General features: G+C 30.3%; 1 protein-coding gene across 1 annotated transcript; it reads left to right on the forward strand.

Moving 5' to 3' along the window:
• The first annotated feature begins 24,209 nt into the window (after positions 1–24,209).
• On the forward strand, positions 24,210–34,416 carry LOC108326343 (uncharacterized protein At2g38710). The gene is made up of 5 exons (XM_017559800.2): positions 24,210–25,017; positions 25,689–25,808; positions 25,955–26,069; positions 28,803–28,896; positions 33,953–34,416. The coding sequence occupies exons 1-5, from the start codon at positions 24,914–24,916 to the stop codon at positions 34,153–34,155; spliced, it is 636 nt and encodes a 211-aa protein (XP_017415289.1). The 5' UTR covers positions 24,210–24,913; the 3' UTR covers positions 34,156–34,416.
• The last annotated feature ends 37,673 nt before the right edge of the window (positions 34,417–72,089 follow it).

Consider the following 72,089-nt stretch of genomic DNA (forward strand, 5'->3'; position numbering starts at 1 on the left):
CCACATAATTCATCCTTCTCTACATGAGACTGGATGATTATTAGAGTATCAGGATAACCTCCAACTACGGGACCCTCAACATCAACATACACACTAATAACATAATATTACATAATCTCTCCATGAGATTCATACCATACTCATATTCCTCAACTCACATTACACCTCTACAAAAATCTCCCCATAATAATCATTTCGTGATCAAATGCACAATTTCATATCAACATCATAAAGTACATTTATCACAGTAATTTTATCACATCTCATGCATTCACATATTTTCGTTTCACATGAATTTACCTTAGGGTATATATATATATATATAAAACACATTGCACACTTCAAATAAGAGCAGAAATAATCATGGAACCGAACCCTGTTTACCGAGCACTATTTGGACGAACACTATTTGGACGAATACTATTTGAACGAACACTATTTGAACGCACACTATTTGAACGAACACTATTTGAACGAACACTATTCAACAATATAAGGCCGACACCACTTGGACGAACGCTGTGCGACCTAACCCAATCCGGCCGAACATTCTATATTGATCACTATTTAAACGAGCGCCATCTGATCGAACACTATCGGCCGAACGCTACAACCGAACGTCTCACTTGATCAAACACTATTCAGCCGAGCGCTATAATCGAGTACATAGACCGAACGCTAAACAATGCTACCAGAGGATACTAAGTTAAACGATCGCTCACACTCACTAATATCCAAAAACGAACGCTTATGATCCAAACTTAAGAATAAGCAACTTATGACCGAACGCTAATTAATCCATCAAAACCGAACGCCCAATTTTGGACGAACGCTTTACGAAACACTAAGGACGAACGCTCAACGAAACACTTAAGGACGAACGCTCACAATAACACTAAGGACGAACGCTCATAATAACACTAAGGACGAACGCTCATAATAACACTCAGGACGAACGCTCAAAATAAATGGACGAACGCTCATAATAACACTAAGGACGAACGCTCATATAAACTTATCGACGAACGCTCACTATAACACTTAAGGATGAACGCTCAAATAAACTTATGGACGAACGCTAAAATAACACTTAAGGACGAACGCTCACAATAACACTAAGGACGAACGCTCATAATAACACTAAGGACGAACGCTCATAATAACACTCAGGACGAACGCTCAAAATAAATGGACGAACGTTCACTATAACGGACGCACGCTCACTATACTTTGGCCGACCACTATTTGGTCGAGGAAGAATTGGACGAACGTCCAATTTTGACTCAGCAAAATTGGACGAGCGTGCATTCTGCAGAATTTTGCAGAATCGCACAGAATGCAGAGAAAACCCAGAAACCCCTATCTTCATCCCCTTCTTTCCAAATTTTACCCAGATTTGCAGCAACCACAACATATCTCAAAAATCAAGGAAATAAATCAAACTCCCCTTACCTCTTGAAGACTTCCTTTGTAATATTTGTGATCCATCTCCTCCTAGACATGTAGCTCCAGATCTCCTAGCAAATTCAGCACCTCTCCACTTTCTCTCCAGATCTTGCTGTAAGAACTCCACTCTCACCAGATTCTCAACCCAGATCCTCCTCTCAGTCCTTCTAAAGTTGATATAACTTACCTTGGGTGCTCTTTGGACGGTTGAAAATGGAAGGAAGGAAGGGTTCCTTTCCTTTGGATGCTCTCCCCCATGCCAAAAGTGAGACCCTTCTTTTGCCCAGCTGCCCCGTAAATGCACCCCTCCCCTTTTTCTCCCTTCCCCCAATAATTGTACTCTAATCATTCAAGAAGTGGGTGTCCCCACCACTACGAAAATGAGGTCCTTACAGGAAGTGTTGAAAATGTTTCTAGGGTTGAAAGAAAAAGAGGGTAGAACATCAAGTGTTGAAAGTGAAGCTACAATGGTGAAAAAATGAGAGAATGTTCGTACAAGTGTAAGACCCATATTAACTCGTTAGCCTATATTTGGGTCAAACTAGATTGCTTGTGTCAATTTATTTTATCATAAAAATAATATTGCATTTATACAATTTGTTCTATAAAGTAGAGGTTCAGGCCAGTCAATCGAATTGTCTCATAAGTCTCAAAATACATCGTTCTCCTGAGCACCCCAAATTAATTAGCATATTTTAGATTTTAATAAGAATGGATAAATAATTTAAATTTTAAAATTCAATTTATAATAATGCAAATTTATATTATTTTAAGTCTATTTAAATTAACTCATTTTAAATTCTATTCATTTAATTGGATTTAGATTTAGATGGAATAACTTTTTGGATTTTCAAAATTTTAGTTTTAATTTATTTAATTGAATTTGGATTTTGAAAATCTAAATCTTAATTCATCTAATTGATTTAGATTGGATCATATTTTTTATTTTGAATATATAAAATTAAGGTGTGTCTAAGGTCTCCAAGGGCAAGTAAAAGTTGACCCTGCTTAAAAGTCAATCAATAATTGAGTTTGATCAAAATTTGACAGTGTTGGTCCAAATCAAAATTCAGTTAAGTCGATCTTGATTAAAATTTAATTGAGTTGACTCTAATTGGGATTCGGCCGAGTCAATTTCAATCAAAATTCAGCCAAATCAGTTCGACAAAAATTCTACTGTGTTGATCCCAATCAAAATTCGACCGAGTTGAGCTCGACCAAAATTTAACAAAGTCGAACTCAACTAAAATTCGACTTAGTCGTGCCCGACCAACATTGACCGAATTGGCCTAGGCCAAAACTCAATCATGTCGCCCCAAACCAAAATTCGATTGGCCTGGTCGAAATTTGGCGAGTCGACACCTAGTCGACCAAGGACGAAGGTTGGCCAAGTCGATTGTTAGAATTTCAAGTTTGAGTCTAAGTCCCACATTAAGTAGAGATGAGAAAGTATAGCACCTTATAAAGGTGAAGACTCATTAACCCATTGCTTTAAGGTTTTTGATAGAGAGTGATGTCAATCCCTTATGTGGTTCGACTTAGGTCTCATTGGTGTTGTGCCTCCCTAGTGAACCTCTTCCTCCTTTATAAACCTAAGAAGTGGTAGTACAACCTTATTAGGCTTAGCTAAGTATAAGGGTCCATGTATCAAAAGTCTTTTTTGCAAAGGGTTCTAAGTATGTCCCGTTAAGATGAACGGTAGTACAAAAATTGGTACTAGAAGACTTTCACTAGAAGGAAAGTCTACTAATGTAGAAGGGACTCACCCTTGAAGGGGAAGATTGTTAAAATTCCAAATGTGAGTCTAAGTCTCACATTGGACAAAAAATGAGAAAGTAGAGCACTATATAAAGGTGAAGACTCATTAACCCATTGTCTTAAAGTTTTTGGTATAAAGTGGTGTCAATCCTTTATGTGTTTTACCTCAAGTCTCATTAGTGTTGTGTCTTCAATGAACATCCCCTTCTATAAACCTAATATTGACCCACCGAAGGTCAATCGAATCTGTCTCAGTTGAAGGTCAATCGAATCTACCTCAGTCGAAGGTCGAGTCAAGTCAACTAATACCTAAGGTCAAGTCGAGTCGATCTAAGTCAAAGGATCTGACTTAATCAGCCTATGTCAAAGAGTCGAACCGAATCAACCCAACCATATCGATTAAACCTAATAGTTATCAATCTCATTGAATCTAATCTTATTAACAAAGTAAATTAAATCTAGTTTTAATCCAATTTAAATTTTATTGAAAACTAATTAAATTTAGTTAATCTAAGAAAAATAGATATTTAGTTAATCTAATTAAAATAGATATAAATTTTAATTCAAAACTATTTTAATTAAATCATTTGGATTGTAGATTCAATCCATTTTATTAGATATGGATTAGATATTGGAAAATCGAATCCATATCCATCCTCGATACCCAAACATAACGACATAAATTTTTCTTATAGAACATAATAATACAAAATTCCCCTACTCTTATATGTTAATATGCTTCCTTCTCAGCGTCTTTCATCTTTTACATTGCAAATTTCAAGTTTTATTTATTAAGAAACTACTTACAAAAAGAATATTTTACTTTATATTGGTAAGCAGTTTTTCTATAGTTAGCATTAAGAAAAAGTCTTAACAAACTTGGTGTCATTGATAAAAAAAATATCAATGGAAACATTAAAAAAAAACTACATAAATATCCACTTAAAAAATATCTAATTGGCATGTCAAAAAATAGCCGATGAGAAAAATCCAACTAATATCAAATAAGAAATACGACTAGTTAAAAAAGTATTTAACAACGTGAATAAAAATTAATCCATATTAACATTAATAAAAAAAATCATAGTCAATATCACCCTAAAAAGGTCTTTTTGGTGTTGGTCAGAAAATTTCTAATTAACATTAATAGAAAAATAATTTTAGCCTAACTTTAATTGATATTGGTTGAAAACCATCTCAAATGACATCAAATGAAAATAACCTCAAGTTACATAAATTTAAAAATAATGTGATTGACATCAATAATAATAAAAAAATATTATTAATGTTAAAGAAAATTTGAACTAGGGTTGATAGATAATGATGACCTAATATAGCATAACTTTTATAATATTGTCTAAAAAATAAATATATTCTACATTAATTTGAATTAATAAGTTTCATGGACATATATTGTCAGACCTCGTAATTATGCACCCAAAACCCACCTGTCTAATCTCATTTATTACCCTCAAAACCCTGTCGGATCTCATTAAAGAGCACTTAGAAACTCCTCTGAGCGGACGCCAGGTGTCAACAAACGAGGATCCAAAAATCAGTTAGTGGGATGCAGGTGTCAACAGGAGAACGGACGTTCGTTTTTAAACAAAAACTGAATTTTCTGAAATCCGCGTCACTCTTCTGCATGCACCTTCTCCATTCCAAAACTCTGACTTTCCATTTCTCCTTCTTCTCTCTAGAAAACCCTCCCTTCTCTCTACCAAAACTTACCATTTTTCTCCTCCGATCACATTTCAGAAATCGTAGAAGTGTTTCCAGCGGTATAAGCTTCAGTTTGAACCGATCCTTTCCGCGTTCTGAAACTGGTAAGTTTCTCGTCTCTAGTTGTTCGTTCATATGAGCATGCAAGTCAAGCTTTGGTTGCACGCGGTCACCTTATCTGAACCAATCTTGGTTTTCTGTAATTTGTTTAGTTTGAAGAGTTTGTTTGAGCGTTGTGGATAGAAGAAAATATCATTTCTGCGAGCTAAGTTTTAGTCTGATGGACGTACGTTCACTTTAAGAGGTAAGGGAAGCTTATTCAATTTAATTTGTATGTTTGTAGTGTACTGTATGGACGTTCTGTGAGTGGTATGAAGCATGAATTTGTGATATTTGATTTTTAGTATATGGTTATGGTTATGAGCTGATGTATGAAAATTATGGTAGGTGCTATGGTATGAGTATTTGAAAATACGAAATTGTATGTTGAGAAATGAGTTTAATGTAAATGAAACTTTGAATATAAATTCCCTATGATAATGAACGTTCGTCATTGAACGGTCCTTCACCGTTCGGTGATTACTAGTAAACTTCTTTGAAATTGAATTCTTTCATTTGGAAAGAATTCTAGTTGAGAACGAACGCCCTTTTATAATAGTTCTACGTTTGAGCGTTCGGCCAAGCGTAGGTTGCCTGAGTGCTATGTGAGGAATTGAGAAACTTGTAAACATATATCTGGACCCTTAGTCATTCTTCAATCCTTTCTTCACCATCCAGTATTATATTTATTAATATTAATATTTTATCACGAGTTCAAATCAGTGATGGGTTTCGACCCAAAGCGTTCGTCATGAGTGGCGCTCGGTCATATACCGAACGCTCGTACTCGTCTTTAATTATTAAACTTGTGGAAAATAGCGTTCGTCCAAATTACAATAAATCCTTTTACCGTGTTCGGTCATTGACTGGCAGTCGGTTTTCTGTAATCGAATTATTCTAAGTATAGTTCTTTAATCGTTTTGAGGGGCCTGTATCCATTGGATCCGGCCTAGAGCCTCTGTACTTAAACTATTCGTTGAGTATTGATCTGAACTTCCGAGAGTCAGTTCATTCACTGACTCAAGTGGTAAATGACGTCCGTCATATACGGTGTTCACTGTAATCGGTTTTATTCTGTTCTGGAACGGGGGATTTCTCGGTCTCGTTCTTAACGTCCGTCCTCGTTATGAAGAGGGCTGAACGTTCTTTATTTTATGCACTGGAAATGGATGACGAAAATGATATTAAATTGAAAGAGTATAAATGATGAACAGTATATGAGATGAATAAACAGTTGTTGATGTTGAACGAGCGTTCCGGGGAGGAACGACTCTTGGATGAAAGTTGAGATTTGTAAAGTATGAATGTGGACAAAACTTAGCTGGCGATTCATCCTGATGTTCCGTGAGTGCTCGTCCTCAAGTAGAGGGGGTATGTCATGTGTGGGAACGGCAGGAGGTCTTAGTCCATAAATGTAATTTGGACGGAACGAACTAACCTCGGGTGGTAGCTGATGAAAATTCCAGTTACTATATCACCGGGTGCACGAACGTCGTAGCTACACAGAATTCATACAGTCCGGACAGTCAGTCTAGTATCAGGAATTGATTGAATTGTATATTGGAATATATTTTATATGTTTGATATGTTGAGAAATGCATGTTATTACTTGAATTAAATTAAATAAGCTTACCCTGTGTTTTTCTTTGTGTTGTCCTGTATCTGTACGTCCGTCTTGTCCTTGCAATGATCATCCGTGTGGATGTGAGCAGATGGTGATGCGTTACTGGAGGAGACGCTGGAAGAAGGAATACTAGAGGAAGAGAATCTCGTTGATGTAGAAGTGAAGGCCGAACAGTAGTCCGTTCGGTTAATTGTTTAGTTAGTTATTTTAACGAGTTGTCTTAGAACGACCCTCCTTTCCCTTTTTCCTGACTTAACCGTTCGGTATTTCTGTTTTGTAAACCGTTCGGTCAAGTTAGCTTTTTGTACATCTCGCTATTTTTGTAACTCGCTTCTTGTAAGGCCGTTCGGCCAGAACCTGTGCTCTTGTTTTATTTAAGACTGATTTGGTTTATCATTAAATGTAATTAATTTTACTATATAGTGTTTATTATATTTTTGGGATGTTATATATATAAACATATTGTGAAATTATAACATTCAAACATCGATGAAGTTAATACTGTCTCAATTTTAATAAAGTCAACGATCTTCCAAGCAAAATTAAACCAAATTATAAAACAGAAGATACATTACTTTAAAAATGTTAAAGTTTCAAATTCTTATATTTTAGATCAATTTTAAAACTATATGATTTTAAGTAATTTAATTATTTTAATAAAATTTTAATTAATTATTTTAGATCAAATATTATTTTAAAATATTTGATAATACATTTATTTTTTAATTTAAATATTTGATAATATTATATTTTTTATAAAAATTAATTAATTAATATTAAAATAATAAAAAAGTGGATATGAATATAAATATAAATATAATAATTATTCAATGGGAATGGAGACGAGATAAAAGTTTCAAATCCAAAGATAGAGATGAATTTTTTCTTATGAAATGGGAGGAGATAATAACCCGTCCCTTCCATATACCATTTCTATAAGAGGTTTTAATTTCTATGGATTAAATTATAAAGTAAATTTTATGACAATACACTCTTCTTATCAGAAAACCTTAATACAATTCACAAGTCCTAATGAATTAAATATAACTAAGTATGTAATTAAAAACCTGAAAACTAGCAAAAAAATAAATTTGACGCGTATTTTCTCGGAAATTATAAACGTACGTCCAATTAGCATGCCGGATATTTTCTCGGAGATTTTGCAAATGAATAACTTCTACCATTTTGACATTGACATGTATTTTAGGAAATTAAAATTTTCAACTAAGGATTTTAAATTTATGATTTAATATTTTTTAATTTTAATGTTGATTAAATTTATCCATTGTGATTTTTCAATTTTTTTATTCTTAATTCAGATATTATTTTATTTAAAAGAAGTCGTTTCTTTTTATCACAATATAATATTGTAAACATTCAAAGTGATTTTTATTTTTAAATTTTATACTACATCGCATTCTCTCAATCACCTTAACATAAATGTAAAGAAAAATTACATTAATTCATTGTATATTAAATTAAAAATAAAAATTAAGGATGACTGACTAAATTTCACAAATATTTGGATAAAAAGTCAATTGATTCTAAATTTAAAGTAAAAGGTAAAAATTGACCCAAAGAGTAACAAAAAGAAATTAATGTTCCATATATAAATCTACTTTATTGTTTTGTGTCCAATTGCAACTAACATGGGTAACATGGGAGATTCCGAAAGTCTGGAACGGTTGTTAAATGATCATAATATATGGACATAGAAAAATAATTTTAGATTGAAGAACGATGTAACAGGTTCACTGTAAGTGGATGATTATTTTTAATTTATATTGATTATAAAGTGCAAGAATCTCACGTTATATAGAGTTGTAAAAACGGATTACCCGGTCCGGCCTATCACGGGTTGATCACTTAATAAGCCAACTCAATCTGACCCACCACGGGTTGATCCGTTTACCCACCAATTAGTGAGTCAGAAAAATTTGCACACGGCCCGACCCACCACGGGTGGATAAACAGGTTGGCTCACTAGCTCACTTAATTACAATTGTTTTTAAATAAAAAAAATTACAAACTTTCTATAACTCAAATCTAAACTTAAATAATTTTTTCAAGCAAAAAAAAATAAATATATTTTTATAAAATTAAAATTAAATTTTAATAAAATAAAATTAGATAGGTAGGCTGGTTGGCCAACCCGGCCCACCACGAGTTCAACCCACATGAATCGGGTTTAAATGAGCCGGATTTAAATGAGTCGGGTTTAAATCTGACCCGCATCGATACAATTTTTTCAAATACCATGATTCTTTTTTATGCCTTAATTATTTTTTTCAACACCTTCATTACTGGAGTTTAATTCTGTCGGTTATATTATATTTGTTATAATAACTTTTTGAAAATTTCTTGAATGGATTTCTTGAAAATTTCGATCTCATTAAATTTTTATCCAAGATATACAATTTAAAATTTATTTATTTTAAATGTTTTTATAATTGCTTCAATGACTAATTCTAATTAAGTCTTTAATAAAAAAAATTTAAAAAAATTATAAATAATAAAACACACACAAAATTAATTGAACTGCACTAAACTGTTAAAAATTGCACTGAACCAAAAAATAATTTGTCTAAATTAAACTAAACTATCTTTTTTCTAACAAACTGAACTGAATTATTATTTAAAAATCTTGAAAAAAAAAAAAGAAATATTAACTAAGTAGATTGGAAAATTTTGTCTTTACTCAATAATGTAGGTTCTCCGATAAATAATTAAATTAAAAAGTTTAGATGAGTCAGGTCAAACTAAAGGTTGAGACAGACCAAGTCGGGTAAAATGTTGAAACAAGTCGGGGCCGAAATTCAGTCGAATTCGGTTGGGACGGACATAGCTGAAAATCAGTCCAGGCAACCTTAGCCTGAAATCGACCAAATTAGACCAGAAAGGCCACAAATGAAACTCAGTAAAGTCGGTCTCAATCAAAATCTGACCGAATCGATATCAGTTGAAAATCAAACAATTTTTTATGGAACGACCACAATCGAAACTTGCTCAATTCAGTCCTGACCAAAAATTAGTCGAATTTGGCCGAGTTGGCCCGAATAAAAATTAGCTGAATTCAGTTAGGACAACCATGACCAAAACTTAGCCGAATTGGTATGATCAAAATTGGCCAAATTTGATTGAGTCAATACTAGTTGAAAATCAACGGAATTTGCCCAGGATGACCACGAATGGTCAAGACGGTGCCGATAAAAATCTAATCGAATTTGGTTGAGTCAGCCCCAACCAACAATTGGTCGAATTTGGTCGTGATGACCCATTTAGAAGTTGACTGAGGTCATGGCAGAATCACAAGCTAAGTAAAGCAGATAAGAAACTGTGATGCAGCGAAATTGTTGAAAGCTTATGGAAGAAGATGAGGTGAGTGCTTGGTGAATAAAGGTCTCTAGCTTAGATGGCCATCCATTACTGGAAGGAAGCTAGAGGGAAACAAGGATAAACAATAGCAGAAAGGTGACTCTCGGACAAAGGGGCTAAACTGAAATCAATAGTGTTTCTCTAACATTCCAAAAGTGATGATACAAGGGAATATGTGTTGATTTATAAAAGATTCAACAACCCAATTTGGTGCCCTATGCTAGGTTGATGATCAACCTTGTTTAGTGGATCAAAGGTCATGTGTACAGGTCTGAAGCATGTGCTGGAAAGGAAAGTTGCACCAAATACGCGTGCAATAAACTAATCTCCATGCGTTGCTGCTGGGCACTTGGCAAGGGGCATTGGGCACTCACAATTTGAATGCCTAAAGATGTCTCCAATCTTCATGGACTTGGGCTGAATCTTTTGGATCCATTAGCTACCAAGTGAAAGTGAGAAATAAGTCCTTGGGTTCTTTGGGTGACTCTTCTAACTTCTCTTGGAGCTTTCTGGCCATTCTTCTAGTAATTAGGCCTTGAATAGAGTATGGGCATGAGCCCCTGTCACCAAGCCGATTTGAGCATGACTGAAACTCGATCGAGTCAACCCCAAAAGAAATTTGACTAAGTCGTCCCTTGCCAAAAGTTGGCCGAATTCGAAGAGTCAACTCTAGCCGAAAATCGATCGAATTCAGTTAAGTCGACCTCGACCAAACTTTGGTCAAATCCATAGTTGGAAAATTAAACTGCAACTTTAGAGACTATCAAATAAGTAAAAATTATAAAAACAAATTAGTTTTAAGTTAATGAGTGGTTAACTGAATGATAACTTTAGAGATTCAGTTTTCTAAAACTGAACTATAAAATTGTACAATAGTTTTTATTGTAAATATTTCAGGTTTTTTGGTTTAATATAGTGCAATTAATTGATAGTTCAATGCAATTCAGTTAATTTTACTCATCCCTAAAGATTTTTGGTCGCATGAATGTAAGATATTGAAAGGCACCGACGAATTGGTGGTATAAAGAAGGATCATGAAACACAGTAGAAGAAATGAAAGCTTTAAAGAGGAAATCATGATTTTTCCATTTGCGTTAGCATTTGCCATTTGTGTTGTCAAAGATTTTGTGAATTTACTTTGTTTGCATTAGATGAAGGGCTCTAGTAGGGGTCCTATAAACTTCAACACCCAAGAAAAAATAAAGAGGACTGAGATTTTCAAAGGAAAGTATTGATGCAAAGATGAAACAAGGGTGTGAACAAAAGTAATGTTATTGCTTGTGATAAGAATATCGTCAACGTATATTAGAATAAAAAGTATAGAATGAGAAGTGAGCCTTGTGAGAAGAGAGGAGTCAATATTGGTGGAGAGAAAACCCATCTTTAACAGTGTTTTGCTCAATTTATGATATCAGGCATGAGGGGTTTGTGTCCGTATAGAGCTTTGTGAAGGTGGCAAACATGATCGGTGTTGGTAAAGGATACAAGTGATTGATCCATGAAACCACTTCATTGAGATCACCATTGAGATCACCATGAAGAAACACATTGTTGATGTCAATATGATAAAGAGGCCATTTGGAAAAAACAACAAGAGAAAGTATGATACAAATGGTTTGGTTTGACTATAGAGTTGCAAGTGTTTGTATAATCAATGCCTTCAATTTGATGATACCTACGAGCAACCTATCGAGCTTTACATCGTTCAAGGCTTCCATTTGGGTGATATTTGCTTTTAAAACCCATTTACATCTAATGATATATGTATTATGAGGAAGGGCAATGAGAGTCCACATATTGCTTTTTAGTAAGGCATCATATTCGATTTGCATGGCATTTTTCCAGTCAGAATGGAGAAGAGCTTCCTTGACTGTAGTTGGAATAGGGTTACAGACAATAGAAGAGAGAATTTTTTGGGTTTGTGAATACCTGATTTAGCATAAGTAGTCATAGTAAGTGTTGGTAATAAAAGGAATAAGAGGTAAAACATATGAGGTGTATGATGGTGGTAAAGAGGATGCATCATAATGTGTTAGAGGAGTGGAAATGTGTGGAGATGATGAGGGATCTGGAAGCACAAATGTAGGACCTACATTATCATTAGGTGAAGGAAAGCGGATGGAGGATCTTAAGATACAAATGTTGAAGTAAAATTGACATGAAGTTGAGACATCATAGACAATTTTGATAATATCCAAAATGTGTGCATCATGTGGATGAATGGTAGAAAAGGGGGGAGGAGTTAAAATGATGGAAGGCGGGCTTGGTGAAGACGTATTAATAGAGTTGTGTTGCTCGATTTGGTTTTGTTGCAACTTATATGGAAATTCCCGTTGGAAATAACATTCCGAGAGAAAAAGATTTCTCCATATGGGTGAAACAAATATTGTTAGGAACAAGACAATAAAGAAGGGAAAGAAATAAAGGACACAATAATTTAATGTGGTTCAACGTATAATGTGTATGCCTACGTCCACTATACTAGGAAGTATGTTTATTTTGGTGTGTCTTTCAAGCCTTACATAGGGTTTCTAATATAGCAAAGTTGAGAACAACATCCACACTACTAAGCAATATGGGATTAAATCAATCTACAAATACTGACAATTCTCCCACTTAGAGTTTGATTTACATCATCACCCAGTGTAGTTTCCTTCATAATCAATTATTCTTGAAGGCTAGTTAAGATAATTCAAAGCCTCAACTTATTAGTTGTGATAGTCTTGGTCAACATATTAGCTAGATTATCTGCACCTGGAAAGATAAGTCCCCATCATTTAGCAGGTTTTTAATAAAATGATACTTCAACTCAATCTACTTGCATTTAGAATGAAGAATTATATTTCTAGAAAGATATATATATATATATATATATATATATATATATATATATATATATTTAAAATGGGTCTTATCTCTAGTCGATGTGAGACTTCTAACAGATTGAGAAGAAGAAGAAAGAAAAGTAGTGCCAATATGCAAATAGGTAAACATGTACAATTTCCTAAGATTATGTGTTGGTTACTCGTGTATGTCGATTTGGAAGATAGATTGAAGGAGTCATTTGTTATATGATGTGAGGCACCGGTATTGGGGTACCAAAGAGGGTCGAGTAACATGTTGGTAGTAGAGAGTTGGTCAACGGGATTAAAGGTTTATGAGGAAACTTGAGAATTATAAGCCTAAGGAGGAGGAGGAGGTTGGTAATCTTGATCACAACAATGCCAACATTTAGAAGTTGTAAGACCATGTTTATAACAAATTAGACATTGAGGATTGGTCATGGTGTTTGAATATGATGATTTATGTTTCCTAAAGAGGATGAGCGAAAGCCTCGAAAGGATTGATGGTTTCTTGCAGATGAACGACCACCGAGAGTGTTGGTTGTGCCACAAGAATTAGAGTTAGTAGACCGAGAATAAGTTATGACATGAGCTTGAAAAACTGAACCAAAGAACTTGTATTTTTTTCAATCTTTCTTTTTGTACGACAAGTAAGGCTTCGATCTCCTCAAAGAAATAAGGATCAAGACGTGAGAGGATGGTAGTGACGAAAGCATCACACTCATCAGGTAAACCATCCAAGATTGCAGTGATGTGATTGTCTCCAATGATAGGAAAGCCTATAGCTACGAGAGAGTCGATAGTGCGTTTGATATCAAATTTCTAGGTTTTGAGTTGGATCTTTAATTTTTTTTATTTTTCCACAAGATTGACTTGTATAGTATGTTGCAAAAATTTAGGTTTTGATGCTGATAGGATTGGAGAAGATATGAGGTGTAAAGGATTGCATAGAAGGGGTGGAAGTGGATGTGGAAATATGGGAGTGTGTGGAAGTCATGGTTAGTTCTTTAGCTCTTGATACCATGTAAATGAAAGGAAAGAAATGAGAAATGGAAATTATATTGAAAGGAAGTGTTTACAAAAGCATAATACTATAAAGAGAAAGAATATATACACGTGATGCAATGCATGCATTGTAAGAAACAAAATATAGAGTTTGTTTAACAAATTATTTTATCACTAAGCAAAATGTGGCATGACTCACATTTCTCAAGGATAGTTCATTAAAACAGTTTGATTCTGAGCACTCTTATTAGAAGTGTTTAAGCTTTTTTGCATTCATATAAATGACTTGAGTCTTTTTTTTTTTCCTTGGGTCTCTTCCTTGATAAGTTTGAGACTTTCTTCCTCTGAAACCTCCTTTTTTTCTCCACATTTCATGATTTTTTTCTTAAAATGTAGAAAACTTCATTTTCTACTTCAAAGTCATTAATTTTTAAAGGGTTGTATACAGGTTCTTCCACATTTAAAGCTTTAGTGGGTGTATATCTCTTATTATGTGTATTAAGACTGGAAAATTTTCTTTCTTTCTTTTGATCACTTTGTCTTATTTCTTGAGCATGTGAATTTTAAGAATTCCACCATGCTCTTTAATGGACATTCCATCTGATTCCTTTGACATCTTAAATGTTGGCACCTATAATATCCATTGCTTGGGAAAAAAAATTTCAATATGATAATATAAATCATGATGCTTAATCACAAAATAAAACCCGTTCAATATAGTTTAGAATATAATGAACATAATTTTATGATATCATTTTCTTCCATATTAAACAACTTATATCTCCTTTGATTCTTTGTAGACATGTACTTTAGGATATTTGTCTTTTGAGAAAATGCGCATTAAAGCATTGCATACTTTGTAATTAAGAAAATATTACTTTTGCTTATTTGTTGAAAGGATCCTCAATATGGATTCATCATTTTCATGTACTAGAATATATTAATCATTCTCCACTATATCTATCATGGATTCATCATTTTCATGTACTAGAATATATTAATCATTCTCCACTATATCTATCATGTGTTGGGACAAACTTAAAGAAGGAAATCATACCTTATTTCTGGTAATTAAATTTTTCTCCCTTAAATAAGAACCATTTGTTTGCAGTTAACCTTTATTGTCCATTACAATTCACTACATATATTCCTCTTGTTCTACAAAGAACTAACCTTAATATATTAAGTATAATACTATCTTAAGTAAATGACTAGCTTTAAAAGAAAGAGGAAGGGGAGAGATGAGTTTGAATAGAGATTTAGAATACTTTTGAAAATAGTTAGTTAGATTATTCTATTATTTTAATTACAAATTAGATATTGTTGATTGTTTTCTTTACCTTTTAACAAGTGCATTAATTCAGTTAATTGAAGTATCAAAATAGTGTCATATCTACACGGACTTATATATATATGTAGAAATTCAAATAGCTTTAAATCTAGTATGACTTTCTATGAGATTACTCCAACCAATTTTGATGATGGTTGGTGGAAATGATTTAAACAAAGCTAGAACAAGATTGAAAATAATGACTATATGAATGTGTATTTAGATTGAATTCCACCTATCTTCTTCATTTGTACTTTTACCGACTCAATATATATCGATGTAGTTATTTAGTGTCAATGAAAGTTATTAGCTCATTTTAAATCAATCCCTTGAGTTTAGAATCTAAGGATTTCAATAACAACGATGATTCCTCAATCACTAATAAATTCTCCTTGCTTTAGATATGCATGACTCTTAACTCAACTAAAATATTTAAATATATTCCTAGAATTTATACGCATTATGTAAGTTGAGTAATCAATTCATCCAAACATTAAAGCATAAACCAAATCATTAACACATGAATAACAACAATGATATATATAAAACAGTAATAGTACAAATAATTATATTAGATTACATCTAACCTACAAGACACTCATGTTGACGATTATCACTACAAGTACAAGGTGTTATTGTCCCTCTCTTATAACTCTCTTAAAATGTTACAATGAATATAGAGAGAATATCCTAAAAAATGTATAAAAGAAGAGCTCATTAAAATAAAGTAGCACTATATTTTTATAGAAAATAAAGATTGACGTTCAACTCCAATCTTCAGTGCTTAATAGTAGAGGTTTCTTCTCGTGCAAGGTTTTCTTGTGACTCAGGCTTATGCTTTGGTGTTTAGCCTTGAAGTTTCCTCTCTAGGAAGGTTTCCTTTGGGTTGAAATCTTCCTCTTATGCTTAGGTTATTTAGATTTGATCAATTTAAGCTTCTTCATCAAGCAGTTTCTTTCGTGACTTAGTTTCTTGCTTTGATGTTTAGCTGCGTAAACATTATTTTGAATTTTTCTTAACCGCATCTCAACACTCAACATCTACTACAAAGTTTAATTCTATAGTTTTTCTAAAACTGAAAAAAAACAAACAAATATATATATATATATATATATATATATATATATATATATATATATATTATAATTTCATTAAAATCACACTTAACTAATTCTCGGTACCTTATTATTATTTTTAAGTTAAAAAGATTTTATTTACTTAACAATACATTAAATTCATATAATTTAAGTATAAAAAACATAAGTAAATTGGATACTTATAAGTTATACATTGTAATTACTCTATATAAATGTGCGTTTAACTAACTAGTATATTAATTTGACAAACCTATAATTATCATATACTTTACTCTTTCTTATTTGAGGGATAACACTTATCAATTATGCAATGTAATTACTCGATATAAGTGAGTTTAACTAACTAGTATATTAATTTGACAAACATATAATTATTATATACTTCCCTTTTTTTTTATTTGACTGAATCTTTATGATACATTATATTCATTCTTTGGTTCTTATCTCCTTCCATCAGCAATGTAATGGATAACTATATATATATATATATATATATATATTATTTTTCTTTAGACATTATTTTACGAGTATTTGATTATCTTTGTTAAGGTTTTTGTATTTATAATCATAAACTATTTTAGAGAATCTCTTTATTACCTAATTTTAACTTATAAATAAACTCATTGTAATTTATAAAGAAATTTATTTATTATTTTTCTAAATTTTTTTATAAAAAGTTTGTCTAAATATGTGCTAAAAATACATTTAATCTTTTATTCATTATTTTTATCTTCAATCATAAAATGTGATCTCAATCTATAGAATACGATACGGGCCAACAGGAGCATCAGTATCGTAATTGTGAACCGTTGGATGAACATGCAGACTAGTTGGTTTGACGGCCAATATCCTCCTTTCACGGCTACGTTAACGAAAGAACAGTGTAATTTTCTTTAACTAATTTCATTTTCACCAGGTTTCGCGGTGCATTTGATTTGAATTTCTTAAAACGGACGACGTCGTTCTCATACCGTCACTTTATCACCCAAATATCGCAGTGGGTCCTAAATATCCCATGTGCCTTTCCTCGTTTTCTATAGAGATAAGGATTTAATTTAAATAGTTTAAGATTGTAAAGATTTTCTATGATGTCAATGATTGACTTTTACCACAATTATATTTATATTTTGACTGCTTTATAGGGTAAAATAAATATAAAAGAAATGTAATATTATATGAACAAGAATGGACTTGTATATTTCATTTTAGATTTAATAGTTTATTTTGTCCTTAGTTTTGCTAAATAATATCAATTCTGTCTCTTATTTTAAAGCGTTTGAAATTAGTCTTTACTTATTAAATTTTATCAGATCATCAATTCATTTTTGTTTCTATTTAATAGAAGGAATAATATTGACTAATAAGCGAAGATCAATTTCAAACACTTTTAAAGACATTATTTAACAAAACTGTGGATAAAATAAGCTATTAAATATCCATTTTACCAGTGAAAAAAATGTAGTTTATTTCGTTTAAGATTGACAAACACTCCTTCAGTTTTTTATTTTATTTGTCATAATTTTTTTTTATAAACAATGCTTCCTTGATCTATTATACTCAAGAATTCAAGACATTCTTAATTATATCAATTATACTTTTACATTGACTTCAATTTTAATTATTTAATTTATTTATTAAAAAATTTCCATTTAAATTCATATTGAACCGTAAATTTGTTTTGATTCCAAAATAAATATTTTATGAGGGAAAACGATCTATATGTATTTGACTTTTTTCAATTGGAATTTGACTTTGTATTTACAACTGAGAGGAGTGAATCTATTTTTAAATATATTAAAAGAATTTTTTTAAGGCGAATATATCTTTTATGTATTTGAAATATTTGGTGAATGTTTTAATTACCAAATTTTGGAGAGACGAGTGAAATATTTAAATCTGTATTGTTTTTATATTGATTCAAGTGTTCTCACAACTTTAAGATTTTCTCTTATTTATTTATTTATTTTTGTTTAAGATGTTCTTTTTTTGCGCCTTATAATGTAATGTCATGCCACCAATAACCCCCTCGATAATAGCGTTTCTTGAATTCAAATTCATGACAGAGTGTAACACCTTTTTCTAATAAAGTGTCTTTATTAATTTAATTATTTTAAGAGGTAAATAATTCCTACCAAATTTTAACAAAATTAAGTTATGAGATAAAGGTTCGTGTGAATTATTATTATTTTGTATATAATAGTGTAAAATTAAGAAAAATTATGAGAAAAAAATATTTATATTCAATCAAAGAAGATATAAAATATAATATTAAGAAATAAATACATAAATATATATTGATATATTAAATAAGAAAAATTAAGTAGAATAAGTCAAAGACACTCCATCAATTAATATTGAGGTTAAATATGTTTTTAGTCCTATCAAAAGATTTTGGTTTTCGTCCATCTTCGAAAGGTTTGTTCATTTTAGTCCTTTTAGTTTTGAAACTCTTATGTTTAGTCCTTAAAATTGAGTGGCGTTAAGTTTTCTTTGATGTGGCAAACGGCGAATCCGCGTGTGATGCCACCTTCCCTTATATGTGTGTGCCACGTTGCTTTTCTTTCTTTTTTTTAAATGTCACCATCCCAGAAACGTTTACCTTTTCCAAACAGAAACCCTAATCCTCCTCTACCGTTAGTCATGTCGTGCCGCCGCAAGGCCGCCACTGTCGAAAAGCTGCCATCAACACCATGAATCCTTCAAGCTCACATCGTACCACTGCCATGAGCAACCATTCGCCGTCGTCGAGAGCTTCTACAGCCTCCATCATCATATCGCGCAAGCAACCCCCAAGTCGTCGCGAGTTCAGAGTTCCAGCACCCTTCTGCGTGAGCCATCCTTCATTGTCCTTCACCGTCAATGTCGCCGCAACCCGCTGTAGAGACCACCCAGAGCTCCTTCTTTGCGTCGCAAGCGACGCCGTTCAATCTCTTTCCACAACCAAAGGGGCAAATCACCACCATCATCAAGCAACATCATCTTCTTCCCAAATCACTAGCAACACGAGTTCTGAGGGGTAATCCGAGTACAAAATATGCATCTCCATCTGGAGGGATTCACAATTAACTACTACATAAATGTATGACATTTGGAAATACTTTTCTCTGTAGGCTCTAATGTTTTCTTTTCAGATTTTTATGGCAAGATCATTTTCTTTCTATCTTTCTTTTTCTTGATTAAAGGGGAGGTGGAGAGGTTTTCTTTATTTTTATGCGAGTAATTATTGTTGGCCAAGTATGTGCGGGTCAGTTTGACAGACGCAACACCAGAAGTTTCATGAACACATTTTACTATAGTAACCTGTAGTGGGTGGATTTTATTTTCCTGATTTGAATGAGGAATTTTAAATAATGTAGAATTTTCAACCATTTATGTTTCTCAGAAGCACTAGTACAAAAACAGTGTATAACGTCACGCGTTTAACGTCGAACCACTGAATAACTAACGTTAAAAATGAGCGGTGACATTTTTGTAAATAAATGCAATTATTAAACGTCGTTTATAATTGTAATTCGACGTAAAAGAATATAAAACGTCGAATGACTTTCAAATTCGACGTCAAAAGGTTAGTGAATTCAATAAAAATTTGAGCAGGAGATTGAAAATTCATTAACTTTATCATAGCGCACGATACCCTCTTCTCTTCTCAAACTTTTCTCGAATGAAGTTTGACGAACATCACATGTAATCTTTCTTTCATTTGATACAAATGCATGTTAATTAATTACTTTATGTATGATTTTTGTTTGTTTTAACCGATTATTTTCGTGCTCTTTTCCTTCATAGGCGCATTTTGCTTTCTCTCACACTGTGACGAAACTTTATTCCGACGAACCCACCTTTTGAAGGTTAGTTTTCGTTTTCGTTTTCGTTTTGAAGAACTTATTTGTTGAATTTTTTTGTTGTTTTTTTTGTTGAACTTGTTTGTTGTTGTTATTTAGTTGAACTTGTTTGTTGTTGTTGTTTGATTGAACTTGTTTGTTGTTGGTTATTATTGTTGATACTACGTACACTACATGTTCATAGTTCATGCTTTATAAAATATACCAAAAACAGAAATTTGTTATTTTTTTGCTTTTCAAGTCTCGTAGAGTTATAAAAAAGGATCACAATTAATTAAAAAAAATTGACTAACGTTGAATATTGACAAAATTCGACGTTAAGTTAACGTCGTATATTAATAAAATTCGACGTTAATTTAACGTCGAATTTTTTAAATTCGACGTAAATTTAACAATATGACGTCGTTCGTGAATTCGCAGTTAAAAGCCCAAAATATTCGACGTTGTACGCGATTTTTGTACTAGTGAAGGAACATTATAATATTGGAAGTGTAATTGAGCCATATTATTTCCATGTGGTTGATTGGATTGAACCTGCAATTGGTTTTACTAAAGATTTCAGTTTGTACCTTTGATTATTATGGTGGCATGTGCTCACAAAATGGACGAAAATGAAGACTTAGGGGAGAGAACAATGGTGGATGTGAAAGAGATGAGCGGAAGTTTTAAGTGATTAGGGGAGAAGAAGGAAGGGTTTGGAAAAAATGTGGCAAATACTTAATTTCATTTCAGAAAAAGAAAAGCAACGTGGCACAGGAAGGTGACATCACACGTGGGCTTGCCGTTTGCCACATCAAAGAAAACTTAACGTCGTTCAATTTTAAGGACTAAACATAAGAGTTTCAAAACTAAGAGGACTAAAATGAACAAACCTTTCGAAGAGGGACGAAAACCAAAATCGCTCGATAGTTTAGGGACACCTATCTATTCTAATACTCTATTTTCTAGGTTCTTACATAAATAACTCATTTTGACATATTAGAGACGCCACCGCTCAACACTATAATAGTATTGTTGAGCGCCATCAGTTAAAACATATAAGGAGTTCTCTATCAAACCACCACTCAATGTCATTTTCCACTGCTAAGATCTACCCTAGTGGTGACCAACCCTACTATTCCACCACGTAGCCCTAGGCAGTTTGAGAACACTTTGAATTTTAAGCATTAGTGTGATCCTAAAGGTGTCCAACGTAGGTATTTACTTCAAAATTGATCTTTTCTTGTCTCAAAACATGTTCCCTTGAGTTCTTTCTTATTTTCCTCCTCTATAATTGCTCCATATTAATTTATTTTACACTTATAAACAAAGACATTAAAGGTAAAACAAACATAAAACAACTAAAATACAAAATAATACAAAATACACTAACTTGAGGGTAAAACAAGATTAAAGCTATAAAAAAGTTGATTTATTCATGACAATAGACACACAAAAGCAGGTAAAAATGGACGTTATCACCGGGCACACCATGGTCGATAGGGAACAACATGGATGACTAACCAAAGTATGGTCAGATTAGCAATGATGATGAATTACCCATTTAATGAAGATTATGGTATGATTGGATCATCATTAGATCGACAAAAGGTAAAGACTCGTCCCTACTACTATAAATAAAGGTCTCAGGTATGACTTTGAGAGATCATGCACATAATATCATCATTTGCCAACCAATCATCCACTAACTTTAGCATCAGAGTATCTTATGCAGGTACTCTCCGAGCAATTCTGAATGAGTGGGAAACCTTGAAGAATGAGGTAGGACCACAACAGAGTCTATCCAGTCTACAATGAAGCTCATCTAGTCTACAATAGAGCTCGTCAGTTTACAAGAGCCCTTCCTTTAATGCTCACTATGAATCCGTCCAGTTTTCAACACAACTTGCCTAATTAAGGTACCTACCCATGAAACAATAGTAATTATTAAATAAAATTTAATGAGGTTAAAGGCATGTCAAACAACAAATATAACTATAAAGTAACGAAATAAATAAAATAAGGTTAGAACTCTTTAATGATAAAATATAAAATATAAATAAGATGATGTTAGAAACACTTAAACAAAAATAGTTGTAAGATTAACAAATAAATAAAGAGATGAAGTTAGGCATACCTTAATGAACAAAAATAATTATGAAATAAATAAGTAAATATTATGAGATTTGGAAGATAATTATAAAATAAATAAATAAATGTATAGAATATCTCATTCCCTTACCCGTGTATGGTACACTAAAATTAGATTAATAATATTTTAAAAAAATTTCTCTCTCTTTTTTTCTCCTTCTTTGCTACCTCTTTATATTTAACTTTTTACGCATATTTATAAAAAAAGAGTTATTTCTTATTTATTTCAGGCTTAATTGTGTTTCCTTCACAAATTTATAAACTTTCAATGAAATCCCTGATACATTTTTATGTTTATTAATTTTTTAATAAATTTATTTTTTAGTTGAGGTTTTGCTATTAATTTTTTCTGTTAACAAGGTGATAGAGCTATTAAGTGACTTATGTGGTTGCTGTTATGTCATGTTACCTGAATTGTTGTGTTATTTTATTATTTTAAAAATTTATAATTTATGATCTTATAATTTTAAAATTATAATTTTATAATTTTATATTCATAATTTTGTAATTTTGTAATTTAATAATTTATAAGTATAAATTATAAAGTTATAAATCACTATTTGATCCTTACTTTTGTTTTGCATGGAAGTGTATCCCTTGTCAAAGTTTTTTTTGAGCTTCATGTCTTGTTGTTGACATCCTCTGCTTAGGTAGTTGAAATAGACTATTTTATCTTTGTTATTTCCATCAATCATTGATAATACAAAAATGCTGATTGCTGATTGCTGATTGAAGGTTCGTACTATTTGTTAGGATCACCTTATAAGGTTGTTTTGAATCAACTTGTAGAAAATAAACATCATAAAAGATGGGTTTTCAAGTTGTCTATTCTTCTTAAACTTATTCTACCAACCTTGTCTACTCTTTTCTTTTAACGTATTTTCTAGCACTTCGTCTTCGATTTTTTCAAATGATGTATACCAAAGAGCTATGTCTAATGATAACATGTCATTTATTCATGTTTCATGATTTGTTTGTCACCAGTGAAAACACATTTAATCTTTTTAATTGATTTTTCATTACGATTTCTCTTACATGATTTTCATCCTGACCCGTATAAATTGAGATTAAAAAATTTTACAAAACTAAAATGTTCCTTAAGTGAAAAAAAGTTTATGAAATCAAAATATTCACATAATTCTTGTAGATCACCATCAGTTCATGATATTTCTTTTATAAAAAGTATTCATTTTAAAAAGAAAAAAAATACAATTAAATTCTAATAAGTCACAAAATATAAATATTTTTAATTTGACAAAAACCTATGTTAACATTTTAATCAGACTAAGAATATTTAATAAATTTGGTTGTTTTTTTATATAAGAAAAATACGCAACAATTTAAAATATTTAAATTTTAACTTACTAAACATATTTGACTTTTTTTAAGTGACTAAACATATTCTTAAGAATCATTTAATTTTTGTTATAGGAAAAATTTATATATATATTTTTACATATAAATAATAATATATTTCTCATATAAACATATTTAAGTAATTTTTTAATTTTAATGAACTTTTATCAAAATCAACAATAAATTATTTACAATATTAAGTGGTTTATAATGTATCATTTTTAATATTCATTAAATTTATTATTATTTGAATGAATATATGTTTACAATTTTTTAAACAAGTTGTTATTAGTTCAATTGTACAACATGTAGTTTATTTGTTTATCTATTTTTTACTCTTGTAATTTTTTTAATATGTATGAATAAAAGTATATATTATATTTAATTATATAACAATACGAATGATATTAAAATATTAATTTAAATATAATAAAATTATATTATTTAATAAAATATAGAGTTTTCATATGTATATAATTTATATTATTTATAAGAATTAATTAAAATTTTGTAATAAAGTTAAATCTATCTTAATTCTGATCTTAATTAATTTTAAAAGAGATTTTAGGAATTGAGTTTTTTTTTTTTTTTCTAAATCTCGTTTAGAAGAATCTTCTAAAAGAAAGTTTTCTAAAAAATAGGTTAGAAGTGACTCATGGAGAAGTTGAAATCTCTATTCTTTATTATTCATTTAATAAGCTTTTATCTTATTTCTAAGCTTTTATCTTATTTCTAAACAAGTTTCTTCCTATAGTTTTTAACGAGACTTCATGTGAATTTTTATGAAGCATTTTGTCATTAAGAGACTTCAAATTATTTTTCATACCAATCAAATTATTATATAAACCAAAACATAATATCATTTATTACTAAGTATATTAAAAGAACTCTGCGTTTAATAACATACAATTAATATATGCCTTAACATAGTATAGTATATATAAGAAACCGACATAATTAAGTTTACTTGAAAGGTGTTGGAAATTGTACCAAACTTGTCAACCTTATCATTTACACCTCTTGATAAAATGAAATAAAAGAAAAAAAATATAAATCATTTGAATAATTTAACCCCAAAAGTTCGAAGGTTGAATATATTTTTCATTAATTTATTTAAAGTGCTGGTTGCTTGCAAGCAAGAAGCTGGGAGAGAGAAAAAGAACCTTCTTTCCTTCTCTCTGTTAAGTTTATTTCATCCAAACCTAAAATCCCCGACAACCACCGATTACTGATTTCAATTACATAATAACGAATCAAGAAGATCCTTTTCGGAGAAATACACAAAAATGGTGTCGGCGAACCAGGAAATGGTTGTTTACTGCTTTGACACCCTCGTCGCTCACTACAACAACCAGGAACCTCCTCCTCCGGCCTTCGATCAGGCTCAGCAGTAATTCCTCTCTCGTTTTTTTTTTAAATAATTTATAATTTTTTTTTCTTTATTGACACAATATGTATTTTTCTTTGTAAATGGGAATAAAATCGTTGTGGTTTTTTCACGAGTTACTGTTTAAGTTTTGTGATGTTTAAAAGTTTCCTAATTTTTGCTCGTTCTACCATGGGAATATGCTCAAATAAGGTCATAAGTTTCTTAGTCACTTACCTGAGAAGGAAAAGGTGAAATGAATTGAGCTTTGTTCTGAGTTAAAAATCAATCCACGCACCTCTTGGAGAAGTTAGAGAAGAGAACTGCTGTAAAATTGAAGTGCATGGGTTGATTTTAACTTCTGGGAGCTTTTTTCTCTTGTTTATAGAGGAGTTTATCCAAACAGAACTTAATTACAAATGGGAATTGGAAATGGAGGAACAAATATCTTTGGTTTAAAGAAAGAAAATATTTGTTTAATGTTTAGTTAAGTCAGAATTTATAGCTGAGCTGTGTTATGGAGAGGAATATTTTACAAGACGTATTCGTTAAGAAATTTATTTGCATTGAAAGGGATTAATCTCTGATTTCTGATTGGAGATAGATATCCTTTTTCCAAACATAATTCTACTTGTGAGTTAACAACATGCCATGATATGGTGTCGTTGTTTGAAGCAACTGTGTTTTGTTTTTAGCCCATTGTTTGTTACATGGAAGAAAGTGGTGAATGGAGGAGATCCTCGACTTCGAGGATGCATTGGAACTCTGGAAGCACGCAGCTTGATCAGTGGGCTCAAAGATTATGCACTGACCAGGTTTGTTGATGTTATAGGTATCTCATGTTGTGTTGACACAAATTCCACTTGCATGCGTTTAATTGAACTAATTACGTTGCTCCTCATACTTGCATTATTAATATAGTACTTATGTGTTTGTGTTCTCTGCTTGCATCATCTTGTAGTGCCCTCAGGGACAGAAGGTTTCCACCCATACAGGCTAATGAGCTTCCGTTTTTGGAGTGTACAGTGTCTATTCTTACTGACTATGAAACTGCTAACAATTATCTAGATTGGGAGGTATGTGCTGATTTGCTTGTTTTGGTTTCTGGGCTATTTTTACCTTTGTCTTTATTTTGCCCCAACTTCTTTGAGCTTTTAAAACATGCCCACTATGTGATTTCTGCTATTTGCCTATAATGCTGTCGCTATCATGATGTAGCAAAGTTTAAGCTTTATGTGATTTTCCACCATCCACTATTGACAATATTGCTTTTGCAATGAGTACTCCATTCAAAGGAGATCTTAAGGTACTTGTGTTGTGGATTTTCCCTGTATTGGTGGGTAGTTTGGGTATTACTTTTAATATGTATACAACGTCTGACATTTAGGAACCAAATAATAAGAAATCCCCTTACCACTACTGTTAGGTAGATAAATACTTACGGAATGTAAAACAATGAACATACTGTACAGGAAGCACTTCAAGTGGTTGAAACCTCCATTCGAACTCAAATCCTCTCTTCCCTTTTTCTTAGACTTCCCCTCTATATTTAATTAACTCACCAATGACAAACTCCATTATCTTGTTTTATTATTCTGTTATGATCCATATTTCTACACATTCATACTTAAAAACATTTTGGTATAACAAGATAAATCTAATCCTATGTTATTCTTGTTCATCATTGTTCTTCCTCTTTCTCTACTTTCTCATGTGATTCTTGGATAATCGGACGTCTAGCATAACTCTCTTTGTTTTTTACGAACTATGTATTTGGATAACAAATCTGGGTTTGTAAATAAGTTTTGCCTTCTGTTAGAAGTTTGTGTAAATATTTATGAGTTGTAGTTATTCTCTGATCAGGTTGCCTTGGTTATTGTAACCAAATAATTATTTTCCCTTGGCTTTGATGTTTCTTTTGAAAGTTTTTGGCATTTTCAGTAGTTGACATAATCTGATTAAATGCAAGCATCATCCTTGTCCACAATAAATCTGTAAGAGAAAATATGTAGTAATGTTCTAATTAATCTTTGGTGATTTGTTTTGTAAAGAGAAGAACATTTGAGACTGCAAGAGAAAAGTGGATGAAGTAGAAAATAGTTTTATTTATAAAGGATAGAGGAAGACTGAAGTTTATTTCGAAGAAACTAAAAATGACCTTGATTTAAAAATGGATTTCTGGAACATTTGATGGGGCCTAGTAATGTTGTGTAAGAAAGGGAGCATTGGTGCACCAGATGGAACAGTTGTCAGGTGATCCAGAGGTTACAGATTCAAATTTTGGAATCAGCCAGCCTCTTATAGAGGCAAGGTAAGGATGCCTCCCAAAGACTCAAGCATTAGGTCTGATCCTTCCCTTTGAACAGAAGGAGATCTATAGAACCTAGCTGCCCTAATAGTGTCATGCAATGTTTTTTTTCTTGCAATAGACTTCTGATTTTAATGATTTGATAGGAGTTGCTGTTAGAATGTTCAAGAAGGTTTTATTACTTGCTGAAAAGGTGTCCTTTGCTGACCTGTCGTTTCTTATAAATTGGTTGTTTGCATATGAGTTTCTTATAAATTGGTTTTTTCAAATGTTTTGGTACGATCTATGATAGAAAACAGTATTGTGAATTTCAGAAGGAAAGTGAGAGAACTAGCAAGAAAATTTTGGAGAGAATTTGAAATTTCAATTACTGAGAAGGTAATGGATTGAATTGACTTAACAATGAAAATTGAATTATCAGGAGTTAGGAAAGCAACGTATAGCTTAACAACCTAAAGGCTGTAATGACAACCCTGCTAACTAATTTATTTCAAGTCTGGCAACAAACTCTAATAACTACTACTTGATTATAACAGAAACAGAAAAATGAAAATAAACTTGTAGAAGATGAAACTTCTCTATATTATTACAGAATGTAGGAATACATATAAACCTAGCTAGATGCTGACTCTGCAGTTTGTTGTAGAGAGGTTAATTATGTATTATAATTACCTGATTAACTAACTACCTGATAACTGAATGTAGATACAACATACTGTATATAGCTGGTAGTTGCTCTAACATTCCTGTCATTCTCAAGCAGAATGCAGTCATGAAAATTGGTTTGAGGCCCTAAGTTTGTCGTGTAACTCATGTTTTCCTGGATGACATAGTGAGAAACATCAATTGCTTAATTGACTGTTGATGACCATCGTTTGGATATAAAGCAAGTCTGGTTCCATGTGTACCTTCAGGTATCATTAGTATACAATTTACCACCTTCCAATTCCCTTCAAGGGCTGTTAAAGAATTACCGTATTCATGCCCGTAACTAATCTCATGTCTTGTGAGAGTGGCATATTGCAAGGAACCTACAGTGGACTATGTGTTTGTTATCTTCCATGTTTGCCTTGGCGAGTAGGTGATGAATATGCTTGTCTTAAAAGAGCAAAACTGCACCATTAGGAAGGTGCTTGACCTCAATACCTTAGTAGTCTGGCAACACTGCACTAATGTAAACTCATTCTGAACTTTAACATGGTAAAGATTAGTTTTACATTTGTGTTCATGAAGAAAGTAGTTCACTAATTTTGTTATTAGATTGCATTTTATTTATTTTCTGGGATTCTATGGGTAATGATATATACGGTTAACTTGTTCCATCAATGTCATGGAGCTAAAAGTTGTTTACTTTTTAATTGATGTTGAGTCTTTCAAACACGCAGATAATACTGACTTGCAAGATAATGTACAATTTTAAGTGATATAAAATATTAATTCTAGGACACTATTGTATTTATACTGTCTTTTTCACTTTTTGATTTTGTGTGTTTGTTTGCAGATAGAAAAGCATGGTATAATTATTGAATTTTCTGATCCTGTGTATAGCACAAGGCGTAGTGCTACATACCTGCCTGAAGTGGCAGCCAATGAAGGTAACTTATGTTCCCTATTGAATGTTGTTTTACATTTTGGAAATGACATCTAAGTTACCAAATTGAAATGCCACAAATAAAAGTTGCCGTGTATTCCTTAACACTAGACTCTCTAAAATTTATTAGGAAGAAAGTTCATGATAATCCTATAACGGAAGCAACAAGCAGGGAGAGGCAAATAATTCCTACAATTCTTGTACCATAGCAAGTTGAGGGTTTAGACGAGCAGTTCCTATCTACCCTGAGTGGATATCCCAATTGTGTATACTACATTTTAAAATTAATATAATGGTTTGCATTTAACAGAATCTAGTGAATTTGATAGGTTTCTGAACAAAAAAACCTAATCAATGAACACCCTCACACACTCTCACACCAGTATAAGGGAAAGAATGAGAGAAAACTTGTATTATTCACAGCAAAGAATAGTCTGTACAGTCAAGATACAGGGGCATAATCCCCTTCACAGGTCTAAGGCCTGTCAACAATCAAAGTTCCAAAAGCTCCCCTCCCAACTAAACCAACAAACTATTTATACAACCTCTTTCCCGCTCCCTCTAACTGTTAGAAACAGTTAGGTTATTAAAACTAATTATTCTTCTTTCTTGCGTATACTCTCCATTGCCTATCAGAATTATTGCATGCATTACTTTGTATGGCTTGGGTTTACTGCTAATATGTTAAGTAGAGAGATACCTTCAAACAAAGGCATTTCATTCTAACCAAATTCTGAAAGAGTGAACAACTACCTCAAGGTAAACATCTAATGTTAACTAAATACCCAAAACAATTATAAAAAGGCACCATATAGTGTAAACGCAAGTATCCTACTACTGGTGAACAAACAAAATTATTGGAACCTTTATACTTAAAGGATTTCCAGCCTTCAAAAAATAAAGTTATTTGCCCCTCACCTCTTCCCTATCAAACTAAATTTTACTATTCCTTCAAATGCAATTACTTGCCGCTCTTTTGTAACTGTTAATTCAAGTAATTAATACCGAACATTTTTAACCATATTTCAAAACAAAGCATAGTTGTACAAAGGTTTATATTATGTTTGTGATTAAAAAATTAGATTGATGATTTTTAATTGATAAAAAATCTATTTACAAACCTTGTGATTAATACGAAAATAAATTTTTACATAAATTGCATTTTTATCTAAATCACATGAAAGTATATGGTTGGGGTTTGAATATAAAAAAAAAGAGAAGCTAATATACAGCCTGAGGCTCCTCTCTATACAAAGGTATGAGAGAGGGTTATTGTATATATGCAAAGAGGTTATATTTGGTTCGAATCCATGACCAGCTGGTCACCAAGTGTGATAATATGGGTAAATATATCTGTCAAATGTAAATAATCCACTTTCAAATACTTAAGATTAAAAACAGAGAAATATATTTTGGAGGGCTTGAGAGATTCCTCTCATAATCTCTATTTATATTGAAAAACTGATACTAAGACATGGAAGATTAAGGGAGTGCACTAGACACCTAGGTGCAAAACACAACTAAACACACATGGAGAAATGTGAAAGAGAGGATCATTTGGAAAGAGAATTGAAAAGGGAACCTTATTATTGAGGGAGTAGGATGACATCCCCTTAATAAGAAAACATGATGTTAGGATGACATCCCCCAATGATGGACATGAATATTTGAACCAAGTAATAGGGTACGAATAGTCTCAACTAAGTATCTATTTTTCCTTTCTGCTAGCTATATCATTTTGCTGTGATGTGTGAGGACAAGTAGACTAATGTAATATACCATGTGAACTTAAGACAATAGAGAAATTAGATGAGAAATATTCTTTGGCATTATCATTTCTAAAATTTTTGATTATTTGACCGAATTGATTCTTGATCTCATTCCAGAAAGATGTAAAGATAGACAATGATTCAGAACAATCTTTCATAAGATAAACCCAATTACATCTTGAATATTCATGAATGAATGTAACAAAATACTTAAAACCAAAAGAAGAGACACAACTAGGTCCCCAAAAATCGGAATGGATAATACAAAAACTAGAATTACACCTTGATTTAGACCTTTTATGAAAGGTACATCTAACATGTTTTCCTAACTGACTGGACTTACATTCTAAGGTTTGGAGACTACTGAGCTCAGGGATCATTTTCTTTAGTTTTTACAAATGCGGATGACCTAACCAATCATGTAATAGTTTAGGACTTGGAGATGCAACCCAAGACACATGAGGACTAGATCCAATATTGTATAAACCTCCAGCTTCATATCCTTGTCCAATTCATCTCCTTGAACCACTCTCCTGTATAACAAAGGATTTGTTATCAAAGGTTATTAAGCAATTTAATTTTTGGTTAATTGGCTTAATGAAATTAGATTGAAAGGACAATTAGGAACAAAACAAACATATTTGAGATTTGGGGAAGGGGAAAGTGAAACTTGACCGACTCCCTTTGAGAAAGCTTTAGAGCCATTTGCCAAGGTTATGAAATGATGGTTTCTTTGAAAAGAAAGGGATGAGAATAAAGAAGCATTACCATAGATGTGATTAGAAACACCCTTGTCAATTACTCACGAATTTTGACCTTTCATGGATTGAGAAAAGCAAGTTGTTGATGTACTTGGAGTTTTAGATATTTGTGCCAAGCTATTAGACTTTAACCTTAGATACTCTTGATATTCATTTTTAGTGAATTTGGAGTTTGATGTTTCAACCTTAGAAACATTGGCTGTCTTGGCAAGAATACCATGTAGAGAGTAACAATTTTCTTGGGTATGGCCCATCCTTCTATAGTATGTGCATTGAGGATGCCCTCGACCTCCACATCCTTCTCCTCTAGTGCCACATCCTCGTCTTCCCCATGTGGCAATCATGACATATGCTTCCATTAGTTCATGAGCTTCCTTAGTTTGAGGCTTTGGGACTCAAAGAAGGCGTGTGGTCAAGCAACCCATGGAAGAGACTTCATGACTTGTCAGGAGTTGATTTCTAACATGATTAAAGTCTGAATGTAAAACACGAAGGATCATCACCATATAATATTTGTCAAGATTCTTCTTGATTTCCTCTAAATATTTGACTTCCAAGAACATCTTTAGTTCTTCCATAGTTGATTGGGCTTCAATCATTAAGGACACAATATCATGATGGTCAATCATTTTGAGAGATGCAAGTTTCTTTGTAGAATCATAGAGACATTAGATATCATTGGCATAGATGTTTTGAGTTTTTTTCCAAAAGGAGTTGCATGTTTTGAAAGCTCTAAGGGACATTAGAAGTCGTGGTTCCACATATTGCTACAACAGGGCACATAGCTGGAAATCTGCATGTTTCCATTGCTTAGCATTTTCAGCAGGCTCATGGCTTCCATCTTTCTCAATGTGGTCATGATGTCCTTAGCCAAGGAACCACATTTCAACAACCACATTTCAACAAATGCAGTCCACAATAGATAATTTTGTCCATTTAGCTTCTCGAAAGTAATGCGGGGGCTTCCAGAGAATGAAATAGCGTTTCTAGTAGCCATAATTGACCAAGGAGATGAAAACAGAAAGGAACCACGAGAAGGAGAGAAAACAACAAGGAAAAACAAAAGCCCTAGGGTGACTTCGAACCACATTGGAGCAAAGCTTTGAAGGCCAAAATGGAGACAACAAGGTCCGGTGAGACTGGAAACAGTGGTGCGACAGAGTTTTGCGAGAGGAAGGCAGCGTGTGGACGTCATATGCCTGGCAACACCAGACTTGGGTTAAGCGCATGGTGCTGCTTGGATGAGAATTAGCCTCCAGCATTGATGGGCATTAATGGGGTTGGCTGTTGCTTAAAGAGGCACTCCAGACCTAGTGGTCGTCGGCAAAAACTCTGTTGGCTGGCAGACAATAGTGGCAAAAATTGTGTCGGAGAGTGGCATAGAGGGATCAACTCACTCTGATACTAACTTAAGATTAAAAACTTAAGATTAAAAACAAGAGAAATATGTTTTGAAGGGATTGAGAGATCCCTCTCATAATCTTCTATTTATAATTAAAAACTGATACAAAAGTACATGGAAGATTAAGGGACTGTACTAGACACCAAGGTGTAGAATTAAGTATGACTATGTGTACAACTAATAATTGTCTAGCACACTACACCCTACTTAGGCTTAATGATGATACATAGATGTAATTATTCTAATAAATATTTCATATATTCCAAAACTCTCCTGCATGTTAAAGCTCATAAATTGAGAATGTAGAATGGAGGGAGTAGGATGATTCTTGAGAATTATCATGGGGCTAGCTGATACTTTCTGAATGAATGGTTAGTGATGACATGATGACAGTGGAGAAGATTAAAACACTAGAAAAATGCATGTTAGGAAAAGCTAATGAAGAAGATGGCCAGGATAGAGAGAACATGGCTGAAAACCTGAAACTAAACTTGCGGAAATTGAACGTGCCAGAAGGGTACAAAAATGGGGTCAGATTATAGGAGTTAAAGTTGATTTGAAGGAAGAACTATAAGTAGTGCTTCAAATTTTGGGAGCTCAATAGTCAACTAGTAGTAACAAGACTGGTTGGTATATAAGCATTGACAAAGATTGAAATTATGGAATTCTAGGTAATGAATGAAACACTGAATTAATGATATATATCCTTTCTTCTTACAACCTTGACCAATAAATTTATACTAATCATATTAGAGGGAAGTGAATCATGAAATGATGATATTTCAAACAATCCTAAGTGATAGTGAGGAATTAGGAAACTTATCTTAAAGAACAAACCAAGAAAACATTAAATATTTCCATATATTCTATAGACAGTTGATCTATAATGACATTTATGAGAGAACTGTTGAACTTGTAGCAATTTAATCTACATAATTACGATTTATGTTGACCAAAGGGTCCAACTTTTTTTTTGCTTATGCCCGTTTCCTATGTTTTTTTTTCAAACTGTAGGGTAATCTTGTATGCATTATTTTTAAAATTCTTCAGAGACAATTTTCTTGGAATTTATTTCATTTACGGTGGAAATGAACATGCATTCCTTGCTTCTCTTTGCTTCGGTTTCAGGTTGGACAAAAATAGAGGCCATTGATTCTTTGATACGTAAATCAGGATACAATGGTCCTATAACCGATGAACTTAGGATGCAATTACAGCTAACCAGATACCAAAGCACCTTATTTACCATGCACTATAGTGAATACGTCTCCTATGTGAAGGAGAGAAGAGGTGAAGCTCCTATTCTTGCAGCTAAATCACCTCACTACTAAATTCTCCAGCCAAACTTTCTAAAGGCTGCATATAATATATTTGCTGAAAAAATAATTCTATTTATCAATAGAGTTAAAAAAATAAAAAAGAGAAAGAACCCCACTTGCAAAGGGTTGGAACCAATGCTTGTCTAACCCTAACTACTGAAGTGTTGATGCAACTTTTCTATACTCTTCAAATTTGTGTGCTTTTAACTCATTTCATGTGACTTAATTCAGCAGTTTATGAAAGTTGTGTACGGTTGAACTGTTTTCTATCAATCTTATTGATAACAGGAACTAGTTAGTTTGTTTGAGCAATTGACTTAATTCTGTCACACTTATTTTAATTGTAATTATATTTTAAATCTCTAAAATAGTTATTGTGATGGAAAAGGTTAAAAACAGAATTCGTATTTTGCAATTCGCGTGGAATAAAAATAATTATATTTACAATGTTGAAAAATAAAAAGGACTATATTTTACGTCGATATATAATGAACATTAATGTATTATTATTTCAGTGCTTCTCAGGTTCAGTAAGTTTCTTGAAATTTTTTTTGTAGATCCGTTACTTTTGGATGTAATGTAATATATCTTTGCCTTTCAAAAAAGTAAACTGAAACTAACCTATTTATAAATATATAAAATGTGAATTTTCACATCGAATATCAAAATTAGTAATGACTGATATTGTTTTCTACAAATTCTAAAATCTGCATCATATAACAAGTGAATTCCACAATATTCGCATACATAATACTTCTATATATTCGATTTAATCATTATTGTAATTACTAAACTTTTTATATTAGTAAGCAACGAGTAATTCTTTCTACAAGTAATGCTAGGTGATTTACAATAAAAGTGCGATTTTAACACTTGAGTCTTGATTTTTTTTTAAATATTTGAAAGAGAGTTTCGCAAAAGGTATTTTGATTTTCCAATAAAAGTTTCAAATGTGTAAAAGACACACTTAAAAAACTATTTTAATTTATCTTAGAGACAATTAAAAATCAAAACCCAGTTTGTTAAGCTGATAAAAAGAACAAGTTGAAATCTATTTTAATTGATTGAAATATTGTAAAATGAGTTGCTAAAAAAATTTCAATCAATTGAATTTCAATTTAATTGATTAAATCACTTAAAATGACCTTTTAATGGTTTTATTAGATTGATTCACATTTTAATGGGTTGACATAGTGAGAATTTGGTTATGATTGAAAGCTCTACTATTTAAACTTTGTTTTAATCCTTTGAAATGTTTAAACTTGTGTTTCCAATAAGGTATGAATATTTAAACAAGTTAAAACTACTTTAAATCCTTTGAAATCCCTTAGTTTTTTGTTAAGTGATTTCAATCGATTGAATTGAAAAGCAATTTGTTGAAACAATGCAAATTGAAAATCATTAAACAATGTAAAACATATCCATTAAAGCTCAATGTAATGTTAGATATAAAGTGAAATTCAATCAAAGGTATAAACCATCAAACACTCCTAAAAAACTTATTTTCATATATTAGCATCAAATTCCCTTCATTGAGAAAAAAATGATAGTTGCTACCCTAAGATTAGCTTTTAAGAAATTATGAAACCTAAAATTTTGTCTTCAATCTTCATACCTCTTGAATGAAAACCTTTATGTTGGAGATTTTTTCCATCAAACAACTTTATGCATCTTACCTTAGTCACAACCACTAATAACAAAAAGTTCTTTTTGTATAGGTGTATTCCTTTTGACTTCATAACAATACCTTCAAAATCCATATTTGTATAAAATTTCTCCACAAGGTCTAGATAGGCAAATAAAACTATTCATTCTCTTTCTAAATGAATTATGGAAGAAGCCATGGTAAAATCACAAGACCAATGTAGAATTAGAGATATAGACTAATAACACTCGCATTCAAATATAAAGCAATAAAAACAAGAAAAATCAAGAAGAGAAAGCAAAGTAGTTTTTTATTCATGTAATAAAGCATGGTTTTATATGTTTTAATAGGGAGAGATAAAAATTCACAAATAAAAACATAACCAATTTCCAAGTTATTTTCATTTTCTCATAAACAATGCATTTTGATAGATTTTAATCAATTGAAATTGTAATTATAATTTCAAAAAATCGTATAAATTGCTTTTATAAACTCTTTAAAAGAACTAATTGAGAAGTAAAACACTGTACAATTGATCTTGAAATCTTACAAGATCCAACCACACTTGTGAAACCCTTCCACTAGCAAATGTTAATTTTTCTAATTAAGAAACTACTTAAAAATACAAAATAACAAAAGGGGAACAAAATGAACTGGATAACTAAAAATAAAAGAACTTCCTTTAGAAGCAATATTAAGTGATTTACAGTAAAAGTAAGAGAACACTTGAAATTTGAACTTTTTTTTTATCAATTCTTCACAAATGTGAGTTCCAAAAAAATCTTGCACAAGAACTCCTCAAGAAAATAATTGTAAACTTAAAAATATATCGAGTTTTCTATCTTAAAACAAGATATAGAAATTGATTTTGTTGAAATGATATATACAAGGTTAAATCCAATTTCAATATATTGAAGCTAGGAGAATTGAGTTCGTGAAGATTTTTCATTTGGTTGATTCACATTTCAATGATTGAAATCACATTAAATATATTCTCTTGCTTTAAATGATTTGATTCACATTTTAATCAATTAACACATAACAAAATGGTTTTCAAGGAAACATTTGAAAATAACTTTTGCTTATAATACTTCATTAATGCATTTTCCTTCCCCCTCCTCATATCCCTTCTACATTTAGAAAGAAAAAACATGCAATATCACATTTAACAAATTTTCTTCTTGCCATTAAGAATTTTAAGTCTCCCATGTCTAACTAAATAAAGACTTTAGTTATTCATTTGTTTTCACTTACCACTTTTGATTGCAAAGCTTATCTCTAGTATAGAAATGTATACATTTCTCCATTCTCTCAATGGTCTCATCAAGAGTTACCTCATACTAATATCAAGGAATTAACTATTAAATCGAAGCTTTAATGGTAGTTTTTGTACATTGTTAAATATAATCAAACTTAATTACTAGCCTCCCCATAAACTCTATTGATTTAACTATTCTTTCTTTTCTTTTTTTTTTATCTCTCTTATTGATTTAACTATTCTCTCTTTCCTTTTCCTGTTTATTTCTCTTGGATATAAGACGAGATTAACTTACCTTTTATATAACAAATATTAAAAAAAAAACCTTAATGTTAAAACATTATACCAAAATCCTGTTAGAAGTGGACTTGAGACCTAACTCATCCTCACAAAACCGGCTTGTAGGGTGAGGTTTGCATCCACTTATAAACTAAGAATTGACCTTATCTCTAGTCGATGTGGGACTTCCAACACACCCCCTTCACGCCGAAGTATAGACATCTCGTGCGTGATAGTAGAAATTGGGTGGTCCGATAACGGCCCGATAGCGGGTGGAATAGAAGAATAGAATGCCCACTCAGAACTCGCTAGGATAGGCTCTAACCTGGCTCTGATACCATGTTAGAAGTGGACTTGAGGCCTAACTCATCCTCACAAAATCGGTTTGTAAGGTGAGATCTGCACCCACTTATATACTTTAATTTGGCCTTATCTCTAGTCGATGTGGGACTTCCAACACACCCCCCTCACGCCGAGGTATATACATCTCGAGCGTGAGATTAGACATTAATGGGTGGTCCAATAGCGGCCCGATAATGGGTGGAACAATATGCCCAACAAACAACCAATAATGCTAGGATAGGCTCTAACCATAGCTCTGATACCATGTTAGAAGTGGACTTGAGGCCTAACTCATCCTCACAAAACCGGCTTGAGATACAAATGATGCATATGACTGAGATAACCTGTGAGATGACACATATTTACTAATGGGATATTTAACTTTGGCTTGGAGGTCTGGTTCATATTTAACTGGAGGTTGACCACGGTTAGAACGAGGTGAAAGAATATATTGAACAGTAGTAGACTCAGTGTTTGGTGTGCTGGTGGTCTCACGCAAACAAGAATCAATTCCATCTAAATTAGTATTATCAGAGATAGGATCAGAAGGTACCTCTGAAGAGTCAAGTGGAACCTGTGGAGAAGATTGAGCCAATTGGTTATGATCAGAAGACACTGTATTATCCAGAAAAGAAGGGTCCATATTTAGGATTGGCTCACTTCCTGCAGAATGATCCTCACACAATAATTTATCTTCACAATCAAACATACCAACATCATGATTATGCACTTCACTTTCATTGCCTCCCTGAAGTGGAGAATCAACATAAAAAAATTCATGCTCATTAAATGTCACATCCATAGAAATATAAAATTTCCTTGATGGTGGATGGTAAGCACGATAACCTTTTTGAGTTGATCCATACCCAACAAAAACACATTTGATCGCTCGTTCTTCAAGCTTTGTACGTTGATGTGGGTGTAAGTGAACATATATAACACATCCAAAAATATGAGGTGGTAAATAAACTATGGGAGGAAGGATACAATGATCAGACAACACATCAAAAGGCCTTCGAAAGTTAAGCACACTAGAAGGAGTTCGATTAATTAAATAAACGGCAGAGCTCACAGCCTCACCCCATAAATGAGATTGGACATTACCATCTATCAAAAGTGATCTTGTCACCCCTAATATATGTCTATTTTTCCTCTCAGCCACTCCATTTTGTTGTGGTGAATAAGGACATGTAGTTTGATGCAAGATGCCTTTAGAGTTCATGAACTCTATTAATTCAGTCTTAAAATATTCTCCTCCATTGTCTGATCGAATGACCTTAATAGATGTGTTAAATTGTGTAACAATAAAATGATAGAAGGAACGAATCACATCACACACATCACTTTTATATTTAAGCAAATATACCCAGGTTACCCGAGTACAATCATCAACAAAACTGATAAACCATTTTTTTCCATTATGTGTAGATTGCGGGGCAGGGCCCCAAACATCTGTGTGAATTAATGAAAAAGGAAAATTAGTTTTGTTATTGCTTAAAGGAAACACAACACGATGATTTTTTGCCAAAACACAAGTTTCACAAAAAAAATCAGAAATATTGCATTTATGAAATAGTGATGGAAATAATTTTTTTTAAATAACCAAAAGAGGGATGTCCCAACCGTCTATGCCACAACCAAATTTCTTTTTTATTTTTATCTTGTATGTGATCGTTCGCAAGACAAGTCAATCCTTTTTTATAGTTTGATTGTGAGACATTTTCAAGATAATACAGTCCTTCACTCTCTCTACCACTAGCAATCTTCTCCTTGGAATGGATGTTCTGAAAAAGACAATGGGTTGGGTAAAATAAGGCAATACAAGAATGTGATTTGATTAACTTGCTAACGGAGATAATATTACAGTTTAATGTAGGAACAAATAAAACATCAGGAATCGATAAGGAGGGTGAGAGGGATATAGTACCTATACCTTCAATAGGAGATGAGACCCCATTGGCATTAATAATAACAGTTTTAGAACAATTAGAGGAAAAATTAGTAAATATATGAGGATCACAAGTCATATGATAAAAAAGGCACTGATTCCTATATCTTAGAGGATATCAGTGTTGGCTCTTGATACCATGTTAGAAGTGGACTTGAGGCCTAACTCATCCTCACAAAACCGGCTTGTAAGGTGAGGTCTGCACCCGCTTATATACTTTAATTTGACCTTATCTCTAGTCGATGTGGGACTTCCAACAAATCCTTATTACACTAGTTTATTCAAATGAGTAAATAATGTATAAACTTGAAAGAATGACTCTTAAAAGATCTTTTATATTAGTCTAACTTATAATTATATTCAATGCCATTCTAATGTGTGCATGCATTGAACTCGATTTCACTTATCAAAACACTAAAATAGCATTATCAGACAAAATTAGACAAACAAAAATCCTCATTTCTACAAAGTAAGATCTCAACTCACTTCATATAATGTACATCACAACAATGTGCCTTTCAAAATATTATGAAATCTTATTTAAGTAAATGAATAAATTTAATTCTTTTCTTTCTTTCCTAATTTTTCCAAACATTCTACAGACATAATTAATTTAATCCTTTTAACTTGATCATACATTTGTTATACATTATATTTTTTATTATTAACTATATTTTTTTTATTATATTTTAGGTGTTTGGAGTATACAACCATCACACAACTTAATCAATCTTGAAATGATTCTCAACATAAATAAGACTATTTCTTTGTTATAAGTATTGACTTTTACATATTTTAGAAAAAATGAGTAGTTACTTGGATATGTTTTATCACATCTTTCAAGTTCGATGTGTAACAATGGTTTAATACTTTGATGACACTTGTTAGTTATTTGGTTATTAGTTTTGCATATTAATGATTTTAATTTGCTTTACTTTTGAAATATTTATGTAATTCATGATATTTTAGATGTAAAAATAGCATAAAATTTGATTTTTTATATAATAAACGCTACAATTAATTAAAGATAATAATAAAATTATAAAATTTATATAAATTTTGGAGAATTTTAGTATAATATGTTTGGTGAAGTTCTAACTTTATCACGAGCTAATACACGTTGACACAATTATGACTTTCTTTGTGAAAAAGGTAATGGGAGACATTTCTTCTCCTAAACTTTGTCTTCTTTAAATTCTAGTTAACAAAAAGTTTCTATGATTTATTATGGCAGGATATGTCACAATATTCACAGTGATATTTTCATAATAAAAGTAAGAGTTATTATGTCATATTTTATGAAATATGTTATAATAGGTGTAGTGATGACATTTTCGTAATAAAAATAACATCTATTATGATAGGTAAAAGCTATCTATTATAGTAAGTTGGATGCAATGATAAAATTGATATTGTGATCAAAATTTACTCTAATAGGTTTTAGAAGACCTATCATAGTAAGACTCTACTATGATTGTTGGTTCTTTACCTGTCATAATAGGTGTAAATCTCTGATTATAATCTCTCCACGTTCTCAACACATTTGCGCTGTCGTCTCCCACACGTCGTGTATGAAAGACGCTGTCATCTCCCAATGATCTCTATGTTCTATTTGTTCTTTGTTGAACTCTAAGGTAGTGTTTACTGAACTCCATGACATTGTCTATTTCTCCCATGGTTTTGGTTGAACTCCACAATATTTTCTATTTCTCCCTTTCAATCACAAGAATGATATGATTAGCCATACAATTTTCGTTTGGTCTACTATAGTGTTTTAAGAAACAAATAGATATCCTTTCTATTACTGCAATTTGTGGGAATAGGCATTAACGGGTTCATGTTGATTATTCCATCTAGAGTTTGGGGTTATGACTTGAAAACGGTAACATTGCGGGTGAAAATTTTGTGCCCTTCAAATTGAACAATCTTAAATTGCTCATCACACCACATGAAGGAATAGTTTGTCTCTCTTTTGGAGAAGAAATTTTTTTTTGCACGTATTGTTATTGGCACTAACCATCTCCAAGGACGTATAATTTGGTTGATGATATTATTACCTTGATATATTTTTTTCAAGTTCATGAGGATTTACCAACATTTTGAATTATTTGGTTTTGAAAATTGCCTAAATAACTTCTTTTCTTTGCAGGTTGGATTATAATCCTATAGGCAGTAAGTTCTGTAACCCTTCTACAACCGAGGTTGGTCAAATTCTTTGTTCTTCATTGTTAGTAATATGCATGTGATGTAATGTGTAACTATAGTTGTATCATGCAAATGAGTCAGATTAGGGTTGGATGGATAAAACTGATCCCTTTAGTAGGGGTGCAAGTGGCTTGGGTTGGTTCAAGTTCAATCTAATTTTCAATTGAACCCAATTAACAGTAATTGAGTTTGGTTGGGTTTAGTTTTATTAATTTAGCAACCTAATACAGTTATAATTGGGTTGGGTAATCAGGTTGAGTAATTTAAAAGAAAGATATAATCTATTAAGAAAATGTGTGGAGGACGAGCAAAGCACATATAAGTCTACAACAGGACAAAAGTTTAGAAACAAAAGTTGAACTTTCAATTATCAGACTGCAAAACTCTTGACATGTGCTATCTGCTCTGATACTATGACCAAAGAGAAGTTGTTGGTGAACAATGAAATGGATTTCCTTGACTACCAAACCTGGGAAATTCCTAAAGGCAAAACATTGCTGCAAACAACAAAAGAGATTATGAGCTTCAAGCTTGGCCATTACATTCTGCACAATGTTCCTTTGCATCTCAAACGTTACTCTGATAAGTACATCTTTTCCTGCAACTCTTACTTCAACCTTCGAACATTTCTTGGTAGCTTCGTCACCATCATAACAAGCATGAGAGGTCCATGAAAAGTCATAACCAACCATGTTGCTTTTGCTCACTTTCAAGCACCCTTCTGATTCTATCTTCCTCTTCTTATTCTCTATCTCCAAATCTTTCACACGCTGCTCAAGAGACTTCACGTATTCTATGGCCTTGTTAAGAACAGAAACCTTGTCCATCTACACACATCTTTAGAAATTACAAGTTTCTTACATCCATTTTTGGACTTCATGCAAAGCAAAATCATCTTTGCACCCATTGAACAATCTACATGAGCAGTAATAGGTGTAAAAATAGACAATGAAAATTTTTGGTGATATTCTCTCTGCTTTTTCTCTCAGCCATTATGTGATCAAGTGTCTGAGAAGAGTTTCTTTCCCTCTTGAGGGGTTTTCTGGTTTTTTCTTGTGTCTGCTTTAAGTGTTCACCAAGATGTTGGCATGTTTTCTTATCAAAATTGGCACTGAAGTGAAATTCTCAAATGACAGAACACAAGACTTTGGTCGTGGAGAAGCATGTTGTTGTGTGAGACTTGTCATGTCAAAGCCAGTGTTATTTTCCAAAGGTGAAAATTTGCTTAGAAGGATAATGCTGTTTTCTTTCAATGAGTCGTCTGCAGGCACCACTGAACTGTCCCCCTTAAATTCTTCTCCAACAGAGTTCATGTCAAAACCACTTAAAGTATGCCAATAATTGATTGATAGTGTGTGATTAGAGTATTGGTACTTTGAGAAAGACGATATGTGGCTGAGGCTAATGCCACGACCCTCTCACTTTTCCTCAACAAGTGGCATTGCAATTTGATTTTGTAATTATGCTGTAAATCAACATAAGAACATGTTGGAACCATTATAAGTGTTTAACTTGAGCAAGTTGAACTAGATTCTGGAGAAAAAGATTTCGAAGTTTAAATGATGAGATAAATTTGTATTAAAAAGGGTAAATTAGATTTGTTATATGCTTTTTTATATTTCAGGCAATCAAATTGTCAAGGGACAAATTATTCATACACTGTTATATCTCAGTGTGTAATGAGAGAAAAAGAGCTTGTCAAAAAGAAATAACATTGAATTTTAAAATTCTAAGCCACTTTTATAACATAAATCTAGACTTTAGGTAATTCATGTATTATAATAACCAAGATTTCAGTTATGTATTCTTAATTCATTTTAAATATATATTGTTATAAAAATACATTTTTAAAATTTAATAGGACAAATCATAAATTTAAGAAAACAAGTGAACGTAAAAAAAACATATGGAACTTTTTTATTTGTTTCGTAAGTTTGTTGCTATGATAAGATGTTTGTTCAATTGAGAGTCTCTTTTTAAGTGGAATTAATTAATATTTTTCACCATCAAAATTATATCATATTGCATTTATGTATTTATTTTAATATTATTATTTGTTCATATTAAAGTTATTTGCATTCCCTTTGTATCAAAAAAGATAATGCCACTATATTTCCTGACCATGTTATCATTTAAAGTATAGGAAATAAATAAGAGGGTTAAAAAATATTTGGCAAAGATGTTTGAAAAAACTAGTAAAAAAGTTTATTTAGCACCTTACTTACATAAGTAAGTAAAGTTTGAAAAAGCCAGTAAAGTTTGTTTTTTTGATTATATTTAAATTGTATGTTAATTTTTTTTTTATTTTGAATGGTCTTTGAAGTTTAACATTGTTTTTTATTTTGGATTTAAAAAAAACTTGTAATTAAGTGAGTCACTGAATCATATTCCGTGGTTAGTTAGGCAGGTTCAAATTTTTTCAGCTAGCTAATAAATAAGCTAGGTTGGGTTGACTCACTAAGTGGTCAACCTGTGATGAGACAGACTAGGTTGGGTTAGATGACCCATTTTGACAATACTAGTTATAATAGGTTAATTCTAAATAGCATGTATTTTGACAAGTAAACAATTACTTGTCATAATACATGGAAGATATTATGATAGGTGAAAATAACTACGTCGTAAAGTCCACGTATTATAATAGTTAAATTGAATTACGTCATAGTAAATTGACTATATTATACGGAAAGTTTATCATAATATACTAAATATAATATGACAAGTGATATAAAGTACGTCATAGTAGGCTGAACCTATTATAATGTTCTTTTTCGCTACATCATAAAATGCGCAAACCTATTATGATTGTCAGAACTATGACGTTAATCCACTTGTCATAATAGATCAATTTTACACATCATAAAAAATCATTTTTGTACTTATACCTATCTTTTATCCTTCAACCTCTATCTTGACCTAATTGAAGCCTCAAATGAAGGTTTAATTGTCTCTATAAAATCATAAAATTATAAGCAAATAATTACATATTTATAATTTTTTACACTATTGAGAAGAATAAATTTCTATTATCAACAAATTATTAATGACTAATGATCCGTTGATAAAATATATTTATCGACAAATTTACCGGTAGACTCATTGATAATGGACTTTGTTTTACTTATCGACAGAAATATCTACTAGTAATACTGTCGATACACGTCATCAGTCATTATCGACAAGTGATGACCATTAATAAATTCTTCTTTATAAAATCATAACCTAGTTTCCCTCTCCCATTTTCATTTTCTACCAAAAACCCTCTCCCAACCCCGAACCTTATTTTCTTAGTCATAATTATTTTCAAGGTTTCAATATATTCCTCGGTCTTCCATCAATTTGCTTGTATCATACTAGTGAACTTGTTTGTTTAATAAATAAAATACTTTTATGGAGAAACTGTATTTTATGCTACTATATATATGTCAAATATATTATCACATGGAAACTTTGTGAAATATGTCATCATAAAAAAAGACACATGGTTTATCAAGACTCGCAAGATTTAAACATTTTTAAAATATAATTTGTTTTTTTTATTATGTAACAATTAAGTGTGTAATTCTAGTTTTATGTCTAAATATGTGTGAATGGTCTATGTATTAGAATAGGTTTTGTTATGCATATTAATATTTATTTTATTTCCTTTGAGATAACCTTAAATATTTTTGAAATAGTTTGAAAATGTTTTATAAGCATCATAATCAATTAAAACATAAGTTATTTGTTTCAGCGAAAAATTTATAAATAATTGATTAGATCATGTTATAATTAATTATTAAATATAAGTAAGACAATCAATTATACTAATTAATAATTGAATATTTGGAGTCTAGTTTAAATAAAAATTTTGTTGATAAGATAACGAATTAGTCGGTTAGATCTATATTAAATCAACTATTATATATAAAAGCTTTCCTAAAGAATTTTGGAGTTAATTAGTTTTAATAATTTTGAATTGAATTTCCACCTTTTAAGAATTCTTCAAGATGAGTTAAAACTTTAATCCATAAATTTTTCTTAGAATTTGCACTCGAATGAAATAGGTGAAATAATTCAATATACTCATGGTCTTAATATTTTGAAAATTCACGAGAGGTCTTAATAGAGTTTTGCATGATTTTATAACTTTTTTTTATAGATTTTAAAGAAACTTATTTATTCTTATTGAGTTCATTACTTTTTATACGTGACATGATTACAATCCATCTTTTAAGATAGTGACTCGTTAAAGTTGTGATGATTGACATCTTTTTAACTCTTTATATTTTAAATTCTTTCATATTTTCATGTTAACATGTGATGTTATTTTTTATATTTTTAATTCCTTAATTCATTGTTGTAAGAAGGCTATTTGAAAATTTATTATTAAGTATTTTTTTTTTAAATACTAATCCATTCCCTTCTAAAACCTATGTTTGTAACTAACGTAAACTGATGAAAGAACAAAATCTTAGTTAATATTAAGACGCACTTACTTTTAAATGAAATATTTTGGAAAGTATTTGAAAAGAATAAATTAAAATTAAAATTTGTTAATATTCTCTTTTAAAAAATGTTTATACTTAGATAAATTCAAAATATTTCCTTGTTTAATTTGTTTTTTTGTAGTCGATGCTTTACCTGCAGCACCAAGCACTGTGATACTCACGGGTATAATAGCAATGTTCTCGAATGGAATGACATTCCCATGCACAGTGATAACACGTTATTTGTCAACAATAACAATTTAGGAAATTTGCTACAATATCCCCAGCCACTATTTATCAGTGTGATTCACAAAATGTGTTACGTGATAATCATTTTCGTGATTAGTGGTGACAAATGGTGATAAGTAAGTAGCCATTGTTGATGATTTGATCGTGATCGGTGATGATGTGATATAAACCAGATATTTACGCACAATAACTTCTTTTTCTATAAATCATAATAACCATTTCAATGGTAAAACAAAACTAGTTAATATTTTAATAACTCTTGCACATGTTTTCATTCTATATATATGATTGACTCTCTTTTTTTTTAATTCAAAAGTCTTGGAATTAATTCCCAGTGTAACTTATAATATTACTTAATAGTAAAGTTATATGAGTTTAATTAAATTAGGTCATCGATCAACAAATGAATATATGTTGGCAAAATATATTTATTTTAGAAGGTTCGAAAATTTTAAGGATTAAAATTAACGAACAAAGTTTAGGAGATTAAAAGTAAACTTAATATTATGAATCAACACAACAAAAGTATATTATTAAAAAACCATGTAAATTTGATTATATACCTTAGAGTAGAGACAACATAGGTCTATATATATTGGTCTTCTAAGTTTTGAGGTGTTTTTCAAGTTACAAAAATGTAAAATTATAGTCTAGGTTTATTTCCAACAATTTAACTAGTATTATATTCAGTAAAATTGAATAAAAAATGACAATTAAGATTATAAGGTTAGACATAATTATCTACATAATTAAATTAATCAAGAGATAATTAGTTAGTAGGTTAATATAGTTTCAACTAAAAATGTTCGTTAAAAATTTTATTAATGGATTAACATCTTCCAAGACAAACTCAATATTCATAATTTTTACATTGACTTGAACATTAACTTTTTTTTTTCATATAAGATAACCTCCTTAAAAAGTGAAAAAAAAAACTGTATAATTAGAGTAGATAAATGACTTGAGGGTATATATTATGATTATTATGGTGATGATGATGGTATGGAATACCTACCTGTACAAGATAAGACAGGAGCACAAAATGTAGGTTACAGTGTAACAAAAAAATAATTCAGATTGAGTCGTACGTTGTGCTTATAAATCACATATTCTTGCACTCTCTTTCTTCTCATTCATACTCCCTTCAATATCATCATCATCATCACCAATCATTCAGCAAAAACAACACTGCTTCACACTATTCATCAACAACACTCAGAGATGAAGAACAAAGTCATCAACTGCTGCATTTCCCATCTCTTTCACCCTTTCACGTCCTTTGCACACAGATGCAGTAAACTCGCTAAAGAGCAGAGGGCAAGATTCTATATCTTCCGAAAGTGTGTTGCAATGCTTGTTTGCTGGCAAGATTCAGGAGGTGACCTTTGAAACATCATATATATATATATATATATATATAGAGAGAGAGAGAGAGAGAGAGAGAGAGATAATTTTCCCATCATCTTATTCTGCATGAATATATGTCTATATGATTCTTATGTAACTGAGATAATAACTCAGTTACATGAATCAAGTACTATGTTAAATAAAGAAAGTTTTTTTGGGTGGTCCTAATTCATTTTCTTCTAGTTTCCTTTGTGTTTTGGACTCTCTTTTCTTCCAATTAGATTCCTTGTCAAGGTTCAAGATCAATTTAGGTTATTAATAGCAAGATTTTCCTATGGCCCCAAATACTTTTACCATTTTTGCATGTTTTAACAATTCTTCCTTTTTTCTAAATTGTTCATTTATATCGTACACTTCTCCTCTTTTCTTCTTTTCTTCTTTTCTCTCACCCTTATATACAAAATATAAAAGAATATATGTTTTATATGAAAGAGAGGAAACCATTGTAAAAAAACAATGATTGCTTCTAATTACTAGGGTTTCGTTTTTTGTTTCTTGTTATCTCCGAAATTTATTGGATTTGGGGATGCTCTTTCTTCGTGGCTAAGATCCTCTAATTTCAAATTTACTTTACAAGAAATGGGAATGGATTCAAAGAAATCAATGGTAAAGGAAATTAAAATAAATTTTCAAAGAGAAATAATTAAATCAACTGAATTTGTGGCATGTGGAATGGTAATTAGTTTTTGCCATAGTAAAGATATGTAAAGAAAACATTGTTTGATAATTTACCCAAATGATGTGTATTCAAAATCATATTTGGACATTTCATATTTAGAGAAAATACAAGGAAAAATAATTCTAAAGAATTTTTGGAAATTACCTTCAAATGAGTATCTAAAGATTAAATCATATCATTGGTAAGAAATAGTCCTTTGTTTTTATAAAATCAGAAACTTTTCAGACAACTACAATCACAAAAAGAGTTACGATTTATTTTAACAGTACAATTAACTTTTCTCTAAAAAGCTAAAATCTTAATGTTATAAAGTTATCTAGCAGTATGACGTACACTAATAATTGATGTCTTCACATTAATGCCAAGAAAAAAAGGCCAATTTCTCTTATAGATAGAATTTTGCTAATCATAATTATCATTTAACTAATACAAACTCAGTATTTATGTCGTCAATGATTTAATTTTTATTAGATAAAAGTTACAAGAAAGAAAAATTAACTCGTTTCCTAATTAAAGTGATACACTTTTACGTCACATTAGTGTAAAACTTGATATCATCACTTTATGGTCCGAAAAGGTGCTTTTGCACTTTTTGTCCCCACAGGACTTTTCAAGCATTCATATCCACATCAAGTATTAGAAAGAACTGTGCAAATATTCTAGCGTAAAAGTAACTAACTATTGGATAAAAAATTAAAAAGAAGCACTGCTCAAATTACCAAATTAAAATATTTAGTTACTTTATATTCTCTTAGGTCCGTTTTCCTTAGAGATTCTATATGAAAATGAATTTCCAAGTATAAATTTTATTTTATAAATCATTTTTATAAAATTAATTTAAATTTAAAATATGTTTTTTAAGATGATATCATATCCTAAACTTATCATATCAAATATTGTTATTAGTTAAATTTATTTGATATCCGTTATAAGAAAATTTGTTATTTATTAGATTTATCATGGTTGTTATTAAATTATTTATTAATATTTAATTATATGTTGGAAATGTATATATTTAATTATAAAAAAAATGTGATAGATTTTATATTGATTAAAAATAAAATAAATTTATAATATAAATAAATACAAATTTTATCAAGTTGATTTGAATTGAACTAATAAATTTATTTTATAAGAATTTAATTTTTTTATTTCCGTTTTATAAATCACATTTATTAATTATGTTCTTCTTGAAAAATGAGTAATAAAAAAATCAATAACATTAAATATTGTCCAATAACAGTTCCAACGATTTTTAACAGACTATGGAATAATATTAGGCTTTTGAAAACAAGTATTGAATCACATTCAAGCCATATATTGGACCAACCATGAGCAATGATAAGTGCCATAGTAAGAATCATCCTCATTAATTGAGTTTTGATAACAAAAACTATACCAATATAAAAAGTAAAAATTGCTCAAATATTTGTCCATATTTCAATGAAAAAGACCTTCACATGTTATCAAAATTTAAATTATATCAAAGTAAGTTATGTTGTAAAGAAAGACAAATCTAATTTGGTATTGAAGCTAATTATTAAGATGAAACACAGGAACTTAAGGTTTTATTCACTTAAATGGTTTAGGAGAAAGTGATTGAAGGGATTTGAAAATAAATTTGTGTTATTGTTTATTTGAATGAATTTGAAGATAAGTGAGAATGAATTTGAAAGTAAAGTTTGTAAGAATTAGTGTACAATTTGATTGATGTGATAAATTAAAAGAATTTACTTCCAAATCCACACTCACTTACCTCCAAATTCACTCAAAAAAACAACAAAAAAATTTATCTTCAAATCTCCTAAATCCATTCAAGTGAACAAAATCTACATGATTCAGTACATGTTGTAATGGTTAGCTGAGAGTATGTTGTAATGGTTAGCAGAGAGTGTGACTAAGAAAGGTTAGAGTTGGAGAAAAGAGGAATGTAATGATGAAAGTCTCCAAAGACTAAAAATTGCACACGTTGTATGTGAATCTATTATTTGCTAACTGCCAAGCAAGAGGTATAGCTTAGCTCAAAATGAATGATCATAAATCCTGCTACTTTTTTCCAACCTTTATCAAACATGTGGGTCTGTCTCCCTTGTCCCCATACTTATTTTCTCCAATCATCCTTCCATGTCGCATTCCCCTAACTTTTTGTTTGCCCCATTGCCACCTCAACCTTCTCTTCATTTATTCAACTCTTTTTTTTCTTCATTTAGGATCTTCTTCGTCCTCAAACATGCACACCACATAATAAAAAATATCATCTTCCAAATTTAGGAATATCTTAATTGATTAATTGTAGTTCTTTATAAACATTGTTAACGTATCTGATATTTGGAAAGTTTTACTTGTTTTTTTTATTTATTAAGAAGTAAGTTTAAGTCATATTCATCTTCATAAAATCGGATTAAAATCTTGATAGAATAGATTCTGAATTATTTATTATTAGAAAGTGTGTTTAAATTTAATATATTTTTACAAAATCTGGTTTAAATTTTAGAATAGGATAAACTTTAAATAATCTTGATATGGTATTAAATTTAATTCTAAGTCAATTTTATGTAAGATAGATTTTATTTATAACTTATATTAAATCTTCGACATTTTTTCTTGGTATAGAATAAAATTATTTTGATCAAATATTTCTGATTATCATATTATTCATGGAAAAGATCCAATAATTGTATCGATGACTAATTTTTAGTCTTTGAAACTAAAACCTTATTATAATTATAGTTATGGAAATTCGTAATGGAAAGGCAAGGAAGAAAAAATATCGTAGGAGAGATGATGTAGAATCCTTAATATGTATCACAAAAATTGGAAGGCTTAGAATGCTTGACTTTATGAAGTTTTGTGGCAGCATTACTAGAATTGTCAACAGTCATTTAATTGTGATGTGTAACGAATATGTTTCCCTTGAGACAATGCTAATACACCCAAATTAAAGGACAATAATGGAGATGTCAAACACGAACATTTAAGGTGACATTTATTGGCCCAATGCATCTCTCTCTCTGTAATTTTTAACTTTCGTCAAACTTCTTAATTTATTAAAAAATTATAATCTTAATACGCTGAACTTAAATCATAGACCTTAATGAAAATTTAAGCCAAAATGTTCTACAGCAGTTAATATCATCCGGTCGTATATATGTGGACGGTGAATGGGTTACAGTAACAATTATGGAGGCATGTGCAAGATGTAACTGATCTTCAATGCGTTCAAATCAAAAGGAATCTAAAGCACAGATCATAATCATTTATAAAGTATGCCATAATCTAATAATATAAGTTATACGGAAAAGTTAATTTGTCATATAAATATATATATATATGTTCAATCATTTTATTTTATACAAAAATCCATCATAATGGAAAAAGGCTATTGATAATGAATATTTATTAACGGATTATCAACAACTAAAATTTGTTTATAAAATGTTTGTTATAAATCATTATCGATGAATAACGGTCGTCGATAATTATCGACGAATAATATTTGTCGGTAATTACTCATAACCGTCGGTAAAACAAGTATACCAAATTTATTATCGAGAATTTTATTTGTCGGTAAGTTTGTCGATATTGACCAATGCATTATACTGGCATTGGTTACACTCTTTATCCACCAGAATAAACTTGCCCATCAAATATCAATGCACTCTGTAGGTTCATACAATCAATCAATATCATGAAACATCAAAACATCAAACATGAAATAAATATCATTAATAGAAATAGTTATTGTTTGATTATATTATTCAAGCCATAGATAAAACAATTAAGTTTTAAAATAAGAAACCATACTAGTTTGAATTGAGTTAGAAAACTAATTTCAAATTATGGTCCAATCAAATCATCTTGTGGTTTTTTATGCTAAAAATAAATTTAAGGTTCTAGTGATAAAACATCCTACACTTAAGACAGATTTATTCAATTACAGGTTGAGGAATCACACAATTTACGAAGTTCTTAGGTTCTAGATCTACTTTAGAGCACTTCCAAGACATCGAATGATTTACATATTAAATAGATAAGAACATACAGTAGTTGTGCAATACAAAGGGATGAGATGAAATTCAGTCATAGCCTCCACTCAACTCAATCAATATAATATCCATATTTTTGTACAAAAACTCCAAAACATCAACTACCAATGTACTTGCCAAATCTGTGTGGAAATGATGACTTTTACTCGATTATACTACAATTAACTTTGTACACTTGTTAATAGGTCACACAATTGAATAATTCTTTTAAAACTTTATATTTCAACTCACTATTGTGTGAGGCGGGAGTTTCTGGGCTTAAGCCTAATGGATATAAAAATCTCAACCAAAGTTTGTCTTCATCACCCAACATCCATTCTTGAGAAGCAAACTTTATTTGTTCTTGCAAGAATAATTATGAACTCTTTTGATATCCATATTTTCTTCGGCTCTTTCTCGTTAGTTCTGGATTATTACCTTTAAAGTTTACATCTAATACATCCTTGCCTAGAGTTATCAGTGTGAATGCAAGTAGGCTTATCATGCTTATGAATATGCATTTTTACCTCTTAAATCAGGCTATACTTATTTCATGCATGTATAGCGTTTGAAAAGAGGAGGTTTATAGCTTTTGACCTCTCAACAAATTTTTCAAAAACTTGTTTACAACATGTAACTTCTTCCACCATGTTTTTAATTTTCAAAGCATCAAAGAGTCATGAGTTTGTTCAAGACATGACATATTTTCATTGGATCAAAGTAGATCTGGTTTGAACTTTTAAATTTTTTAAAATAAAACTGATTTTTTTTTTTTAAATGTTGCTTAGGGATCTTATTGCATCTTTTAAGAAGATCATGATAAGACATATCATTTTCATGTGGCAAAGAATCTAATGAGTCTGAAGAGGTTTCAAAAGATTAATGTTTAAGGTAAAAATGTATCATATTTTTTTTTTGCCTACCATGAGACAAATTTGTCTTCTCGACTCAAAGTTGCAGCTTAACTTTTAGTAATCTTATGTGTCCTTTAAACTTTTCTTCTTCAACTTCGGATAGCTTGTCATGGGCCTTGGTTATTATCTACATTCACAGTGTATGACTTTATGAATTTTTGATGATTTTCCTTCCTCATGTAGGTAGGTTTTCTAATTCCTTATCCTTTGGTTTAAGCATTTGCTTAAACTTTCTTGACAACTGGATATTTCCTCATCGATTGAGTTGTCAAACTTAACTTCGAAATTATTGTCTTCTTCAACTTGAGCTTTTTGAGCTCTTCATTTTTTCTATGTTGTGTCTACTTTGATGTAAGTTTTTCATTAGATACTTGCCTAGACGATGTAAAGGTCTCCTTTTGTTTATGATCTTGGAGATGCACCTCAAGCATTCTCAATATTCCTAAAAGCTCATTCCATGCAAGCTTTTTCAAGTCATGGGTCTTTATAATGATTTTTTTCTTGGTCTCTTAAACCTTTGGCATGCTATTTAACAACTTTAGGTTGACATGAGCCTTGGAGAAGTTCTGTGAGAGAGTTTATAGCATATTTAAAAGAACCAACATTCTTCCAAACATGTCATCAACAGTCTCCCCATCCATCAAGGTGAAAAATGAAATCACAGGGAAACACTAGAAAGAGAGGGGGAGGGGAGAGGGGGTGAATAATGTTTCTAAACTATTTTCGCAAACTAACACTTAATAACTATTATAAGGGTTAGACAGTCTGTAATATTTGTTAGACATTTGTATTTCTAAGCAACTGTTTAGGAAAACATTTTAAGTAGAGAAAGCAATAACACAAGTATTTTATAGTTCACTCACTCCTAGTATACACCGAGTATTCTAACGACTCCTAGTACCCCTAATCAATCTTGACTAGTACGAGTTTAATCACTCCTAATATCCAAGTATTCTAACCACTCCGGGTATCAACCCTAGACAACTGTCTAGAACGTTTAACTCTCATGAGCGAAACAATACAAGTGTTTTAATTCTCTTCAGAATTTCCCAACACAACTAGTGTTGGCTTACAAGTACATATTCTGATAACTTTTTGTGAGAGGATAAATATAATACAAAGAGATTTGAGAACTTGTGAAATTCTTTCTTTTGTTCTATGAACAGACTCAAACAAAATAAGCTTATTGAGATAATAACAACACAACGATACAATGATAGCAAAAGTTCTTGCATTCTCTTATGCAAGTCCTTCTTTTATAGCTTTCTTCGAGAGACGACCGTTACCTAGACATAGTCGACTTGTTGAGAGTATGTGGCTTTTCGTATAAAGATATGTATTTTTCTGATAGGACATAAAGCTTTAGAAACCATTCCAGGAATGACTTCTAATCTTGCAATGTCTTTCTGATCCTCATGCAGTGCTTTTGAGTATATCTTGGTATTGTCAATATTTGCATAGATAAAGAGGGAAAAAGTAGAGCAAACAAGGTACAATACGTACTTGTATTTAATGATCTATACATTGATAAAGTGTTTTCGTATAATAAGCGTTTAGTGCTAGTTTGATCTTTTTTAGGTAGTGACAATTGATAGGATATATAGTGTTTATGGCTTCTTTCACTAGACGCGTTGTTGTCAAATGCTGTTTAATATTTATACTTGACACGTCATGGTTTGTCTTATAAACATTTAGTAATAATGTTCTAATGTGTACAATGTCCAAACGTTATACTTCTTTAAACAATATTTCGTTAACTATTGCTCATTAAACATCAAAACTTGATATGCTAGACAATCTATTGTCTTTAGACGATATTATCTTAACAAAAAACTCATATTAGTATGTGAATGTTGCAATTTTCTTGAGTTGAACCTCTTTATCCCTTTATATTCTATCTTCATGGATTTTAGATCTCTGTAACCAATTTTTCACCTTCAAATTTTGTTCTATTCAATTTTAGAGAATGAATAAATAAAAATGTACCTTTCCTTATTATTCAGTTGTATGGAGCTAAATTATTTTAACGTGTGGTCTTTTGTTGGAGCTTTAATGACAATATCACCTTTGGTTATAACAAATTATAATTTATGGTATGTGCACTTGTATATATCGATCTTGTCGTTATATAAGAGTAGTCTCACTAGTGCAAAAACAGCGTATAACGTCACGCGTTCAACGTCCAACCACTGAATAGCCAACGTTAAAAATGACAGGTGGCGTTTTTGTAAATAAATGCAATTGTAGAACGTCAAAGCCTCATTCAATTCGACGTTCTATGATGGTAATTATTTAAACCAACGCGTCATTATCTTTCTTCTTTCTTTTAAACCATCAATAGTACGTCGAATCCTGTAGGGGTTCGACGTAATATTTGTCCGTCAGAAGCCAAAGAGTCACCCTTTTTAATTCCTTTTTCTTTTTTCTTTTAAACAACAAATAATACGTCAAATTCTGTAAGGGCTTCGACGTATTATTTGTCAACCAGAAGCCAAAAAAGTAACCCCTTTTTAATTCTTTTTTTCTTTTAAACCACATATAATACGTCGAATTTTGTAGGAGCTTTGACGTATTATTTGTCAGCCAAAAGTTTTCCCTTTTTAATTTGAGCGGAAGATTGAAAATTCATTCACTTTATCTTAGCGCGCGAGACCCTCTTCTCTTCTCAAACTTTTCTTGAACGAAGTTTGACGACCATCACATGTAATCTTTCTTTCATTTGATACAAATGCATGTTAATTAACTACTTTATGTATAATTTTCATTTGTTTTTACCGATTATTTTCGTGTTCTTTTCATTCATAGGCACATTCTGCTTTCTCTCTCACTGGTGGAAACACTTTATTATGACGAACCCACCTTTTGAAGGTTAGTTTTTGTTTTCGTTTTCGTTTTGAAGAACTTATTTGTTGAACTTGTTTGTTGTTGCTTTTTGTTCAACTTTTTTGTTGTTATTTGGTTGAACTTGTTTGTTGTTGTTGTTGTTTGATTGAACTTGTTTGTTGTTTTTTATTGTTGTTTGTTGTTGATATTATACTACACGTTCATAGTTCATGGTTTATTATAAAATACCAAGAACTGAAATTTGTTGTTTTTCTGCTTTTCAGGTCTCGTAGAGTTGTAAAAAAGGATTACAATTACTTAAAAAAACAAAAAAATTGCTCACGTCGAATATTAACAAAATTCGATGTCAATTTGATTAACGTCGAATTTTTTAAATTCGATATCAATTTAACGTCTCCCGATATGACGTCGATCTCGAATTCAACGTGAAAAGCCAAAAAACAACGACGTTATACGATATTTTTGTACTAGTGTCTTCCTGTAGAAACATTGATGATCGTATGAGATATGCTCCCTTAGCAGTGAATTGCTCTTCCATCTTAGATGTATGGATCTCTCCTTTAAACATTGTCAGGCACTTTAACTTTAGAGGTTGATCTCTAATACCAACTTTGAAAACAAGTTAAAACACAAGAAGAAAGGTTTGAATTGTACCTTAAAATCTTTTATAGTTTTTTTTAAAAAAATATCGCTTCATGATGTGTAGTGAGACAATAGTTTTTATCTAAATAGATGATTTTGTCAAAAGCCTTCAAAAACTTAAATTTGAAAATACTCATTATGTTAGCATAAATGTAATAACATTTAATTTTAACAAGATAAAGAGAAGAATTTACTCTTTCGCTTTTATAACAGGTTGTTTGATATTACAAACTACATTAAGTTCTCAATCAAATGATTAAGTTTAAGTATAGGCTAATGTTGTAAGATACAACTGAGTATTCTTTTGCATCATGCATTCCTCGCCAATTTGTCAAGTATTGTTTTGAAACGTAGGTACTCCTACCTAATCTATCAAGTATTGTTTGAACACTTAGCCACTCTTAGATAAAAAAAACTCAAGTATTATTTGGAGTGCAACTACTCCTAGCTAACCCATTCAATATTCTTTAACAAATAATCACAAAGTTCACTCACTAGTGAGGGCAACGTCTTTCAACATATACAAGGATAAAACACTCTACTAGTTTACTAATGAACACCATATTTTTTGTTTCCTACACTTACAAGGTTTGGCAACTTTAGATCTTGTTTACGTTCTTATGCAAGGACTTTCATCATCTTCCCTAAGTGTCTCTCTTCCTTCTTCAATGATGTATTCTATATCTGTGGCTTAAAAGAAAGGAGTCATTAGAAATCTTTTGTAGCTATTGTGAGGATCTTCAATGTTGACAAAGAGTTGTAGCATCTTCTTGAAAAAACAAAAGAGTGTACATTTCTTGCAAGCATAAAATAAGAATTTGTAGAGTATTACATGTACTATTAAATTCTATAGGAATTCATTTGTTAGACAAAGTATACATATCGTTTGTTCAAGTAAAATTTCATTTAACTAAGTATACTCGGTTGTGTTTGTCTTCACAACAACTTATCAGATGATGCATATGCACAACACTTGTGTCTGTTAGGTGAAGCGTAAATTAAGTAGTATTTGTTTCTGTCCAGTCATATAACTTTGGACAGATGGGATAAATTAGATCCTTTGCATCCAACATGATTTTATTTGTATCAAATTATGTTTTATACGTACTTTTTAATGCACACAATCAAAATTTGTTCCAAGCTCATATATGTGAGATTTTATTGTTTTACCTCTTGACTTAAGAAAACAAGATGTTATTAGAATTAAGCAAGCTAAAAAAAATTAATTAGAGAACAAAATTGAATTATCAACAAATGTTCTAAAATAATCCTAAGAGTAGAAATCATATTTAAAAAAAGAATAAATGAAATAGACTCTATTTTTGAAAATTTCAAAACACTTTAATTGCACATAACCTCTGAATTAAATATAAAATCAAAAGAGAATCAACCTAAAGGGTTTACCCTTCCAAGGGAAAAACAACAAAAGGCATTACAATTAAAATGTGATATGATGTGTAGTGGTCAGTGGTGAAGTGATGATGGGTGGTGGGTAATAAGGTGATGAGCATTGTTGGACTTTTTTTTATAGCAGTCTTTGTTGAACCAAACTTCCTAAAATATGAAAACTTTGGGTTTTGATTCATTTGATTCAAAGTAACCAATTTAGTTGCAAAGATTTTAAAACTATGAACAATCCATGTTGATAGATTCCCTTTTAGATGATAAGAAAGAAATATAAATAAACTTTATTGCAAAGGACTCAATAAGTTTAGATGATCTAAAATGTCATATTTTGATGTAGAAAATCCAGCATAGAAGATACTCCAAGGTAACAGATTTTGTTTGCAGAAGGTCTAATAGGCTGGGTCTTCAAAGCATCAAACGAGTCTAGTGGTCCCATAAGTAAACAAATTTATCCGTACACTGTTACACGTTTCTAGTAATACACTAACTAGATCATTCATGAAACAACTTTCTTGTCAATCATCAAAAAGACTTTTATTTCTTCATTAACCTTATAATCTCAATTTCTTGCAATCACCAGAAAAACTCAAAATTTGTTACCAAATGAGAAGTATTGATACTTTGAAGAGATTTTGATGATGATGCACTTAAAGACTTGAAGAAACATCTACACACATTGTTAAAAACATTCTTTGTACAAATAATTTTATTAGGCTTTAAACTATCAATTGTAAGCATTTAGATGTCATGCAACTTCTCTTAAGTATAGTTTTCTCTCGAAAATAATCAATTATCACGGGGAATAATCGATTATCATAAATAAAATTAGAAAATGTTTCGTCTTAGCAATAATCGATTATCAGTAAGGATAATCGATTATCACCGCAGGTTATAATTGTTTTAGGGTTCAGTAATAATCGATTATCCCAAAGGATAATCTATTATCACTTTTTTCAAAGAAAAACCATATTTTTAATGAACTGCTAAAGAAAGAAGACGCGCTCAACTTGATATAAAAACTCGTAATATAATATCCTCTGCTTTGGTATTAGATAAATTTTACAGGATTTCAGTGTGCAAAACGACTCAAGAGGTGAGAAGTTCTTCAAGTAACTCATGAAGGAACCGGTGATGTGAAGCGTGCTAAGAAGAACAACTGGATACATGAGTATAAGATGTTTAGGATGTAATAGGGTGAAACCATCGTTGATGTGCAAAAACGCTTCACACATATCGTCAACCATCTTTTTGGTTTAGGTAAAAAATTTGACATTGACAAAATAAATGTTAAAATTTTGTAGTCTTTGAACAAGACGTGGCAAAAAAGGATATTGCGATAATTGAGTCTTTGGACTTGACGTCCATGTCTATGGTTGTGATTTTTGGAAAATTAAGAGAAAATGAGTCGAATTGAATATACTAAGTGTTGAGGAAGACCAAGGAAAGAAGAAAACATTGGCCTACAAAATTGAAATTTCAAAAGGCAAGAGTTCAAAGAAGGATGAGGAATGGAGATGAAGACTTAGATGACGAAAATATGAGTCACATGATTAGAAAATTCAACAAGTTCATGAAATCTAAAGGTAAGGAACAATTCAAAAATTATTGGAAGAAGAAACAAGAATCTTCTTCAAATTACAGGTGTTATGGTTGTGGAGAAAAATGTCACGTTAATGCGGATTGTCCAAACATAAAAAAGGATGAAGGAAAGAAGTTTATCAAGAAGAAGAGAGCTTACATTGCTTGGGAGGATAATGCATCAAGCACCTCTATTTCAAGTGATTCCGATGAAGAAGCCAACTTGTGTTTGATGGAAAATATTGATGACACTACAAGTCAAGTAAGTTGTTCAAATCGGAAACATATGAAATTGACTTGCAAAAAGCTTTTCTTGAATTACTTAATGAATCTGAAAAGATAGATGTTGCTCATGAGAATTTAAAAAAGGAGTTTAAAGAGTTGCAATTAAAATTTGAAAAATCTATAGAAGAGGAAGAAGGTTTGAAAAATAAAATTTTAGATCTAGAAAAGAAAAATGTTTCAAACGTTGAATGTGAGTCATGTAAGAGGCACATGCTTGATATTGATATTCCTGAAAATCTGCTTGGAGTGGCAATCAGAAATAATAATGTTGAAATGCCTATACTTGTTAAAAAGGTTTATAAAAATAAAAGTGTTCTTAAAAGTAAGAACCGAATTAAAAGAACACATAGGGTATGGGTTGAAAAAGGAACAACTTATTATAGGAACCCAAATGTTGTCACATGTTTTTATTGGATGAAAAAGGGGCACACCTCTAACAAATGTAGAATCAAACATATTGATGTTGCTAATGAAAAATATGCTTGGATTCCTATTATAAAGTAACTTGCCTCTAACCTTAAAGGACCCAAATGAGATTATGGGGACCATAACCCTATTGTTTTATTTTGCAAGTTAAATTTTCAAAAGGCAAATAAAGCTCTATGGTATCCTGATAAATTTTAAGAGCTTTGAAATTATTTATGAATCTTAGATATATCTTAAGTGCCCAACAATAGTTAAAATAACATTTTTCAGAAATTAACGGGTAATAATCGATTACCAAGAATGATAATTGATTATCAAGGTCTCAAAATATTCATTTTAACTCCAACGTATAAATTTGGCTCGGCAATAATCAATTATCAAGAGTGATAATCGATTATCTTAACTTATAAAGGATAAAAAAAATCTGTGTTAGATTTTAAGGGAAATATTACATTTAGGAAGAGTAATTTTAATGATATAAAGGGACCTAAATTCTTTTTGAATTACCTAATTTATGGGGAGTCTCTCCTACTAAAGAGCCTTTTTGCTTATGATAAAAAAAGAGGAGAACAATTGCTAACAACATATATGTGTTATTCTTGTTTAAAGCTAATGATCTTTGTGTCTTGTTTAAGTAAAAACACAATGTAGGATAGACAAAATTTCTTTTGACAAAAATGATTTTTGATCATTAGTTGAAAGGGGGAGATTGATACCAATGAGAAACATTGATGCTTTAAAGAGATTTTGATGATGATACACTTGAAGACTTGAATAAACATCTACACACATTGTTAAAAGCTTTCTTTGTAGAAACAATTGTATTAGGCTTTAAACTTTCAATTGTAAGCATTTAGATCTCATGTAACCTCTCTTAAGTATAATTTTCTCTCGACAATAATTGATTATCACGGGGGATAATCGATTATCATAAGTAAAATTAGAAAAGGCTTCGTCTCGACAATAATCAATTATTACAAAGGATAATCGATTATCTCCACAAGTTATAATTGTCTAAGGTTCGAGAATAATTGATTAGCACTAAGGATAATCGATTATCACTTTTTCCAAAACTTATAACGACCTAAAATAATCGATTATCACTTTTGGTAATCAATTATATCTGACAGTTGGGAGCTGTCTTTTCATTTTCTAACCCCTAGCTTATAAATAGAAGTCTCCTAAACCTTTATAAGGTTACCTAAACTATTGAGAAATCAAAATTGGTTTTGAGGAAGCTCTTGTTTTTAAGTGATTGCTTGATCGAAAGTCTTGAAGAAGGTGAAGCTTGTTATTAGTGTGTCTACGACTCAAGCTATTCTCTACCAAGTTGTTCAAATTGGTGATCATTCCCTTATGTGTCGAAGGAAGGTGTTTTATGTACTAATTATTTCATTGTTCATCTTGCAACTTCAAAGTGATTTTTAGTGAAAAGTTAATAACTATTTTAAAGTGATTAACAACTGGACGTAAAATCTTTTGATTCGAACCAGTATAAAAATTCTCTGTGTGATTTTCTTTATTTCTTAATCTCTTTAATTCAACCTGTTCAAAGAATTTTTTTTAAACAGAAAACGATAATTGTTAATAAAACCAATTCACTCCTCTCTTCTTAGTTTTGTGTTCGATTACACGCTTTTAAATATTCCGCTGCGTGATACCAAATCCTACAAAATCATATTACTAGCATTGTCCATAAATTCATTAGATAATTTCTCTATATCACCTATAGATGACTTATGAGATTTCTTATACTTCAATTGCACCAAACACAAGATAGAATGTTCAAGAAATATTTATGCATCTCATCATATTAAAACTCTACTCATGTGTATCAAATTATCTTGTGCAGTGAAACAAACTAGACTCTTTAGTTAGACTCTTTTATCTAGAACATATAATGTTTACCAAGGCTTTAAATGTTTATTTTAATCAATGATTTTAGTTACATTTTAATTAATCCCAATTAGACAAAATTTCAATTAAAAAAGTTTATTTAAATTAAACCATGATTAAAAAAGACAAACTAATTATTATTAAAAATGTACTCATAAGGTAATAAGATCTTTTATTTATTATTCGTCCATCATGATTTATAAACACTTATGAAATCGTCTTATCGCTAGTCAATGTGTAACTTTCAACACAACTCTCTCACGTCGAGATATATACATCTTGTACCTCGAGGTATATATATCTTATAAGTGAGACTATACATTAATGAGTGGTCTAATAGTGGTTCAATAACAAATGAAAAATATCCTATCCTCGGCACGAAGTGTCCACCATCGTTGCGTTACTACCCATTATATTCACTAATGATTTAAACTACTAGCCTTTCAAAACTCCATTGATTGCACTGTTACCAATTTTTGTTCCGATTTAATTTGTATTATCACCATCAATGTCCTCAATACATCTTATTATCTTCATTTCGATGGGTTATCTTGTGTTCTCTATCATTTTTGTTTTTCTAATGTTTTAAATTTGGCTTACATGGTGAAAAACAACATACTTTATTTAGTTTTAAAATATTTTGATTGTTTGTATTAATTATTTTGTCGAGCATATTGAAATTGACTTTAGGAGTTGGTAATTTTGTTGTAGTATATGTTAACACATAAATTAAAATTATAGATAAACATGCAATGAAAATTCTATTTATAACCAACATCATATATGATACAAGAACAATTTTGTGGACAATTTTAATTAAAAATCTTAGATCTTAATAACGGTTTAAACAATGCAGTTTCAAAAACCATCATTAAAGGTGTTTTTTAACATTTATTAAGACTATTTTTCGAGTGATGTTTCTTTATAAGTATGTAATAAACATTATAAAATAAAAGGTTTTTTATAAACAAAATTAACTTGTATATAAATTTAAAGGATAATATGTGATATTTCTTAAAAAATAGTTTATATATTTCTTTTCTTCTCGATATTTTAACTTAAGAATGTTTGTAAAGAAGGTTTTTTAATAAGTTAGACTTTTAATTTGTTTATTACCATAGTGTTAGTATTGTGAATAAGTGGTCTTAATTATGATATAGTAAATATAATGTGGTTAATATTAGTAACACGATTATAGCTAACGGGTGGCCAAAATGCTAATTAAAAGTTGTATAAGACAAGTGGAAGATTATAGAAACCATCGTGGCATTCGTTTTTGTCACGTAAAACGTGGACGTACTTTGAACACATTTCAAAAAATATTTAAAAAGATATCACTATAAGATAATAGTTAAATAACAATCAATTTTAGAAATTAAAAATAATTAATCACCCTAAAAATTATTTAATTAGTTTCTAATTTATCTCTAGAATTAATTATTATTTTATTTAGATCTTAATTTATGGAAATAGAAATACAAAAACTGTTGTTATAGCACACAAATAGGGTAACGATTCAGACCGAAGAGTACACATATGGCTGGACGCCAACATGCCAAGCACCATTTTCAATAATGACAAAACATGAGGATTGATTACCTAATTAATTAGTTAGAAGTTAAATATACTTTTGGGTTTCAAGTTATTTTTAAAAAGTGCGTTTTTTTTAAATTAAATTATATGTGTAAGTCATTTTCTTTAACAAATTACAAGTTATATTATAATTTATTGTAGAATTTTATTTATTATATAAAAATAATTTGAAGATAGAAAGCATTTTTAACTCGTTAATTAATTATTAGGATAATTGTTTCCTTGTAAAGAATATCATTTGTTTGAATGGTGTACCTTTTATAAACCAGATTAAGATGGTTGGATGTCGACATGCCATGCTGTGTTTTCGACATTGACAAAACACAATTGTTGTTTTGTTTCTTTGTTAACAAATTATTAGAGTTCATCTTGTTTCTCCATAAAGTATAATTATCTTTTAGATTTATGCACATTTTTATCATCACCTTTTAAGTTATTATGTAAATTTACTTTTTTATACTATAATATATTTATGCAAATCACTATTTATATGACTTGTAATCACATTGAAAAACACACGTTCAACATCGGAGGCAGGAGAGCCATATATAACGGATTTATAAGTTTAGCAAAAAAATATATAATTAGTTTTACAATTAAAAAGATTATGTGTCAAGTATTAATCTAAATCTTTATAATAAAAACAAATTATATCCGTGTAAAAATTTAAAGCATATTATATATATATATATATATATATATATATATATATATATATATATATAATGTAATTTTACAATATGAAAAAAATAATAATGAAGATGGTTGAATTATTTGTGAAATATCTAGTTATAAATAGATTTGTGTATAGTATATGTAATAGTAATTAAATTGATGCATTATTATGGTAAAGAGGTGTGCATGCATTATTTTATTATTATAAATTAAATTTTTAAAATATGAAGTTATGAGTAGATTTAAAGATTTAAATTTTGCAATAGTAATTAAGATAATCCATGTTTATGAAATTACAAAATCATTTGAATAAATTATTATATTTTGAAACTTCTCTAATGAATATATGAATATAGTTGTTTAATATATAATTAAATTTATTTAATCAGTATATTGACAAACTTATTAGAATTAAGCAAAATTTCAATTAAAAAACATGATTGAATTATCAATAAGCATTCTAAAACTTCAAAAGCATAAATTAAAATTAAAAATAGACAAATGATATAAGCACATTTTTTATTACTTCATTAAGTATTTCTCAAGTCTTCAAATATCTACATTTGAAATTTATATTCTTTTACCTTTTGAATTTAAGTATACAAGATATTTGTTGAATTAAGCAAACTAATAAAAATTTCAATCGATTTGAATTATTAACAAGCATAAAAAATAATTCTAATAACATAAATCAAAATTAAGAAAGAACAAACTATATAAACATAGTTTGTTTACAAAACTACGTAACTGGATTTGTTTATCATAAAATCTTAGAATTCACTGAGAAATCACTACAGAATAAACCTAAAAAGGTTTAGTCTTCCATATGAAAGACAGGAGAAAGAATTACAAAAAAAGGGAAAATGTTTAGGTTGAATTGGTTTGAGGGTCGGTCGTTCTTCCATGCTCTGCTCTCTTTTGATCTTCAATCATCTCTGAGAACGCGATCCACTCCAATGGGTTGTTGAGGTCTATATTTTATTAGGATAGAAAAGATGATGGTACCTGACATCAGTTCTATTATTTATAGAGTTTCTGAGTTCTATTATTTATAGAGTTTCTGGCAGTCAAGTCCATTTATTAGTTATCAGTATATTTTCAGGGAATCAAACCCAATAATCAATAATTAATACTGTATATTTTTAAAGCGTTAATTTGGCCTATTAATACCTGATAATTGCCCATTAATGATCATTAACTCTGATCGGTATAATTCATATAGGACAGAAAATAAAATAAAAATAGTGTGTAACTAAGCGCAAATAGAAAAGCATGATTGATGAGTGATGATCTTCAACCCTCAAATATTTATGTGACCTTTGATGAATAATTTTTATTGTTCTAAATCAGTAAATACTTGAAATTTACAATATCAAACTTTTAGCTTCATGTTTTTGGCATAAGATGTTCTATAAGAAAGTTTTAATAATATCTTCAAAATGTATTTTCTTCTTTTTGTGCTTAAGAAAATGAATCAAAGAATATTTCATATTACAACAAGAGAATAATCAATTACTTATGTTTGGGTCGCCCATGATCATTCAATTCAAATAAGCAAATTAAATATAATATATGTCGGCATGCTCAAATGTCCACCAGACTATTTATCGCAACTCATAGAGTAGATGTTCTAGTGAGCCTCAACAAAATACACATTCTATAACCTCACTTATTTCTTGCACAAAACACATGTTAGAACGTTGAGAAAGCATGAAGAACAAAGTCACTTATCACAAAAAGTTCAACACCTATCAGATCGTTTATAAAGGGTTAAGAACTATTTCTTTTATCTCTTATTTCAATTGAAACTTAGATAATACTAATTAAGAAAATTCTAGTTAAAATAGTGGCTTAGTATCAAATACACTTTGAGAAAGCTAAGATTAGATGCTCCAAATATGAGTACAAATGTAATAATCAATTATCACATCATCATTACTATAAGTTCATTCAAAGTCATGGTGTGAAGATTCAACTAAAAGCTTACTCCCCTCCTATTTAGCTTCATCTCGTAACATTACTAATGATGCATCATGAGTTGTATACATAATACAAATAGGACATTGAAGTGGCTTGAGAGCAATAATAGGTATATATGGAAAGAAAATTTATAAATATGTTTGTAATCATTGTGATGAGTTTCTAATTTGCTTTAATAACAACTATCATTTGGTTAGTGCATATAATAAGGCAAACAACATGTTATCTTTAAAATAGGCTTTAATAAATTAAAATAGTTTGTGAAATCTTTTAGGAAGACGTTATGAGTAATTTGATGGGATTATATACTACTTGAGAAAAGAAATTGCAAATCTTGTGTAAGATAACAAGATTCAAGTAAATACGTAATTGTAGAAATAATTATACTTGTTTTTTTTAATGATTCACTCTAATTGAGTTATGTTTGATTCTCTATTAATAAACACTTAAAGGGTTCCACTACAACTAGAAGATTACATGAGTATTTTTCATTGTCACTTTTTCCTTACACAAGTACATAAATGTACTCCTAATTATTCCATTTATCTCCTATGAGATAAAGCATACAAGTATTTTTTATCATTAAAAGTCACTTGTGATTCTACCAAGTATTCTATTACTATCAACCTTTGTTAGTTCTATTCAATTGATACAATAAGATCATTCATTCTTAAAATGAACAAATGAACTTGCTATTTTTTATCATTTTTGGATTTCGAACTTGTGTAGCTACCATTTTATGTGATACTCAAACTAATGAATATGTCCATTATCATGTCTATAAAAAATAAATATACTATAGTTAGTTATTTATAACTAATGACTCTCAGTATACTACAAACTAAGTCAATATTAAAAAAATACTTAATGAAAATTCGTCTGTTTTATCGGGTTAAATATGCTTTAGTTCCTAAACTTTGATGTGAAATTAGAATTCATCCATGTCTCAAACATTAATATATTTTGGTATGTAAACTTTAAAAATGAATGGATATAGTCTTTCTAACTCAACCGCATTAAATTTTTTTTACGTGTAAAACATGTTTTAAGATAACTTTTGAGTTGTTTACACATTTTACTAATTTTAGCTCAACTCTCAATTTAAACATTATTTAACAAGTCCAAAAAAATTAACATTATTAAATTAAAAAAACTATTTTTTAAGTTTGAGAACTAGAATATATTAAAGTTTAGGATAATAAAAAAATTTCACACAAGAACTAAAAATTTTAATTACTCAACTTTACTATTATACGTTAAAGGAAATGCTCACTCATTTTGATATATAATTATTTTTTATATATATTTACAAAAGAAAAATCCCTACTAGATTAATTAGGACATAAATAAACCTCTCTTACAAATTAAAATTTATCAATAAGACATTCAAGTCCTAATAGAAAAATTTTTCCTTTCACATCTCACAAAGGTCATACTTTTTCTTTTTAGTAAAAATAATAATTAATTATAAAAATTTTACATTTGAGATTTGATCGAATTTAATAATAACTTAATAAAAAACACTATCTTTTTTTTATTTATATTTTTTTTCTATTTTCAGGCGTTAGGTTAATAACACTTCACAATTTTAAGGACGCAAACTACTCTTTTTTGTATCTCTTGGCTGTTGATTTTACATTAAAACAGGTCGAAAGAAATATACTGTATGGGTTTTAACTTCATAAATAATTATTTCTTCAAAAAAATCAATAGCTACTTTTTTATCATTATTCTTTCTAAATTAAGAAGAATGAACAATTTTCTATATAAAAAGATAAAATTGCATATATATATATATATATATATATATATATATATATATATATATATATATATATATATATATATATATATATATATATATATATATATATATATATATATATATATATATATATATATATATATATATATATATATATATATATATATATATATATATATATATATATATATATATAAAAGATAAATGAGAAATTTCATCCTTGAGTATGTGACGCATTGTGAGTTTAGTCTTAACATTATAACTTAATAACAAAATCGGCTTCCCTTATATTATCAAAATTTTCTTTTAAAAATATATTTTAAATTTAGTTAAGTTTTAAGTCTTCATAAATTTAGATATTTTTATTGATTTTTTTTTTCATTTTTTGATTTATTAAATAGTTAATTTATATTTTGCAATTGACTTTCTATAATTTATACTTATTATTTTAATAAAATGTTTATTAATTTATTTTATCATCTTTCTTAGTTATTTCCATATATTAAAAATTATAAGATTTTATTAATGAATATAAGACAATATTATGTAGAAAAAAGTGAACAAAGTTAACATAATAAAATAAAAATCATGTTATCATGATAAACAATATTACCACTCCATTAAAAAGAAATTAAACGGTTCAATTATAAAATTTAAAAGTTTTGAATACTTAATGTGCTAAAACAATTAAATAAAAATTCAAATAAAAATTTCTAAATTTAAAAGAACTTACAACTTATTTAAATATAATAACCTCAAACTTATCAGTACTCAATTGTCTAACCTTCTACATATTTAGAAACTAAAATTAATATTTAACCTCAATAGTACTTTACCCACTTAATTATCAAATTAATTATTTATTCTTTCATTTTTGGTAAAAAAAAGTTGAAATTGTTTTTTTATAATTTTTTTTTTAATAAAATCATTTAAATTACATCACTTTATATTTATTTATTTTCTTTAAATTAAATATATCATTGAGAAGAAAGAAAGGAAAATGTATCGTTGAAAATGTTTAGTGATCCTTTTTATAATAGAGTTTCATTGGTTTATTGTGCAATAACAACGCCAATGATGTCCGTTAAACTCAAATAATTAGATTTATTTGGTAAAATAACTTTAGAAGCTATGCTATAAACAATACTTTTAATTTGATAAACTAACTATTAACATTTTTTAATTATAAGTGTTGCACTAATTTGGTTTTCATATGAAAGTTTTTGACCTGGATTCTTCAAATATTGTAATATGTCCATCTTTCTATTTAGATTAATAGTGGTTTTGTTGATTACTTCAACTGTGAAAAGGGGTTAAACAAGAGGATCTTCTCTCTTCTTTGTTTTTTTTTTTGTTTTACTGAAGAGATTTTGAGTAAGAGTATTTTAAATCTTATTTCTAAGAAGCTTGTGTTTTCTATGGTTGGTCCTAGAGAGATACAATTTTCTTCTCATACTCTTTATGTTGATGATATATTTATTTTCTATAGAGGAGATACTACAACACTTCAACATTTAAAATCTTTCTTGTATGAGCATGACATTTTCTCTGGTCAATGAGTGAGTCTTGATAAAAGTTACTTTTTACGTTGTTGATGTTTAATCTTCTTCTTTTGTTAAACTTCTTAAAAGACTTCTTTCTTGGAATCAAGGATCTCTTCTTTTTACGTATTTAAGAGTGCCAATTTTTGTAGGAGTTCCCAAAGAATGGGTTTTTTAACCTTTGGTTGATAAGATTCATAATAAGTTTGCTTCTTAGAAAGGAAAGTTGCTTATTATCATATGAAGAATTTAGCTAGTAAATTCAGTAATTGTTGGGTTATATTTATTGGGACAAACAAAGTCCCACATCGGATAAAATAAGAGATAGACATGAGTTTATATACACATAAGATACCTCCATTGGTAAGAAACTTTTTGGAGTGCTACCAAAGCAAATCTGTGAGCGCTTGGCTCAAAGCGGATAATATCTTATCAGAAAAGACTTCCATTGTAGGGGAGGTTGAGGTAGAGAACCATAGTCATTTGTTTGAGGGGAGGATGTTGGGTACAAACAAAGTCTCACATCACAAATAAAATAAGATATGAACATGTGTTTATATACACATAAGATACCTCCATTGGTAAGAGAATAAAACTTCAATTTGGCGTGATATTAAGGATGCATATGAACATGTGTTTATATACACATAAGATACCTCCATTGGTAAGAGAATAAAACTTCAATTTGGCGTGATATTAAGGATGCATATGATGTTGTTCTGGAAAATAGCTTTTGGATACTAAGTAAGAGTGAATTACTTATTCTGACAGAGTAAGGTTAAACGTTATTACTAGTTCGCCCAGAACATCTACTTATTGAAACTTTCCTTCTTTTATTGCTAGTTTATATGATTTTTCTTTTTTAATGGTTAATGAGGATGAAGATGTGCCTAATTGAACTATAGATAATACTAGTATGGAACATGTATATTTGATGAACTTGATTTGGTTGGATGAGGTTCCACTAGGTAAACCTCTGGTTATTTGGAATTGTTGTATGGTCGTTTTCCTATTGATTTAAAAGTTCAGAAAAAAAAAGAGTGATTTTATGCTATATGTGTTATTTGTCTTCTTTCATTGTTATATTACTATACGTTTGTGGAAATGGTTGAAAGAAGTTTTTCAAGATTTATAATTTTCTTCTTTGGATTTGGTTGTTCACTTTATGAAGCCTCCTTGTAGTCATTTGCTTAAAGTGATTAAAGTGGTTGTTATTATTGCACTTATTTGGATGATTTAGAGGATGAGAAATCATAGTAGATTCTAGGATCCAATACATTTTTCTTATGTTATTTTTCAAATTAAGGGGTACTATTGTCTTTGATTTTTTTATGCTAAAATTTTTCAATATTCAAATTAGGGAGGGTAGGATGATTTTATTTGTATAATATGACAAGTTTCATTGTGCTAATTGGCTTAAGGTGAGTATTGGTGATGTAGCCAGGGATTGTCATAGTTTGACTTCATATGCTGGTATTTTTAGAGAAGGTCGGGGTAAATATATGGGTAGTTTTATAACTTTTTTAGGGATACAAACTTATATTTATGTTGAATTTATGGGAGACAGAATGCTTTAAAACATGCTTGGAGGGAAGACTTTCATAGCATTTAGTTGGAAAGTGTTTCTTCTTTAATTTGTTATGGTTTTTCGGATCAAGAAGTGGTTCCTTGGAGTCTTATAAACGTTAGTGCTTACATTTCTGTACATATATGCAATTAAAAGTTTCTCATGTTTTTCGTGAAAGAAATCATTGTGCTTATAAGTTAACTAATTTATCTTTCATTTATAGAGAACAATATAGGTGGTTTAATGTTTTACCTCAATGTATTTGTTTAGATTTTTTTCATAATAGGTATAGTATGTCTATGTCTCATAAAACTTAAATTTTATCAT

This window comes from Vigna angularis, chromosome 3 (assembly GCF_016808095.1).
Source record: "Vigna angularis cultivar LongXiaoDou No.4 chromosome 3, ASM1680809v1, whole genome shotgun sequence".
NCBI classification, from domain to species: Eukaryota; Viridiplantae; Streptophyta; class Magnoliopsida; order Fabales; family Fabaceae; genus Vigna; species Vigna angularis.

Bases quoted from the DNA above. Each gene is read 5' to 3' on its own strand.
- LOC108326343 (XM_017559800.2), top strand. From the start codon at position 24,914: ATGGTGTCGGCGAACCAGGAAATGGTTGTTTACTGCTTTGACACCCTC. The intron at 25,809-25,954 runs GTTTGTTGATGT...ATCATCTTGTAG, and splicing joins AAAGATTATGCACTGACCAG to TGCCCTCAGGGACAGAAGGT. The intron at 26,070-28,802 runs GTATGTGCTGAT...GTTTGTTTGCAG, and splicing joins ACAATTATCTAGATTGGGAG to ATAGAAAAGCATGGTATAAT.